The 72,089-nt window shown below is 42.5% G+C and overlaps 1 protein-coding gene and 1 pseudogene across 2 annotated transcripts; one reads left to right on the top strand and one right to left on the bottom strand.

Moving 5' to 3' along the window:
• The first annotated feature begins 39,190 nt into the window (after nucleotides 1-39,190).
• Nucleotides 39,191-42,871, top strand: FK (Ergosterol biosynthesis ERG4/ERG24 family). The gene is made up of 12 exons (XM_048694922.1): nucleotides 39,191-39,456; nucleotides 39,595-39,665; nucleotides 39,755-39,811; nucleotides 40,050-40,141; nucleotides 40,292-40,339; nucleotides 40,863-40,983; nucleotides 41,062-41,108; nucleotides 41,267-41,348; nucleotides 41,569-41,645; nucleotides 41,756-41,875; nucleotides 42,390-42,464; nucleotides 42,560-42,871. Exons 1-12 carry the CDS (start codon nucleotides 39,282-39,284, stop codon nucleotides 42,711-42,713), a joined length of 1,119 nt encoding a protein of 372 aa, XP_048550879.1. The 5' UTR covers nucleotides 39,191-39,281; the 3' UTR covers nucleotides 42,714-42,871.
• A 154-nt stretch (nucleotides 42,872-43,025) lies between these two features.
• On the bottom strand, nucleotides 43,026-48,409 carry LOC125530546 (uncharacterized; annotated as a pseudogene). The gene is made up of 3 exons (XR_015609797.1): nucleotides 47,486-48,409; nucleotides 43,719-44,934; nucleotides 43,026-43,681 (listed from the first exon to the last, which is right to left on the bottom strand). The product of XR_015609797.1 is annotated as an uncharacterized LOC125530546 (transcript).
• Nucleotides 48,410-72,089: the final 23,680 nt, after the last annotated feature.

The following is a 72,089-nucleotide window of genomic DNA, read 5'->3' as shown; positions in this document are numbered from 1 at the left end:
TTCCGGTGACCGTATGACAACTTCCCACATATAAATCTTCACCTCTGGACCATTCCGGAACTCCTCGTGATGTCCGGGATCTCATCCGAGACTCCGAAAAACATTCGGTAATCACATACAAGTCTTCCTAATAACCCTAGCGTCATCGAACCTTAAGTGTGTAGACCCTACGGGTTCGGGAACCATGCAGACATGACCGAGACAACTCTCCAGCCAATAACCAACAGCGGGATCTGGATACCCATGTTGGCTCCCACATGTTCCATGATGATCTCATCGGATGAACCATGATGTCAAGGATTCAATCAATCCCGTATACAATTCCCTTTGTCTATCGGTATGTTACTTGCCCGAGATTCGATCGTCGGTATCCCAATACCTCGTTCAATCTCGTTACTGGCAAGTCTCTTTACACGTTCCGTAATGCATGATCCCGTGGCTAACTCATTAGTCACATTGAGCTCATTATGATGATGCATTACCGAGTGGGCCCAGAGATACCTCTCCGTCACACAGAGTGACAAATCCCAGTCTCGATTCGTGCCAACCCAACAGACACTTTCGGAGATACCTATAGTGCACCTTTATAGCCACCCAATTACGTTGTGACGTTTGGTACACCCAAAGTATTCCTACAGTATCCGGGAGTTGCACAATCTCATGGTCTAAGGAAAAGATAATTGACATTAGAAAAGCTTTAGCAGACGAACTACACGATCTTGCGCTATGCTTAGGATTGGGTCTTGTCCATCACATCATTCTCCTAATGATGTGATCCCGTTATCAATGACATCCAATGTCCATGGTCAGGAAACCATGACCATCTATTGATCAACGAGCTAGTCAACTAGAGGCTTACTAGGGACATGTTGTGGTCTATATATTCACACATGTATTACGGTTTCCGGTTAATACAATTATAGCATGAACAATAGACAATTATCATGAACAAGGAAATATAATAATAACCATTTTATTATTGCCTCTAGGGCATATTTCCAATAGTCTCCCACTTGCACTAGAGTCAATAATCTAGTTCACATCACTATGTGATTGTAATGAATCCAACACCCATGGGGCTTGTGAGAGAGGTTATTAGTCAACGGGTCTGAACCTTTCAGATCCGTGTGTTCTTTACAAATCTCCATGTCATCTTGTAGATGCAGCTACCACGCGCTACTTGGAGCTATTCCAAATAACTAATCTACTATATGAATCATGTTTAGTACACAGAGTCATCCGGATTAGTGTCAAAGTTTGCATCAACGTAACCCTTTACGATGAACTCTTTTACCACCTCCATAATCGAGAAAATTCCTTAGTCCACTAGTTACTAAGGATAAGTTCGACCGCTATCATGTGATCCATTCCTGGATCACTCTTGTACCCCTTGACTGACTCATGGCAAGGCACACTTCAGGTGCGGTACACATGATAGCATACTGTAGAGCCTACGTCTAAAGCATAGGGGACGACCTTCGTCCTTTCTCTCTCTTCTGCCGTGGTCAGGTCTTGAGTCTTACTCAATACTCACACCTTGTAACACAGCCAAGAACTCCTTCTTTGTTGATCTATTTTGAACTCCTTCAAAATCTTGTCACGGTATGTATTCATTTGAAAGTAATATTAAGCGTTTTTTATCTATCCTTATAGATCTTGATGCTCAATGTTCAAGTAGCTTAATCCAGGTTTTCCATTGAAAAACACTTTTCAAATAACCCTGCATGCTTTCCAGAAATTCTACATCATTTCTGATTAACAATATGTTAACAACATATACTCATCAAAAATTCTATAGTGCTCCCACTCACTTCTTTCGAAATACAAGTTTCTCATAAACTTTGTATAAACCCAAAATCTTTGATCATCTCATCAAAGTGTACATTCCAACTCCGAGATGCTTACTCCAGTCCTTAGAAGGATTGCTGGAGCTTTGCATACTTGTTAGCATCTTTCAGGATTGACAAAACCTCCTGGTTGTATCACATACAACCTTTCCTCAAGAAAATCGTCGAGGAAACAATGTTTTGACATCCTATCTGCAAGATTTCATAAATAATGCAATATCTGCTAACATAATTCCAACAGACTCTTAGCATCGCTACGAGTGAGAAAGTCTCATCGTAGTCAACTCCTTGAACTTGTCGGGAAACATCTTAACGACAAGTCAAGCTTTCTTAATGGTGACACTTACCATCATTGTTCGTCTTCCTTTTAAAATCCATCTGCACCTAACAGCCTTACCATCATCAAGTAGTTCTTTCAAAGTCTATACTTTGTTTTATACATGGATCCTCTCTCGGATTTTATGGCCGCGAGCCATTCGTCGGAATCCGGGCCCACCATCGCTTCTCCATAGCTCATAGGTTCATTGTTGTCTAGCAACATGACTTCCAAGACAGGATTACGTACCACTCTGAAGTAGTACACATCCTTGTCGACCTATGAGGTTTGGTAGTGACTTGATCCAAAGTTTCATGATCACTATCATAAGCTTCCACTTCAATTGGTGTATGTGCCATAGGAACAACTTCCTGTGCCCTGCTACACACTAGTTGAAGTGACGGTTCAATAACCTCATCAAGTCTCCAACATCCTCCCACTCAATTCTTTCGAGAGAAACTTTTCCTCAAGAAAGGACCCGTTTCTAGAAACAATCACTTTTGCTTCCGGATCTGAAATAGGAGGTATACCCAACTATTTTTGGGTATTCTATGAAGATGCATTTATCCGCTTTGGGTTTGAGCTTATCAGCCTGAAACTTTTTCACATAAGCGTTGCAGCCCCAAACTTTTAAGAAACGACAGCTTAGGTTTCTGTAAACCATAGTTCATACGGTGTCATCTCAACGGAATTGTGTGGTGCCCTATTTAAAGTGAATGTGGTTGTCTCTAATGCCTAACCCATAAATGATAGTGGTAATTCGATAAGAGACATCATGGTATGCACCATATCCAATAGGGTGCAGTTACGATGTTCGGACAAACCATCACACTATGGTGTTCCAGGCGGTATTAGTCGTGAAACAATTTCCACAATGTCTTAATTATGTGCCAAACTCGTAACTCAGATATTCATCTCTATGATCATATCATAGACATTTTATCATCTTGTCACGACGATCTTCAACTTCACTCTGAAATTACTTGAACCTTTCAATAATTCAGACTTGTGTTTCATCAAGTAAATATACTCAGCATCTACTCAAATCATCTGTGAAGTAAGAACATAACGATATCCACTGCGCACCTCAACACTCATTGGACTGCACACATCAAAATGTATTACTTCCAACAAGTTGCTTTCTTGTTCCATCTTACTGAAAACGGGGTTTTTCAGTCATCTTGCCCATGTGGTATGATTTGCATGTCTCAAGTGATTCAAAATCAAGTGAGTCCAAACGATCCATCTGTATGGAGTTTCTTCATGCATGTCTCCCAATAGACATGGTTCGCATGTCTCAATCTTTTCAAAAACGAGTGAGTCCAAAGATCCATCAACATGGAGATTCTTCATGCATTTTATACCAACATGACTCAAATGACAGTGCCACAAGTATGTGGTACTATCATTACTATCTTATATCTTTTTGCATGAACATGTGTATCACTACGATCGAGATTCAATAAACCATTCATTTTAGGAGCAAGACCATTGAAGGTATTATTCAAATAAACAGAGTAACCATTATTCTCCTTAAATGAATAACCGTATGGCGATAAACATAATCCAATCATGTATATGCTCAACGCAAACACCAAATAACAATTATTTCAGTTTAACACCAATCCCGATGGTAGAGGGAGCGTGCGATGTTTGATCACATCAACCTTGTAAACACTTCCAACATATCGTCATCTCACCTTTAGCTAGTCTCCGTAGCCTTTTGTTTCGAGTTACTAACACTTAGCAACCAAATCGGTATTTATTACCCTGGTGCTACTAGGAGTACTAGTAAAGTACACAATAATATAACGTATATTCAAAATACTTCTGTCGACCTTACCAGCCTTCTCATCTACCAAGTATCTAGGGTAGTTCTGCTTCAGTGACCGTTCCCCTCATTACAGAAGCACTTAGTCTCGGGTTTGGGTTTAACCTTGGGTTTCTTCACTAGAGCAGCAACTGATTTGCCGTTTCATGAAGTATCCCTTCTTTCCCTTGCCCTTCTTGAAACTAGTGGTTTAACCATCAACAATTGATGCTCCTACTTGATTACTACTTTCGCCGTGTCAAACATCGTGAGTTGCTCAAGGATCATCATGTCTATCCCTGATATGTTATAGTTCATCACGAAGCTCCAATAGCTTGGTGGCAGTGACTATGGAGAACCATCACTATCTCATCTGGAACATTAACTCCCACTCGATTCAAGCGATTGCAGTACTCAGACAATCTGAGCACATGCCCAACGATTGAGTTTTTCTCCCTTAGTTTGCAGGCTTAAGAAACTTGTCAGAGGTCTCATACCTCTTGACGTGGGCACTAGTCTGAAATTCCAATTTCAGTCTTTGGAACATCTCATATGTTCTGCGACGTTTCAAAAATGTCTTTGGTGCCACAATTCTAAACCGTTAGTATTATGTACTGAACTATCACGTAGTCATCAAAACGTGTATGTCAGATGCTTCCCAACATCTACAGACGATGCTCGAGGTTCAACACACTGAGTGGTGCATTAAGGACATAACCCTTCTATGCAGCAATGAGGACAATCCTCAGTTCATGGACCCAGTCCGCATAATTGCTACTGTCAACTCTCAACTAAATTTTCTCTAGGAACATATCTAAAACAGTAGAACCAAAGCGTGAGCTACGACATAATTTGCAAAGACCTTTTGACTATGTTCATGATAATTAAGTTCATCTAATCAAATTATTCAATGAACTCCCACTTAGATAGACATCCCTCTAGTCATCTAAGTGATACATGGTCCGAGTCAACTAGGCCGTGTCCGATCATCGCGTGAGACGGACTAGTCATCATCCGTGAACATCTTCATGTTGATCGTATCCACTATATGACTCATGTTCGACCTTTCGGTCTTCCATGTTCCGAGGCCATGTCTGTACATGCTAGGCTCGTCAAGTTAACCTAAGTGTATTGCGTGTGTAAATCTGGCTTACACCCGTTGTATGTGAACGTTAGAACCTATCACACCCGATCATCACGTGGTGCTTCGGAACAACAGACCTTAGCAATGGTGCACACTTAGGGGGAACACTTTCTTGAAATTATTGCGAGGGATCATCTTATTTATGCTACCGTCGTTCTAAGCAAATAAGATGTAAACATGACAAACATCACATGCAAATCATAAAGTGACATGATATGGCCAATATCATCTTGCGCCTTTGATCTCCATCTTCGAGGCGCGGCATGAACACCATCGTCACCGGCATGACACCATGATCTCCATCATCATGATCTCCATCATCGTGTCTTCATGAAGTTGCCTCGCCAACTATTACTTCTACTACTATGGATAACGGTTAGCAATAAAGTAAAGTAACTACATGGTGTTTTCATTGACAAGCAGGTCATAAATAAATTAAGACAACTCCTATGGCTCCTGCCGGTTGTCATACTCATCGACATGCAAGTCATGATTCCTATTACAAGAACATGATCAATCTCATACATCACATATATCATTCATCACATCCTTTTGGCAATATCACATCACATAGCATACCCTGCAAAAACAAGTTAGACGTCCTCTAATTGTTGTTGCATGTTTTACATGGCTGCTATGGGTTTCTAGCAAGAACGTTTCTTACCTACGCAAAACCACAACGGTGATATGCCAATTGCTATTTACCCTTCATAAGGACCCTTTTCATCGAATCCGATCCGACTAAAGTGGGAGAGACAGACACCCACCAGCCACCTTATGCATCAAGTGCATGTCAGTCAGTGGAACCTGTCTCACATAAGTGTACGTGTAAGGTCGGTCCGGGCCGCTTCATCCCACAGTGCCGCCGAATCAAGATAAGACTAGTAACGACAAGCAAATTGAACAAATCATCGTCCACAACTACTTTGTGTTCTACTCATGCATAGAATCTACGCATAGACCTAGCTCATGATACCACTATTGGGGATCGTAGCAGAAATTTAAAATTTTCTACGAATCACCAAGATCAATATATGGAGTAATCTAGCAACGAGGGTAAGGGGAGTGCATCTACATACTCTTGTAGATCGCTAAGTGGAAGCGTTCAAGAGAACGGGGTTGATGGAGTCGTACTCGTCGTGATCCAAATCACCGATGATCCTAGCGCCAAACGAACGGCACCTCCGCGTTCAACACACGTATGGAACGGAGACGTCTCCCGCGCCTTGATCCAGCAAGGAGGAGGGAGAGGTTGAGGAAGAGAGCTCCAACAGCAGCACGACAGCGTGGTGGTGATGGAGTGGCAGTTCTCCGGCAGGGCTTCGCCAAGCTCACGCGGAGGAGGAGAGGTGTTGGGGAGGGGAGGGGCTGCGCCTTGGATGTGGTGGTGCATCCCTCCCATTGCCCCTCTATTTATAGGGTAAGGGGAAAGGGTGCCGGCCCCCTCTAGATGAGATCTAGAGGGGGGCGGCGGCCAAGGGGGAGGGGGCTTGCCCCCCAAGCCAAGGGGGGGCGCCCCCTTTAGGGTTCCCCCAACCCTAGGCGCATGGGCCCTTGGGGGGTTGGTGCCCCAGACCACTTGGGGCTGGTTCCCTTCCCCTTACAGCCCATAAGGCCCTCCGGGAGAGGTGGCCCCTCCCGATGGACCCCCGGAACCCCTTCGGTGGCCTCGGTACAATACCGATATGCCCCCGAACCTTTTCGGTGACCGTATGACAACTTCCCACATATAAATCTTCACCTCCGGACCATTCTGGAACTCCTCGTGATGTCCGGGATCTCATCCGGGACTCCGAAAAACATTCGGTAATCACATACAAGTCTTCCTAATAACCCTAGCGTCATCGAACCTTAAGTGTGTAGACCCTACGGGTTCGGGAACCATGCAGACATGACCGAGACAACTCTCCGGCCAATAACCAACAGCGGGATCTAGATACCCATGTTGGCTCCCACATGTTCCACGATGATCTCATCGGATGAACCATGATGTCAAGGATTCAGTCAATCCCGTATACAATTCCCTTTGTCTATCGGTATGTTACTTGCCCGAGATTCGATCGTCGGTATCCCAATACCTTGTTCAATATCGTTACCGGCAAGTCTCTTTACTCGTTCCGTAATGCATGATCCCGTGGCTAAATTGTTAGTCACATTGAGCTCATTATGATGATGCATTACCGAGTGGGCCCAGAGATACCTCTCCGTGACACGGAGTGACAAATCCCAGTCTCGATTCGCGCCAACCCAACAGACACTTCCGGAGATACCTGTAGTGCACCTTTATAGCCACCCAGTTACGTTGTGACATTTGGTACACCCAAAGTATTCCTACAGTATCCGGGAGTTCCACAATCTCATGGTCTAAGGAAAAGATACTTGACATTAGAAAAGCTTTAGCAGACGAACTACACGATCTTGCGCTATGCTTAGGATTGGGTCTTGTCCATAACATCATTCTCCTAATGATGTGATCCCGTTATCAATGACATCCAATGTCCATGGTCAGGAAACCATGACCATGTATTGATCAACGAGCTAGTCAACTAGAGGCTTGCTAGGGACATGTTGTGGTCTATGTATTCACACATGTATTACGGTTTCCGGTTAATACAATTATAGCATGAACAATAGACAATTATCATGAACAAGGAAATACAATAATAACCATTTTATTATTGCCTCTAGGGCATATTTCCAACAGCTATATCACTAGATCTGGACATGATTATTCATCTTATGACGTGGTTTTGTGGTTGCTATATTAGATTGTGCAGCCTCTTGAAAGCTATCAGTCATCTCTAATATTATTCCATCAAATAATCCTCGTGATTATGATACACTTGCCTACCTGATATCACAATTGATACTGTTGTGAGGTGATGACCGCCTTGGATTATGCCTAATATACTAGTCACAACATTTCTTTCTATTTGTTCACCAATGTCTTTGAAGTAGATCTCACTGCCAAGAAGATGCAATTTTTAGGTTGTCACGTGTCATATCTTGCTCAGTCAAGTTTGAAACATACATTGGCTATGCTTGGTCGTTGCTTTGGTTGACCCATCTCAACATCTAATAGACATATGTATCTACATACTTAAAGTACAATACGATAGAAAAAGAAGAGGAAAACTATAAATTATCACAAAAACAGTCTATAGTCTAAAACAGGGTCCATGCGTGTGGAATTCACGGCTGAGCTCCACACTAGATAAACAGGTTACCTTTACTTGTCTCACATCACTCTGGGATCACCATGTCCATGATGATCCATGTGGTATGTGCACTGATACGTCTCCAACGTATCTATAATTTTTTATTGTTTCATGCTATATTATATCCTGTTTTAGACATTATTGGGCTTTATTATACACTTCTATATTATTTTTGGGACTAACCTATTAACCGGAGGGCCAGCCCAAAATTGCTATTTTTTTTGCCTATTTTAGGGTTTCGTAGAAAAAAATATCAAACGGAGTCCAAACGGAATGTAACCTTCGGGAACGTGATTTTTGGAACGAACATGATCCAGAGGACTTGGACCCTACGTCAAGCAATCAACCAGGAAGGCACGAGGTAGGGGGCGCGCCTACCCCCCCCCCCCCCAGGCGCACCCTCCACCCTCGTGGGGCCCCTGTTGCTCCACCGACGTACTTCTTCCTCCTATATATATATCCACGTACCCCCAAACGATCATAACAGGAGCCAAAACCCTAATTCCACCGCCGTAAGTTTCTGTATCCATGAGATCCCATCTTGGGGCCTGTTCCGGAGCTCCGCCGGAGGGGGCATCGATCACGGAGGGCTTCTACATCAACACCATAGCCTCTCCGATGAAGTGTGAGTAGTTTACTTTAGACCTACGGGTCCATAGTTAGTAGCTAGATGGCTTATTATCTCTTTTTGGATCTCAATACGATGTTCTCCCCCTCTCTTGTGGAGATCTATTCGATGTAATCTTATTTTTGCGGTGTGTTTGTTGAGACCGATGAATTGTGGGTTTATGATCAAGTCTATCTATGAATAATATTTGAATCTTCTCTGAATTCTTTTATGTATGATTGGTTATCTTTGCAAGTCTCTTCGAATTATCAGTTTGGTTTGGCCTACAAGATTGATCTTTCTTGCAATGGGAGAAGTGCTTAGCTTTGGGTTCAATCTTGCAGTGTCCTTTCCCAGTGATAGTAGGGGCAGCAAGGCACGTATTGTATTGTTGCCATCGAGGATAACAAAATGGGGTTTATATCATATTGCATGAGTTTATCCCTCTACATCATGTCATCTTGCTTAAAGCGTTACTCTATTCTCTTGAACTTAATACTCTAGATGCATGTTGGATAGCGGTCGATGTGTGGAGTAATACAAGTAGATGCAGGCAGGAGTCGGTCTACTTGTCTTGGACGTGATGCCTATATACATGATCATACCTAGATATTCTCATAACTATGCTCAATTCTGTCAATTGCTCAACAGTAATTTGTTCACCCAGCGTAATATTTATGCTCTCGAGAGAAGCCTCTAGTGAAATCTATGCCCCCCGGGTCTATTTTTCCATCATATTAATCTTCCAATACTTAGTTATTTCCTTTTCCATTTCTTTTACTTGCATCTTTATTTCTCTTTATCATAAAAATAACAAAAATATTATCTTATCATATCTATCAAATCTCACTCTCGTAGGTGACCGTGAAGGGATTGACAACCCCTTTATCGCGTTGGTTGCGAGGAATTTATTTGTTTGTGTAGGTGTGAGTGACTCGTGCGTGGCCTCCTAGTGGATTGATACCTTGGTTCTCAAAAACTGAGGGAAATACTTACGCTGCTCTGCTGCATCACCCTTTCCTCTTCAAGGGAAAACCAACGCAATGCTCAAGAGGTAGCATGCACTGTTGCTAATATGTGGCATATGCATAGATCTATGTGTCGGTCTGATGTGTCAACCAATATATTTATTTCTCTGTTGTTTTTCCTTTTATTAACGTTGTCTACTGTCTTCTTTCTACCATCAACCTATTGCCGTGTTCTCCACCAAAAAAACGTCGGTCATCTATTTCTAGGTGTTGGTCGAGGTCATCTACAAAACAAGAACCTTCACATGTTTTTTTGAACAAGGGGAGGCACTCAAAGAACCAAATTTCAATCAAACAGAGCTCAGGTACATGTTACAGCACGGATTACAAACTGTGAATATCCCAAATTAGAGATATCATCTATTGAAGGACAACTGAGATTTTTCACACAAAAAAAGAGAAAAAGAGAAGGACAACTGCGATGCGTATGAGCTTGTTTGACACTCCTACTAAATGTGCATTCTGAATTAACTAAATATAACGAATACTATGCTATACTAAAGATACTAAAGCGCCTAAGCTTTGGATTTTCTCCTTTTCTGAATTTAATTACTGCCTTTTGTTGAGAAATTACGTGGGATGTGCAGTAGGCCAGTTAAACAAAAGTTCTCAATCTGAGTCCTGATACGTCTCCAACGTATCTATAATTTTTGATTGCTCCATGCTATATTATCTACTATTTTAGGCAATATTGGGCTTTATTTTCCACTTTTATATTATTTTTGGGACTAACCTATTAACTGGAGGCCCAGCCCAGATTTGCTGTTTTATGCCTATTTCAGTGTTTCGAAGAAAAGGAATATCAAACGGAGTCGAAACGGAACGAAATCAACTGGAGAAGTTATTTTTGGAACGAAAGCCACCGGATAGACTTGGACTCCACGTCAGGAGATACGAGAGGTGCTCACGAGGGTGGGGGGCGCCCCCCCCTAGGGCGCGCCCCCTGCCTCGTGGCCCCCCCTTCGGTCCACCGAGGTACCTCCTGCACCCATATATACCTACGTAACCTAAAACTTCCAAAAGGACAATAGACCGAGAGTTCCGCCGCCAGAAGCCTCCGTACCCACTGAAAACCAATCTAGACCCGTTCCGGCACCCCGCCGGAGGGGGCAATCCTTCTTCGGTGGCCATCTTCATCATCCCGGTGCTCTCCATGACGAGGAGGGAGTAGTTCTCCCTCGGGGCTGAGGGTATGTACCAGTAGCTATGTGCTTGATCTCTCTCTCTCTCTCGTGTTCTTGATTTGGCACGATCTTGATGTATCGCGAGCTTTGCTATTATAGTTGGATCTTATGTTTCTCCTCCCCCTCTTCTCTCTTGTAATGAATCGAGTTTCCCCTTTGAAGTAATCTTATCGGATTGAGTCTTTAAAGATTTGAGAACACTTGATGTATGTCTTGCCGTGGATATCTGTGGTGACAATGGGATATCACGTGATTCACTTGATGTATGCTTTGGTGATCAACTTGCGGGTTCCACCCATGAACCTATGCATAGGGGTTGGCACACGTTTTCGTCGTGATTCTCCGGTAGAACTTTGGGGCACTCTTTGAGGTCCTTTGTGTTGGTTGAATAGATGAATCTGAGATTGTGTGATGCATATCGTATAATCATGCCCACGGATACTTGAGGTGACATTGGAGTATCTAGGTGACATTAGGGTTTTGGTTGATTTGTATCTTATGGTGTTATTCTAGTATGAACTCTAGAGCTATTTGTGACACTTATAGGAATAGCCCAACGGATTGATTGGAAAGAATAACTTTGAGGTGGTTTCGTACCCTACCATAATCTCTTCGTTCGTTCTCCGCTATTAGTGATTTTGGAGTGACTCTTTGTTGCATGTTGAGGGATAGTTATGTGATCCAATTATGTTATTATTGTTGAGAGGACTTGCACTAGTGAAAGTATGAACCCTAGGCCTTATTTCCACGCATTGCAATACCATTTACGCTCACTTTTACCATTATTTACCTTGCTGTTTTTATAATTTCAGATTACAAATACCTTTATCTACTATCCATATACCACTTGTATCACCATCTCTTCGCCGAACTAGTGCACCTATAAAATTTACCATTGTATTGGGTGTGTTGGGGACACAAGAGACTCTTTGTTATTTGGTTGCAGGGTTGCTTGAGAGAGACCATCTTCATCCTACGCCTCCTACGGATTGATAAACCTTAGGTCATCCACTTGAGGTAAATTTGCTACTGTCCTACAAACCTCTGCACTTGGAGGCCCAACAATGTCTACAAGAAGAATGTTGTGTAGTAGACATCAAGCTCTTTTCTGGCGCCGTTGCCGGGGAGGTTAGCGCTTGAAGGTATATCTTTAGATCTTGCAATCGAGTCTTTTAGTTTCTTGTTTTATCACTAGTTTAGTTTATAAAAGAAAACTACAAAAAAATGGAATTGAGTTTGTCTCATACGCTTCATCTTTTTAATATCTTTCGTGAGTATGATGGAAAGGATAATTGTGCTCAAGTGCTAGAAGAAGAGATCTCTAAAATGTTTGGCACTAAATATTTGAATGATGAGCATGATTGCAATGTTGTTAGTACGAATTCTTTGAATATCCATGATGCTAATGATGATTGCACTAGTTATGATGAAAATGCCTCCTATAAACATGTCAATTTTTGTGGAGTAGACTGGGTTTGCAAGTACACACCAAATAGGGATGATAGATATTGCAAGAGGCATAAGTACTTAGAAACCAAATTGTTGCAAGAAGAGCTAGATGAATGTGCTGAAAATTTATCTTTTCTTAGCCCTACTTGTGAACTTTGCAATGAACGTGATCATTTTAGTACCCAATGCAAATTGTTTCATGAGCGTATCGTGTCCAAAAATTGTGATGACTTGATTTCCCTTGCACATCATAATGAACTTAGTTTGCTCTTGGGTTATGAAGAAATTAAACATAGAACTAAGGATATTCCAAATTTTGCCCTTGATAAAGTTCTTCATTTTGATCTAGAGGAAATTTATATGTATTGCACGGTGAATTGCATTGAAAATCCTTATATTGCCAATTACATAAAAAAAGAAAACAAATAGAAGATGAAGAGAATGCTAACGAAAGGGAAGAGACTTCCCAATATTCTCCTATTATTTCTTATGATGAATCAGGTAACGAAGAGGAGCCCTCTATTCAACCAATCTCATTAATAAGGAGCTCCAAAGAGAGGATTGAACCCACGCATGATGTGGTGAAGAAAAAGAAAAGAAAAAGGAAGAGAGGTAAAAAGATATCTCTCCCAAATAATTCTGCTCCTATTGCTATTGTGCCTCATGAAAATATAATTGTGGAAGATAATGATACTTCTTATGATCTTGAAAATCTTTTTGGCACTTGCTTGGAAGAATATGATAATTGCTATACTATTGGTGATATCCATACTATTAATGATGAGAGTGATTATGCTTATAATATGAAAAGGCCCAAGCTTGGGGATGCTATGTTTGATGAAGATGATGTTTTTGAGAATAAATTTGCTGCAATTAATGTTTATCCCAAGCTTGCGGATGCTACGCTTAATGAAGATGATATTTTTAGTCTCCCAAGTTTTGATATGCAAGTTTATAATGATGATAACATGCCTCCTACTTATGATGATTATTGTGATGATACTTATGCTATAAAAAGTAGTGATTATATTTATAAAACTTGTCATGATTATGATTACCCCTTCTCTGAACATTACTCTTTTAATGTGGAAGCAATTTATAGTATTCGAGTCTCTTATGATACTCCCACTATTATTCATGAGAAGAATCTTGCTTATGTGGAGAGCAGTAAATTTTCTATGCTTGTAGATCATGAAAAGAATGCTTTAGGTGCTGGTTATATTGTTGAATTCATTCATGATTCTACTGAAAACTATTATGAGGGAGGAATATATGCTTGTAGGAGTTGCAATAATATCAAGTTTCCTCTCTATGTGCTTAAAGTTTTGAAGTTATGCTTGTTTTACCTTCCTATGCAAGTTGATTCTTGTTCCCATAAGTTGTTTGCTCACAAAATCCCTATGCATAGGAAGTATGTTAGACTTAAATGTGCTAGTCATATTCTTTATGATGCTCTCTTTATGTTTCAATTCTTATCTTTTATGTGAGCATCATTGAAATCATCATGCCTAGCTAGGGGCGTTAAACGATAGCGCTTGTTGGGAGGCAACCCAATTTTATTTTAGCTCCTTGCTTTTTGTTCCTGTTTAATAATAAATAATCCATCTAGCCTCTGTTTAGATGTTGTTTTATGTGTTTAATTAGTGTTTGTGCCAAGTAGAACCGTTGGGAAGATTTGGGGAAAGTCTTTGCGATCATGCTGTAAAAAAACAGAAACTTTAGCGCTCACGAGAATTGCTACCATTTTTATTTGGAGAATTATATTTAGTTAATTATTTTTTCATATGATTAATAGATAAATTAATCAGGTCCATCAATTTATTTGAGAATTTTATGAGTTCCAGAAGTATACGTTTGATTCAGATTACTACAGACTGTTCTGTTTTTGACAGATTCTGTTTTCGATGTGTTGTTTGCTTATTTTGATTAATCTATGGCTAGTAAAATAGTTTATAAACCATAGAGAAGTTGGAATATAGTAGGTTTAACACCAATATAAATAAATAATGAGTTCATTGCAGTACCTTGAAGTGGTCTTTTGTTTTCTTATACTAACGGAACTTACGAGTTTTCTGTTAAGTTTTGTGTTGTGAAGTTTTCAAGTTTTGGGTAAGGATTCGATGGACTATGGAGTGGAGTGGCAAGATCCTAAGCTTGGGGATGCCCAAGGCACCCCAAGGTAATATTCAAGGACAACCAAGAGCCTAAGCTTGGGGATGCCCCGGAAGGCATCCCCTCATTCGTCTTCGTTCATCGGTAACTTTACTTGGAGCTATATTTTTATTGGGACAATTGCATTTTTGCCCCTAGTTGGTTCCTACCCACGGGTTTTGCCCTTACTTTTCGAGCTTGCTCGGTTTTGCCCTTACTTTTTCTGTCGAGGTCCCTTGAATGCCCTTTGACCGTTTGACCAAAACTTTGAAAATTCATAACTAATTCATATGAACTCAGAAAAATGCAAATAAGATATCAAAATGTTCATATAGACATTACCTGTATGTGCATATCATTTGTATTCAGGACAAAAGCACCCTTTAAACTACCTAAGGTAATTAATGTTATTAACATTATTAAAAATAAAAAGGTATAAACAATATTTTTTTTCATGAATAAAAATTACATGCAAATGTAGGTGATGTTTCCTGAACATCCTGATACCTTATTTCCATTTTTCTGAGTTCGTATCAATTTGTTATGAAGTTTCCAAATAATTGTCAAAGTCATTAGAACATTCATAACAAGATGATACGAACTCAGAAAAATGCAAACAAGATATCTGGATGTTCAGAAAACATCACCTACATTTGCATGTAATTTTTATTCATGAAAAATATTGTTTATACCTTTTTATTTTAATAATGTTAATAACATTAATTACCTCAGGTAGTTTAAAGGGTGCTTTTGTCCTGAATGCAAATGATATGCACATAAAGGTAATGTTTATCTGAACATTTTGATATCTTATTTGCATTTTTCTGAGTTAATATGAATTAGTTATGCATTTTCAATGTTTTGGTCTAACGGTCAAACGGCATTCGAGGGACCTCGACGGAAAAAGTAAGGGCAAAACTGAGCAAGCTCGAAAAGTAAGGGCAAAACCCGTGGGTAGGAACCAACTAGGGGTAAAAATGCAATTGTCCCATTTTTATTCGCCACATGATATGTGTTTTGCTTGGAGCGTCAATTTATTTTGTTAGTATTTGCTTGATGTTATTTAGAATAATGTTTTGCATCTTTTATTTCAATAAAAGTGGCATTGATAGCCTTTACTATGCCTATATTACAAGTATACATGTTGCTGTTTGAAAACAGAAAGTTTACCGCTGTTGCAATAATTCCCTAGAAAATTCAGAATGTGATAAAATGTTGAAACCTTTTGCATATTAAGATCTGATGAATTTACTACAGTGGGAATTTTCTTTCATAATTTTTGGAGCTAGGGAAGTATGGATGTTGCAGCATTCTTTACAGACTATCCTGTTTAGGCAGATTGCTGTTATGTTTGCATTGTTTGCATATGTTTGCTTCTTTAATGATTCTATTTGAGATAGGACTATTAAATATGCAGAGGCATTTAGTATGCAATTTTGAATAATAATTTTAGTGATTTGCTACAGTATAGTATGATAAGGTTTTGGCAATGGTTTATACTAACTTATCTCATGAGTCCTTGTTGAGTTTTGTGTGGATGAAGCTTTTGAGATTTAGAGAGACCGTGATATGAGAGGAATTAAGGAGACACAAAAGCTCAAGCTTGGGGATGCCCAAGGCACCCCAAGATAATATTTCAAGAAGTCTCAAGCGTCTAAGCTTGGGGATGCCCCAGTTGGCATCCCACCTTTCTTCTTCAACAACTGTCGGTTAGTATCGGTTGATATTAAGTTTTTGCTTCTTCACATGATGTTTGCTATTCTTAGATGTCATTTTATTTTGATTTGCTTGCTGTTTGAATAGAGTACCAAGATCTGAAATTATTAAATGTTAGAGAGTCTTCACACAGTTGCATAATTACTCGACTACTCATTGATCTTCACTTATATCTTTCGGAGTAGTTTGTCATTTGCTCTAGTGCTTCACTTATATCTTTTAGAGCATGGTGGTAGTTTTATTTTATAGAAATAGATGAACTCTCATGCTTAACTTAGATTATTTTGAGAGTCTAAAATATCATGGTAATTTGCTTAAAATCCTAATATGCTGGGTATTCAAGAATAATAAAAGTCTCTTGTGAGTGTGTTGAATACTAAGAGAAGTTTGATACTTGATAATTGTTTTGAGATATGGAGATGGTTATATTAGAGTCATGCTAGTTGAGTGGTTATGAATTTGAGAAATACTTGTGTTGAAGTTTGTGATTCCAGTAGCATGCACGTATGGTGAACCGTTATGTGATGAAGTCGGAGCATGATTTATTTATTGATTGTCTTCCTTATGAGTGGCGGTCGGGGACGAGCGATGGTCTTTTCCTACCAATCTATCCCCCCAGGAGCATGCGCGTAGTACTTTGTTTCGATAACTAATAGATTTTTGCAATAAGTATGTGAGTTCTTTATGATTAATGTTGAGTCCATGGATTATACGCACTCTCACCCTTCCACCATTGCTAGCCTCTCTAGTACCGCGCAACTTTCGCCGGTACCATACACCCACCATATACCTTCCTCAAAACAGCCACCATACCTACCTATTATGGCATTTCCATAGCCATTCCGAGATATATTGCCATGCAACTTTCCACCATTCCGTTCATCATGACACATTCATCATTATCATATTGCTTAGCATGATCATGTAGTTGACATTGTATTTGTGGCAAAGCCACCGTTCATAATTCTTTCATACTTGTCAATCTTGATTCATTGCATATCTCGGTACACTGCCGGAGGCATTCATATAGAGTCATCTTTGTTCTAGTATCGAGTTGTATCATCGAGTTGTAAATAAATAGAAGTGTGATGATCATCATTCAATAGAGCATTGCCCCCCCCCCAAAAAGGCCAAAAAAAGAAAGGACAAATAAAAAAAGGCAAAAAAATAAAAAGGCCAAATAAAAATAAAAAAATAAAAGGGACAATGCTACTATCCTTTTACCACACTTGTGCTTCAAAGTAGCACCATGATCTTCATGATAGAGAGTCTCCTATGTTGTCACTTTCATATACTAGTGGGAATCTTTCATTATAGAATTTGGCTTGTATATTCCAATAATGGGCTTCCTGAAAATTCCCTAGGTCTTCGTGAGCAAGCAAGTTGGATGCACACCCACTTAGTTTCTTTTGAGCTTTCATAAATTTATAGCTCTAGTGCATCTGTTGCATGGCAATCCCTACTCACTCACATTGATATCTATTGATGGGCATCTCCATAGCCCATTGATATGCCTAGTCGATGTGAGACTATCTTCTCCCTTTTTGTATTCTCCACAACCACCATTCTATTCCACCAATAGTGCTATGTCCATGGCTCACGCTCATGTATTGCGTGAAGATTGAAAAAGTTTGAGAACATCAAAAGTATGAAACAATTGCTTGGCTTGTCATCGGGGTTGTGCATGATTTAAATATTTTGTGTGGTGAAGATGGAGCATAGCCAGACTATATGATTTTGTAGGGATGAACTCTCTTTGGCCATGTTATTTTGAGAAGACATAATTGCTTAGTTAGTATGCTTGAAGTATTATTATTTTTATGTCAATATGAACTTTTGTCTTGAATCTTATGGATCTGAATATTCATACCACAAGTAAGAAGAATTACATTGAAATTATGCCAACTAGCATTCCACATCAAAAATTATCTTTTTATCATTTACCTACTCGAGGACAAGCAGGAATTAAGCTTGGGGATGCTTGATACGTCTCCAACGTATCTATAATTTTTGATTGCTCCATGCTATATTATCTACTATTTTAGGCAATATTGGGCTTTATTTTCCACTTTTATATTATTTTTGGGACTAACCTATTAACTAGAGGCCCAGCCTAGATTTGCTGTTTTATGCCTATTTCAGTGTTTCGAAGAAAAGGAATATCAAACGGAGTCGAAACGGAACGAAATCAACTGGAGAAGTTATTTTTGGAACGAAAGCCACCGGATAGACTTGGACTCCACGTCAGGAGATACGGGAGGTGCTCACGAGGGTGGGGGCGCCCTCCCCCCCCCTAGGGCGCGCCCCCCTGCCTCGTGCCCCCCCTTCGGTCCACCGACGTACCTCCTGCACCCATATATACCTACGTAACCTAAAACTTCCAAAAGGACAATAGATCGGGAGTTCCGCTGCCAGAAGCCTCCGTACCCACCGAAAACCAATCTAGACCCGTTCCAGCACCCTGTCGGAGGGGGAAATCCTTCTCCGGTGGCCATCTTCATCATCCCGGTGCTCTCCATGACGAGGAGGGAGTAGTTCTCCCTCGGGGCTGAGGGTATGTACCAGTAGCTATGTGCTTGATCTCTCTCTCTCTCGTGTTCTTGATTTGGCACGATCTTGATGTATCACGAGCTTTGCTATTATAGTTGGATCTTATGTTTCTCCTCCCCCTCTTCTCTCTTATAATGAATCGAGTTTCCCCTTTGAAGTAATCTTATCGGATTGAGTCTTTAAAGATTTGAGAACACTTGATGTATGTCTTGCCGTGGATATCTGTAGTGACAATGGGATATCACGTGATTCAATTGATGTATGTTTTGGTGATCAACTTGCGGGTTCCGCCCATGAACCTATGCATAGGGGTTGGCACACGTTTTCGTCGTGATTCTTCGGTAGAACTTTGGGGCACTCTTTGAGGTCCTTTGTGTTGGTTGAATAGATGAATCTGAGATTGTGTGATGCATATCGTATAATCATGCCCACGGATACTTGAGGTGACATTGGAGTATCTAGGTGACATTAGGGTTTTGGTTGATTTGTATCTTAAGGTGTTATTCTAGTACGAACTCTAGGGCTATTTGTGACACTTATAGGAATAGCCCAACGGATTGATTGGAAAGAATAACTTTAAGGTGTGGTTTCATACCCTACCATAATCTCTTCGTTCATTCTCCGCTATTAGTGATTTTGGAGTGACTCTTTGTTGCATGTTGAGGGATAGTTATGTGATCCAATTATGTTATTATTGTTGAGAGGACTTGCACTAGTGAAAGTATGAACCCTAGGCCTTATTTCCATGCATTGCAATACCGTTTACGCTCACATTTACCATTATTTACCTTGCTGTTTTTATAATTTCAGATTACAAATACCTTTATCTACTATCCATATACCACTTGTATCACCATCTCTTCGTCGAACTAGTGCACCTATACAATTTACCATTATATTTGGTGTGTTGGGGACACAAGAGACTCTTTGTTATTTGGTTGCAGGGTTGCTTGAGAGAGACCATCTTCATCCTACGCCTCCTACGGATTGATAAACCTTAGTTCATCCACTTGAGGGAAATTTGCTACTGTCCTACAAACCTCTGCACTTGGAGGCCCAACAACGTCTACAATAAGAAGGTTGTGTAGTAGACATCAAGTCCCACCACTCATCGCTTATCTCCTCACTTCCTCTTTTCCTTCTTTCCTTGTTTCCTCAATCCCCATCATAAATCCCTACCGCACCGCCTCCTCTCTTACTCTCCCCCATCAAAGGCCACCCTTCTCTCATCAATCAAGGCTCCAGCTGGGGAATTGAGCATCGCCCCTCTCTCAAATGGAGCTTCTCCCAGTGGAAGGGCTTGAGTTGGGCATCAGGGTTGAGCGCCAGGGTTGGGTTGTGCGCCACCAGGAATACGCCACATGCCGATTAGCACTGCTCGCCTCGGACCAAGGAGTGTGTCCCAGCTGGTCAACCCTCGCCAACCACGTCTTCCTCCCGTCCTTAGCAATCTCTCGTCGACCTCACTGGCACAACCACGCCGACGATTGTGTCCCTGATCTCAACTCCGGTAACCTCTCCTCCTGTGCGACACCATGTGGTTTTGCCATTAACATGATGATGTAATACCAATATGATCTGATACACCTATTTGGCATATAATTTGTTTTCACAAGTATTTTCATATACGTTTACATGTGTTATTTAGATAATATGCAAATTAAGTTGAAAAACTTTGGCCTTCTGATTCTTATCCTTCCAAACATGCATGCCAAATACATCAAACTGTCAAAGTACAGCTAACGACAAAATCGTCCATCATGAAAATGGAAGGGAGCAAAACTACCTGATATGCTTCTTTGCCTTGGATGATCAATACAAAAAGTCCTTCTAAACTAATCTCCACCCCCTGAATATTAGCCGGAATGGGCCCCATCCTCCCCCAATCTCCAATCCTATTGGTCGACAATTGATTAGTCTGTTAAACACGTAAACAATCCCTCGTAACTCTATCATTACTCCTAGCAGACCTATATTGCGACATTACAAGTTAAATGAAGTTAAACAAAAAAGAAAGAAACAACTATTGCTAAGATCTGAACTCAAGGCCCGTTGAAGAAATTGTAGCATACTAAGTATAACACCCCAAGTATCCTTCTGTATCTCTACTACTATTAATCTCTACTACTATTAAAAGAGCAAACATGAGTTTCCCTATAGACACACCGCAAAGTACACACAGGAAAACCACGACCGTCCGATCTAGCAAATTAAATCATATCCAACTGCCCACGTTACATCTGTGAGTTCAACGGTTGAGATGAAATGTTCTGCCGGCAGACCTGCACTCGCACAATCATGCCAGACAACCCAACAACCAACGATCGCTACATCTCAGGAGCAAATTACGAGTGGTTTCCTTTTTCCTTTGATGGTGATTAACTGCTGACCCTGCATGCAAGGAAATTAATTAAAACTTGAGACATGGAGCTAGCTATGCATGCAGCCCGTCCAAACATTGCGTAAATTTGTTTTAGATCTCCACACCGCCTTCCACCTGGGCTCCTGGGGTGAGGCCGCTTCCGGTCAAGCTCCTCGACATCGTAGGAAAGTGCCGCACCGATCCCTAGGGATCCTCGCCGAAAGGTACGGCCCACTGATGACGCACCGGTTGGGCATGGTCGTCGTGAATGTCGGCTCCTCCACGGCCACAACCCGCGATCAACGCCGGACACCTGTTGTCGTCCAAGCGGCTTCACGGGGACGCATTGCAGCCGCGGCTGCGGGACGCTGTCCTCAACATGCTCCGACGCGTATCGGAGTTGGCGTCGTCCGGCCTGCCCGTGGAGGCCGGCCATCGTCAGGTGGCCGACGTTCGCGTCCATGATGGACCTGCAGTGCCAGGTCATGTTGTCAGCCAGCCTCAGCTAGCCGGCCTCCCGCATGTTGCACGGCTTCGCGTGGGAGGCCGTGGCGCACTTCCTCGGACACAACATCTTAGACTCCTTCCCTGCGCTCGTGGCAGCCGTCGTCCGGCGCGGCTTTACCACACACTTGGCGGCCTATATGGCATATGCAGCACCTACAACAACAACAACGTCGGCGCCCTCAATGTCCCTCGGCGGTGTTCGCCTCAATTTGCTGGACGCCCTACGCTTCAGTTCCCTCCTTGCATGAGGTCGTCTCGGGAGTGTCCCACGACGGCGCCCTGGACGGCTATGTGTCCAATTCCCGATTCCTTCAGCTATTTTTGTTTCTTTCTTGGATGTCCCATGCCCGCACGACCATCTATTTCCTTCTCGCCCATAGTTGCCAGCACTAATGTATGGTTTGAGAGAAGCAAGGAGTACAAGATTAACCTTTTAAACTTTGCAATATACAGTTTTCATGTGGAGTCCAACTATTAATGCTTTACAAAATGAAAGAACTAGGTAGAAATTCCCTGTGATGCTTAATTGATTACTTATTTCTCTCATTTTTCATCGTGTGCAATATACAGTTTCATGTGTAGTCCAACTGTTAATGTTTTACAAAATGAAAGAACTATGCAGAAATTCCACGTGATGCTTAATTGGTTACTTATTTCTCTCCTTTTTCATTGTATTCTGATTGACAAGATACTCTTGAACCTATGAGAAGAACATCAACTCTTTAGGTGCTGCCATGAAAATAACGACAACTAGCTTTAGACGCAGCATGTGCGTCCTAGAGGGCTCTCTGATATTTCTAACAGTCAAGCATGGTTGCTTTCATGCAATTTGTAGGAACTTGAATTGTGCATGGTAATCAGATGGTGTGGATATTCACGTGCTGTCATATGGCGAGATGAATGCTATTGTCTGATGGAGAACAAGACACTTTATATTGTGGTTGTAGTTATATTTGACCAGTTGACCAAGGTATGTCCACAACCTCATGTGTAATATAAACACATTGATAAGAATCCACTTTGACCACCATTGATAAGATGGTTGCTGCCAACACCATTGTGTATCAAAAGATTTCAGAATAGAAAAATATGGGCCATTTTAGCTCAAGCCGCAGCAAGATGAAGCTCCACCACGGTGGTGTAGACGTGAGTAAAATCTAAAACTCTAGACTTTGTCACTTTGACTCTGTGTACTTGTATATTTGCATGTGGTGCTTATTATTTTGTTCCATCACAGAAAGAGTTTGTAGTATTTATGTTTTTTGTACTAAATAAAGTACTAATTAAGGAGATGACAAGTGAAAATATAATTAATTTTTCATGTTAGTCCCAAGGTGAGAAGAGAAGTAATGTCACTCCTGATTATTTTTTGATCATTTTGGTTAAGGTACAGTGTGGTAATATTTGTTCTAAGCCATTCCTATTAATACACAGTTGGTTTTGTCTAAAAGTCTTTAAAATTTAGTAAAATTTCACAGTGAAAAATATAATTTTGAATTTTGAGCAATCTTGAGCAAGATAATAAAGAACAGAAAAAGTATGTGATCATGTATTCTAATCTAGATTTGAAAAACTTATGGACACCATATTGCATTGACTTGTTTTTTAAGGGAGACGTGTGTTGCACGTGCACACTAACTAGTGAGTAACTATTTGTGTAACCTTAACTACAGAGTGTGAAAATTTTCCTACTACTACCTCCGTCTCGGTGAATAAGTCATTCGCGTAGTTCTAGGTTGACGATTTAACTATCTAAATATGTATTATATGTGACAAAAGATATGTATTAAGAAACTACATCATTGTAGAAATCTAGTGATATACTTTTCATGACATATAACACATATTTAATTCCTCAAATTGATGATCTAGAACCACGTGAGTGACTTATTCACCTAGACGGAGGTAGTACCTAGCTGTGCATGGGGTACTTAATCACGCCTCCAATTGTGGCTTAGCCCTCCCACATAGAAGCTAGTTTAATATTATTTTAGCCTGTTGTTGTAGACTCCGGTAATTAAGCTGAGAGCTGACCCCTGCAACATCAATCATACATGCCCACTTGATATGCATATCAAACTTTTCTACGAGTGACCGATTCATGTACATGTTCACCGACCGTAAACATGTAAAGCACTTATTTTTAGTCCACTTTAGCCAATCACTAGTCAAGTTAATTGATTTTCTTAGAGAAAATGGACCAATACTATTGTGATTTTCTCCCTACCGGTTTATAGGGCTCAATTTCAAAACTCACCAACCAAGGTAGATAGTGAGTGGTGTAATATTTTTTGTAGTTTGCAAAAATACTCAATTGATGCACTCGTTTCCTCAAAAAATTGTCATTACCAATGCATTAATTGTAATGCATGCATGCTTGGCCAATAAATGACAAGGGCCTTTATATGCATTAGTGATTTTTCTTTGAGGAGAGAGGGTTTGTGGTAACTTAGGTAGTTACTGTAACATCACATATTTCAAGGCATAATGAGTCTATAGCCTAATAAATGAACTCTTTCATGATACCACTCATATGTTACTATTCACTATGGAGGTAGTAACATAGACTAGTAACATCGCTACTCTATGTTACTCCCCACTGTGAGCAGTCTTAATCCTCCCATTCAGTGATTTAATGCACCTTTAAATACTTGATGGGAAGCAAAGAGACTTATAAAACGGCAAAAACATAAATCTTGAAATAAGCCCTGAAGGGAGGTAGTATGAGAAAGTGGTGATGACTTTTATTACTGTCAAATGATGGCTTTTATTACTGTCAAATGAAAAGGTGGAACGCAGGATGCCTTCCCCACTATATGATTGTACAACTATTCCTTCTCCTCCCAAAGTCCCAACTCCCATGCATCATTATTTTCCTCCCTCGTTCATATGTAGCATCCCTAGGCATGGTATGCATCGGCAAATCTATAAGATGTGTGTGTTCTACAGCATGTCTCACTAGGATAGTTATATCATGAGGTCTAGACATGACTGTTTCTCTTAGGACGTGATTCTTTAGTTGCTATAGTATACTGTGTAGTTTCTTGAAGGTACAAAGTTAACTCGAGTTAACTTTTTTTTTCTTTCTATCTATTCATCGAGTTAACCTTTTCAACTAGCTCCACTGCCAAAAAATACAGAATTAGGCCGCGACACGACATATCTTGGAAGAACTCGGTCTTTTAAGTTTGAAACATACAATGCCTCTTTGGGCATTGTTTTGGTTGGCAATTTTGAACATGTATTAAAGACCTATCTATCTATGTTTGCATACTCAAAGCACAATCCAATAAAAAATAGAGATACTAAAATATCCCCTATGTCCCAAAAACTTGTCCTTGAAATAGGCTCAAATGAATGTATCTAGATACATGCATCCATTCGAGATTTGAGCGCTTTTTAGGATGGAGTAGAAATTATCGCATCGCATCGCGTGATCCATCCATTAATATAGCTGGTGGAATCTTTACGAATGGGATCGCATCGCATGATCCACCCATAAAATAAAAATCTGAACGACTGAAGCATGCATGTGAGACTAGGAGCAGCAACACATACGGACAGGACGTGGTCGGGTGGCAGAGCTGCACATATTATCTAACCTAATCGTACTTATCTGTCATGCATCTTGTTTGCAAGTTATATAAATAAATAAATAAATAGACATAAATCCTCCCGAGATGCCCCCCGTTTCGCATGGACCACGGCCTTCCTCGAAAATTCACGCAAAAATGTCTACAAATTTTGTTCGAATTCGAGGGACAAAAAAAGGGGAGATTTCAAACTGGCGGAGATGGGCCTCCTATTGACGTCAAAAGGCCAACCTTCACTGCAAATTTGACTCCCAGTTTACTGTGATCCACGGGCTCCCCCAATTTCTTCCGGATTCGTTGCGCTGCTGTCGGCTTCAGAGTGACTAGTCGAGATTAGTGGAGGCCAACCTAGGCCGTCGCCCCCAGCCCATGGGATTTCTTCATACTATTCCTCAGTAGATTATTCAGATAGGGGCCTCTTATATGCTGCTCGCTGCGGCAAGCAGTCGGCATTTCGCACAGAAGCAGCTCGCCTGGGCCGGCCCATGTTGCGGGTGCGCCACGCTCGTGAGGTTAAAATCGCGAAAAGGAAAAATGAGTACCATTGGAATCGAACCCGCGTCTTCCTATTTTATGCTTGCGATGAGCTACTCGCAACAACTAGCTAGTTCTTATGCTGAATTGGCCGCACGAACCTAAAGAAACTAACAGTAGCGACAAAACTTAACATATAAATTCGCAAAATTACGATGAATCAGTCAACGCAAACAGCTAGCCACTATAGTTTCTAAGATTTCTTGTCAAAAAAGGTAGCCCGGCTCATATGAACTATAAGCAATGACAAAGACCTTATTTAATAAATAAATCAAACATGACTTCCTTTTTGGAAAAAGTAAATATTTTATGAAACGCAACCATTTTATAATTTGTGAACAAAAATTTACAAACTAGAACATTGTATGAAAACACGAACTTTTTTGGGGAATAAAAAAGGAACAAAATTGAAACTAGTGTATTAATCCTAAGTGGCAAGAGATTATTCGCAAGAGAATCGCATGCATGGATAACTTTCCTCGGTCAGTTCAGATTCACATATTACACATGGATACCCATCGATAACTAACTATGCACAAATGCATTCCACTGATCTAAGCAAACTACTAAGGATCGCGATGCTGCCGCCGACTGGATTTGTACAACGATGAGTCATTCATCATTCATGCTACAAGAAGGCAAAGTTGTTATCACGTTAGTGACTGTATATACCTCCGCCAGGCTGGACCCTCGAACAGGAAAACACGTCAAAATACTGCCCTTGGTTGCAAACTTGTAATGGTACGTAAGAGAAGGCTATAGACCATGAAGGATGATCGATCAGATAAAAACAAATTCAAATTCTTCTTCGATTAGTGCTTCGGTACCCCCCCCCCCCCCCTCCCCAACAAAACGTAGAAGGGCAGAAGGGTCATACGGAAAAAACGTATACCCACCTGCAGGAGGACTCGATCGATCACACCTGCCGCCCGAGTAGAGGGACTCGATCGATCTGGCCTGCCACCCGAGTAGAGGAAAAAAATACTTGCACGAGGACTCGATCGATCTGGCCTGCCGCACGGCGATCACGCGGCGGCTGATCTGGATCGTCGCGGGTGGGCTGAGGAGTGGAAGACCGCCGTCGCCAGTGGCCGGCCCGGTGTTGGACGTCGCCGTTCTCCGCATTGACGGCCGCCTCTAACCATCCCGATCTCCCATGCCAGCGATTCCAACCCCGTCGTCTCCCACGTCGCGGTCGGCGGTTAGGGAAGTGGCCGGCCACGTCTTGGACAGTTGGACGTCGCCGTCTTCCGCAACGACGCCGCGTCCGTCGCCTGTAACCGTCCGGACGTCTCACGGCGCGTACAACACTCGTCCAAGACGCCGACGTTGACCTAACTCGTCTGCCGCCGCGGATCCGTCAGGTACTCACTGTCCACTTCCGGTTCAGTCCCCACTAGGAATTCATGTGGTCTTCACCTGTGTTCAGATGTACAACGGTGGTGCTGTACTTGCCATTCATCACTAGATGGATGTTGTGTTCAGTTACACTGCACGCTCGCCATTCAGGTGGTGGTTCTAGAGTGGTCTTAATTGTGTTTGGTACCAAGAAAACAAATAAATTCTAGTTCTACATAAATCCTAGTGCTCTCTCTGCTTCAGTTTTGTTTCTTGCACTGGCCAAAGATTGGATCTCTACTAAGTGTTGTGTCCTCCATCGATTGTTGAAAGATGCGAGAGATGGGTTGCCAGCGCAGCGCAAGAGTGATCTTTTTGGTTGGGGTTGGTCTGGGCCTGAGGAGAGAGAACAGTACAGTCAAGTGAGCATAAAATCAGCAGAAGCTGCTCATGTTGCAGCAAATGATCCCTTCTTGTTTGATGAATTGATGAAGTGCCTAGACGGTATAATAGCAAGGAAGAAGATCGCGGAAGAGGAACTCATAGGACGCAGAAGGTGTGCTCTACTTGCAAAGCAGGCAATTCAAGCGGAAGAAGGTGCAGCAGGTATACGTGATGCTGAGAAAGTTTCAACGAAGGGTGCACCTAAGAAAGGCCGGTCAAAGGGTGGCCGTGACGTTACGAAAAATGGTAGACCTAAAGATTTTAGAGAGAAGAAAAGTTGGTTTGGTGTCTGATTTCGTTCCAACCTTGCATGGTGGCCTACGCTGGCCGTGCCCACATGTGTGCACAGTTTGGTGCACTTGCATGTATGCTATGCCGTGCACCATGTGATACCAGCACGGTTTCGGTTTACCGGAGGGGGTTCCAAGTACGTTTCTCTTTCGACTCCGCCAACAAGCCCCAAACTTTTTCCACACGCTGGCATCATCATCGGCATCACGCACGCCAATTTGCATATTTTTCCAACGGTCGATGCATTTTCCACAATTTTCCCGGTGAAAAAGACCTGAAACAGTGGTAGGAGGTGACACAACGTTCATTTGGTGTCTGATTTCGTTCCAACCTTGCATGGTGGCCTACGTTGCCCGTGCCCACATGTGTGCATAGTTTGGTGCACTTGCATGCATGCGATCACGTACACCATGTGCAACCGGCATGGTTTCGGTCTACCGGAGGGGGTTCCGAAGTACTTTTCTTTTTCAACTCTGCCAACTGGCCCCTAACTTTTTCCACACGCTGGCATCACCGTCGGCATCACGCACGACTATTTCCATATTTTTCTGATGGTCGATGCATTTTCTGCGAATTTCCCGGTGAAAAAGACCTAAAACAGTGGCCGGACGTGGCACAACGTTAGTTTGGTGTCCGATTTCGTTAAAACCTTGTGTGGTGGCCTACGTTGCCCATGCCCACATGTGTGCATAGTTTGGTGCACTTGCATGCATGCGATCACGTACACCATGTGCAACCAACACGGTTTCGATCTACTGGATGGGGTTTCGAAGTACTTTCCTTTTTCAACTCCTCCAACTGGCCCCTAACTTTTTCCATACGCTGGCATCACCGTCGGCATCACGCACAACAATTTGCATATTTTTCCAACGGTCGATGCATTTTCTACGAATTTCCCGGTGAAAAAGACCTCAAATAGTGGCCGGACGTGACGCAACGTTAGTTTGGTGTCCGATTTGGTTCAAACATTGCGTGGTCACGTACGTTGCCCGTGCCCACATGTCTGCATAGTTTAGTGCAGTTGCATGCATGCGATCACGTAGACCATGTGCAACCAGCACCATTTTGGTCTACCGGAGGGGGTTTCGAAGTATTTTTCTTTTTCAACTCCGTCAACTGGCCCCAAAAATTTCCACACGCTGCCAACACCGTCGGCATCACGCACGCCAATTTGCATATTATTTCGATGGTCCATGCATTTTCTACGAATTTCCTGATGAAAAAGCCCCGAAACAATGGCCGGACGTGACGCGGCGTTGGTTTGGTGTCCGATTTCGTTCCAACCTTGCGTGGTGGCCTACGTTGGTCGTGCTCACATGTGTGCACAATTTGGTGCGCTTGCATGTATGCCATCACATGCACCATGTGATACAAGCACGGTTTCGGTCTACCGGAGGGGGTTCCAAGTACGTTTTTCTTTCGACTCCGCCAACCGGCCCTAAACTTTTTCGACACGCTGGCATCACCATCGGCATCACGCACGCCAATTTGCATATTTTTCCGACGGTCGATACATTTTCCATAATTTTCCCGATGAAAAAGACCTAAAACAGTGGCCGGACGTGACGCAACGTTCGTTTGGTGTCTGATTTCGTTCCAACCTTGCGTGGTGGCCTACGTTTCCCGTGCCCACATGTCTGCACAGTCTGGTGCAATTGCATGCATGCGATCACGTAGACCATGTGCAACTAGCACCGTTTCGGTCTTCCGAAGGGGGGTTCCGAAGGAGTATTTTTTTTCACCACTGCCAAATGGCCAGAAACTTTTTCCACACGTTCTCATCAACATCGACAGCACGCACGCCAATTTGCATCCTTTTCCGGCACTCGATGGATTTCCTGGGATTTTCCCGGAGAAAAAAACACTAAAACATTGGCTGCACGTGACGCAACGTTTTTTTCATCGATCAAATGCATATAAAACTTTCCATTTCGGCAATGAAGATCTATTTGTACAAAACAAATATTTCAAAAAAAACGTGAAGAAAGAAAATTTCTCGGATTTGGAAAAAATTGAAAAAAAAGGGGAAAAGGAAAGATGCAAGAAGAAAGGGGAGAAAATATGCTAATTTACATAGTTGTCTAGGTGGCGCGGTGGTTGTTGCAATGTCTCATTAAGCAGGGGGTCGCAGGTTCGATCCTCGCTGTAGCGCCCTTTTTTTGCATTATATAGAAACAGATGGGCCGGCCCGTTAGTAGCGAAGGAAAGGGAGGGGGCTGTGCCCCCGTTCGTGAAAACGCCTGTATCGGGCGCAGAAGGCGCCAAATAGGATTTGGCCTTTGTTTCTGTATGAATGTATTCGTCTACGTATAAGACGCAGGTGGGGCGGGCGGCGGGTGGCCTCTTTTTTCAATAAATAGATGATACCCCGTGCGTTGCTGCGGGAATTGGTTGCAAAATATTTCAGTTATATTTGGTTGTATGAAACATGTATATTTAGATTTATAATATGAACCGAAAGTTAAATAAAAACAGATATTCCTAATCATTTGATTATTGTACAGTTGTAGAATCATTATTGAATATAATTTTTATAAAACGACGATTTTTCCCAATGAATGCTAGTTGAAATGGATGTTTTCCCATACATGGTTGCATATGGAGTTGGTATATTCTCATGTTAAAAGAAATATAGGTAACGGTGATCAACTATTTGAATGAGACACGTGCGTTGTTAAGGAGAATTTTTAGTGCATACCATGATAGTTTCGATAAAATAGATGTGATGTGGTAGATCATACACACTCAAAAAGGTGTGTAAGGCGAGAATAGATATGTATATAGGACTGGATAAAATGACCTATCATCAATGAGATATTTACAATAGGACTATATATATTGTAGAAATCACGTAATGCAGTGACAATTGAAAACTTACAAAACATATATAATTTATTGAGTGCTGTGTCGCAATCATGCTTAATTCAATGGGATTTCTCATACTTAAAAATTAGATTTTCCTCATGTGCTAAACTATTAACGTAATGGTCTAGTAACCCCCGCAGCCGAGGACTGTATATGATTGAAACCATAACATCCGAGGCACAATATGGCGATATCGCTAGCTATTCGCTTTACCAGCAAAGAACCATTATTGGTAGTAAAAATGATTTACATACTCACTCATATTAAATTAGTTGGCATACATTCTAGTCGAGATGACCATTTCACCTGCACATCTGATTCCTACCATGCTAGCTTTACAGCTTGAACATCACAGCAGAATTGGATGCAGGTATACCTAATGGACTTACCTGGAACGTGAGGCTCAGACCAATGAGCTCCTCCCGCAGCAGAATACCACAATAATAGTATTACCTTAATTTACATTATTCTCAATAATTTGGCTGAAAAATGGATCATGCTCATAGAGATTATTTTAGGTGAGACTGTGAGAGATCATTTACCTACCTCGTGATTTGTAACGAATTCAACATGCCTTTGATTTATGTACTGTGATAGGTTGGGAGACTTACAATGACACAGCCGTACCATTACCATAGAGATCCTTTGTAGGCGCCAATGCTCGATAGGGCAGCTACCAGCGGTGGCTGATTTGACAGAACGGTAGGCGGTGACAGCCCCCCAATTCTGGCTGTCGTTCTCGTTGTAGATCGCCCAAGTCTGCAACAAAAACTTGTCCCCGGAGGTGCGATGTCTTTGGCCCGTCCTTGCAGCTGCGCTCGACGGCGGCCTCCCTCGTGGTGGTCGAGGACGCCACGGTCACCGTCTTGCGCCTGGATAGCCGCGCGAGCACGGCAGGCTCAATCTTCACATCTACCAGATCGACCAGGCCTACTGGCCACGACCAAGCGCACCTGCTGGAGCTTAGGCAGTAAGTCAATGGTGCCCTGCTTGCGAGGATGTCCTTCAACCGCGCATGTGCCTCAACCTGGTATTGCACACCGCCGGATCATGCTCAACAACCTTCAATGTCAGGCATCGGTGTTGGTCACGCAAATACAATCAGAAAAGTAAGATCGCTCTGCAGGACGAAGAGAAACTATAATCCTACCTATTATATACTATTATGCCAGAAGACGAAGAGAAAGGTGTAGTGGCGAAGTTGAAGATGAAAGGAATTTGCAATCGACCGAAAGAAAACTCTAGATCTGCCTGGTAGATAAAAAAAGCTTTTGTGGAGTTATATGAAGAAAAGAAAACGGCAGGTCGCTTCGATGCCTACTCCACGATTTGTTAGTTTCTTATTTGGATGACATGGCAGATTTGTTAATTAAAAAATGCCCTTTTTATGAGGGCGCACATGCATGGGTGTTACTATTGGAGGGGACCATGCATGGCTGTTACGGTTGGAAAAGTGCAAGAGAATCGCTGATGTGGCATGTGTGATGATGTGGATGGGTTGCATGTTGAGATAAATCAAGTAGTGGGGATGAATCTCTTAGGTATATAGGATATGGCCATCATGCCCCTGATTACGAATGGGTATCGAGCAATCTCGGTCCTTCTTGTGTTTAGGGGGGGGGGGGGGGGGGGGTGTACCGAAGCAAAAGTGTTCTTCTTCACATACCTGGTGCTTGTGCCTCCCCGACCAAGTCCCTCTCCCACCCTCATTGCTCGCCGGTTGTATCCCTGACAGGTCTTTGAGTGAACCTTGTGTGGCAAATAACAACTGTCTAGGAGTTCCCAGTGCCTTCCATGCCTAGCTAGATAGGCCAAAGGAGCAATACTTAGAGGAGAATATGTGGTCTTTTCATCATAGATGATAAATCAAACGTCCTTCTAAAGATATTCGTCAATAGATGCAGACAAGTAAATTAGAATATATTGATTATTCTTCCTCTAGGCCTTTGTGTTTTATAGACTTCAGAGAAGTTGAGATGCATACCTTTCGTAGGTACATTTTTTTAGGGGTAGGAGTGAGGAACGTAGTGAAGCCGAGGAACATTTCGTAGGTACATTTTTTTAGGGGTACATTTCGTAGGTACATAGGAGGTGGAAATAGTAATGATGTGGTAGTTGTGTCTATGATCACAAAATCATATAATTTATGAGAACATGGTGATATAGGTTGAGTTCCTCGTCGGAAGTGGTGGCTTTCACTACGATAAAAATGAGAAGGTCGAATGCAAAATTCCCTTCCCCATTATATGCGCATACAACTACTGTTCTCCTCCCAAAGTCCCAGTCCTTGTAAGGAGGTGTTCGGCATTGTGGTGTATTGTGATAATATAGCTTATCCAAAAAATAATCATAGTTTGGTGTTTCCTTAAACTACTTGTCTCTAATTTCATAGACATTTCTTGCACATCGGATTATCAAATAAGCGCAACATTGAACAGTTTTGAGAAATACATTACTGATGAACCATGCATCCATCCATGTGTGTCGCCACTGAAGCTAATGAAGAGCAATACACCGCAGTCGGTCGATGTGTCATCATTTGCGTACTTTTCCACGTAGTCATGCTGAACATGGCGGTTGATTGATCTGCCATCATGTATGTGTGAGTGAACCTTCTGAGGCAAGTAACAGTTGTCTACAGGTTCCCTATGCCTTCCATGCCTAACTAGATAAGCTAAATGAGGAATACCTAGACGAGAATACATGGTCTTTTTTCTAGATGATAAATTGAATGGTATGTTTCCAGGATCTTTGTCAAATGATGCACCCAGCTAAACTAATATGTTGATTTTTGTTCTACTAGACCATTGCGCTTTATAGAATTCAGAAAAGGGAGATGCGTAACCAACATAGTGGGCCAACAAAAATGAATGATAGTAGGAAATATATGTGGAGCAGTGACAGTGCTACTAAATCCAAGGAACGTTGAGTAGGTACACGGAAGCTGAAAATATTAATGGTGTGGTAGCTCCACAAAAATTATATTTTTTAATGGGAAAATAGTGATAGCAGCCATGGTGGTTGCTATTCTCTCATCTGAAATGATGGTTTTCATTACGGTCAAATGAAAAGGTGGAATGCACAATGCCTTCCCCACTATATGTGTGTACAACTATTCCTTCTCCCAAAGTCCCAACTCCCATGCATCATTATCCCCCCCCCCCCCCTCTCACTATGATAACTATATCATTAGGTCTAGATACGCCTATCTCTCTTACGATGTGATTCTATGGTTGCTATAGTACACTATGTAGTCTCTTGAAGGTTAACTCTAAACTTATTCCATCAAAATTGATACGGCTTTGATACACTTGTCTAACTAGCACTAGTAGAAAACGGAGTTTTAAAACCGGTTCGTAAGGGCCTTTAGTGCCGGTTCCATAACCGGCACTAAAGGGTGGGCACTAAAGCCCCCCCTCCCTTTTAGTACCGGTTCGGCATGAACCGGCGCTAAAGTGCCATCACGTGGCGTGAGCTCGCGCCCTGGTATGGGGGACCTTTAGTACCGGTTGGTGTTACCAACCGGTACTAAAGGTTTTTTTTTGAATTTTTTTTTTGATTTTGATTTTTTCTAAATTATTTAATGATTTAGTCTCTAATCACCTCTCTTAACTGCTCAAGTGTGGATCACTCATTCCAAATCGCCTAACTTCCCGGCCGGTCACCCATCCTCTCACTCCCCCAGCCTGAGCACGCTTAACTTCGGAGTTCTATTCCCCCTACATTCCAAGTCTGCACTTGTTGTTTTCCTGACAAATGTAAGTTGTCAATCCTATTAACCCTCAGCAGTTTAGCTTGAGCATTAGATCACACGTTTCACCGTTTGAGTTTGAAACTATTATTCTGAAAAACAGTAATTATTTAGTAACACTAATATTTCTTAAATAAGTTTGACCATAGTTTGACCACACTTTGACCATAGTTTGACCAGATTTGACCAAAATTCAAAAAATTGAAATAATTATTTAGTAACACTAATATTCTTGAATAATTATGTAGTAACATTAATACTTCTTGAATAAGTAGTTTGACCAGATTTAACCAATTTTTTTTAAAAAAACTGAAATTTGACCATATCTTTTTTTTCCTTTTGGAATTTGAGGATTCTAAAAAATTGCAAACAGGCTGTAGGCGGTCTCCATCGGATGCGGATTTTCGTGCTGAATTTTTTGATATATTATACGTTTTTTTCCGACATCGTATTATAGCCGTTTTACATTTTCCCTACACTTTTTGCAAAACATGTCCAAATTTAAGTTTTCAAATTTTCATAACTAGTAGGTGTAGTAATATAACTACCTCTCGGAGGATTTTATTTTCTGAAGTTTTTATCATTTTCTTTTGATTGTTTCAAAACTGAAATGGTGATACACGGACCGGGGGGGGGGGGGGGGGTAGAGTTTGAAAATAGCCCTATAGTCCCGGTTTGTGTCTCCAACCGGGACTATAGGTTAGACCCCTTTAGTTCCGGTTCATGGCATGAACCGGTTCTAAAGGTTAGCCCTTTAGTACCGGTTTGTGCCACGAACCGGTACTAAAGGTGATCATGGGGCCCCGGCCTGACGCCAGCCTGCCACCACCCCTTTAGCACCGGTTCGTGGCACGAACCGGTACTAAAGGTTCAACACGAATCGGCATTAATGCATAGTCGTTCGAACCGGCACTAATGTGTCTCACATTAGGTCCTTTTTCTACTAGTGTAGCTACTATCAGAATTGATAGTGTTGTGAGGTGATGACTGCCTCGGATTATGCCTCATATACTAGTCATTGCATTTCTTTCTATCTGTTCATCGGGAGGTAAGTCTTTCAACTAGCTCCATTGCCGAAAATACACAATTAGGTTGCCGCGCGACATATCTTGCAAGAACTCAGTTCTTTAAGTTTGGAACATACAATGGTGCTTGGCCACTGTTTTGGTTGACAATTTTGTACATCTATTAAAGACGTATCTACCTATTATTGCATTCTAGATATGGTCTAAAACAGGCTACTCGTGTGAGGTATTCATGACTTAGCTCCACACTGGATAAACTTTATTTTGTTCCCACCAAGGTGAATATGGCTAAACTTTGTTTTGTTCCCACTCCCACCAAGGCGGATATGTCTGTACGTGTGTCCCAACACTAGAATCACCATGTTCATGATGATCTACGTGATATGTGGATGCCATATGTTCAGACATTTTTCGCAGAGAAAGAATATTATATATTTTTGATTGGATTTTTATATGCATGGTCCATACATGCATACCACTAGATACATATAGGACTATGATATTTGGCACACGTGTGCCACATAGCTAAAACTACCACACACCTTCTTTTTCCTCTTTAATTACATGCATAATTGCATTAGAATGAATCATCTTTCTTTCATGGGCATTCATTACTTTAATTACATGCATGCACCAGAAGACAAAAAAGTTGATCTCATCCTAGATTATCCTTATTTCGAAAATTCAAAATGTTTTGTAGCTCAAACCGTCAGTCCGATGCAAAAACCGTTTTGACATAAAAGACTCGTCACGGCGAGATCTTCAAAACTAGATCCCATGTTGGTATGTTCCAACGGATTTTTTTCCAGATCAAAAGTTACCACGCCTCGGCTACATAAGTTATCACACATGTAGTATGCAACTTACCATGGTATTTTCACATAAATTACCGGAGGCATAAACATTGTTCTCACACCTTCTCTACATGCATATGTATGTATGCACTAGAGCATAAAAAAGTCGATGTCCTCTTAGATTCTTCTTATTCTCAAAATTCAAAATGTTTTGTACCTCAAACCATCGATCTGATGCAAAACCGTTTTCACATAAAAGATTCGTCGCCACGAGATCTTCGGAACTATATCCCATGTTGGTACGTATATTCCAACGACTTCTTTTTCTGGGTCAAAAGTTAATATGCCTCGGCTACATAAGTTACCACCCCTGTAGTATGCTATTCACCGTGGTATTTATACATAAGTTAACGGGGTTATATTTTTCAGCAATTTTCCCCCCTTGGTCAAAAGTTACAATGGTGTTTGTACTTAAGTTATCAGGTATGTAATTCGTGCATTACCGTGCTATTATTACATAAGTTATCAGGGGGAGGGGGGTATGTTTTCAACAACTTTTTCTCTCCTTGGTCAAAGTTACCGCGGTATTTGTACGTAAGTTATCAGGTACACGGTTCTTTAATTACCGTGCTATTTTCACATAAGTTATCGGGGGATGTTTTTAACAATCCCACCGCCCTTTGGTCAAAGTTACCGTGATGTTTGTAAGTAACTTATCGGGCATGTGGTTCATATATTACCGTGCTATTTTTACTTAAGTTATCAATGACGTTTTTCAATAATTTCCCCTCCTTGGTTAAAGTTACCGTGGTGTTTGTAAGTAGGTTATCGGATAGGTGGTTCGTATATTACCATGGTATTTTCATATAAGTTACCGGGTATGTTTTTCAACAACGTTTTTCTTTCTTTGGTAAAAGTTACTGCGTTGTTTGTATGTAATTTATCGGGTATGTTTTTCATATATTACCATATTATTTTCACGTAATTTATCAGGGTATGTTTTCAAGAACATTTTCCTAGGGTCCAAAATTACCGTGATATTTGTATGTGAGTTATCAGCTCTTTTGTGTGTATATTATCATGATATTTACACATCAATTACCGGGGTATATTTTCCAACATTTTTTCCCTGGGTCAAAGTTATCGCGATGTTTGTATCTAAGTGTGTGTTTGGTTTGGGAAAGAACAGATAAAATATACAATGGATTTGGTTCTTCACCTCTTGCGAGACTATTTTCAACAACCATGATTTATCATCAACATATAACCCCCTATTTATGAGAAAAATTTCAACCAAAGAGAAGCTGAGTACTCTATTCACCTTAAGAGAGAACAAAATTGATGCTAGATCTGCTGCTGCTGCTTCAAAATTGATGCTAGCATCATTCTATTTTCATCAACATGAGGCTCTTTCCTTCAAGCTACTACTGGCACTTGTAAAAAGCATCATCATCATTCGAAGTAGACGCATGAGCCGGAGCTGAATGGACCAAACAACTGCTGATCTTGGTCCATGTCCGCGACACAGAGACGTGCACTCTTGTAGTTGAATGGATCAATCAAACAACAAGTATGAGAAACTGCTGCTTGCTGAATGGATCTTGGTCCATAGCCGCAACAACTCATCACGTGTGGACGCGGCAGCACCAGCAGCAACAACGTCGGCCGCCGTCGTTGGCCTCTCCGGCTACTGGGTGAGCACCGGACGCCGCTGCCCATCGTCTTCCCGGTTGTGAGCCCCGCACCCGCTACAGCAGCTCGTTAGGCTATCTACCACCGCTTGTCGCGAGTGGCCACAGCAGCAGCACCCGTGCCGGCAGTCGTCGCCCGCCCGCCTTTCCAACCGTGAAACGCGCACTCGCCGCCTCGCTTCTAGCCCTGCTTCAAGGGAGAGCACCGCTGCTCGCCCCACCATGGCCCTCCTCTGCCTTCCCATCACGACCGCCTGAGAAGGAAGTACGCTGAGATGGGGAAGCACGTGAGCGCGGTGGCCGGGACTCGCGTTGACGGCGGTGGCAGCGCTCGGCGGAGTGGATCAACACGGACGACCTCGACCCAGGAAGGGCTGGCAAGCATGTCGAGCTTGGGGGCACGGACTGGCGGCGTGGGCGGGGACCACGAGATTCTGCGCAGGGTAGCAACGCGATAGGTAGGTGGGGATCATGGGTGCCTGGGTGGGTGGGTTTGACGAAGGGATCGCTTTATGAGATCGTGTGGCAGTTTTGCAATCTGCCACACGGTTGCCACATACATATGTCCATACATACAAATCAATATTCACATATTTTACCGATATCAGTGTGCACTTGAGTTGTCTCTCAAACAATAGTTTGGTTACTTGCACAATACACGCGAGGTCTTGGCATCCTTTAAAAACACACATACACATAAGGGCAGACACGGTCGGGGTGGCAGCCAGCGCTGAGTTCCTTGCCATGCATCTTGTTGGCAAGTTATGTAAATAAATCCTCCCGAGGCACCCTACATGAATCACAGTATTTCTATGAAATTATCCAAAATTTTCTGCAAATTTTTGTTCGAATTTGAGGGACGCATTATATATACAAAAAAAAGACCTGCGTTTCAAACAGAGCTGACGGAAATGGGCCTCCTTTGAATTCAAAGGCCCACCTTCACTGGAAATTTGACTCCCAGTTTACTGTGGTCCACGGGCTCCCCCGATTTCCTCCGGATTCGTCGCGCTGCAGTTGGCTTCAGAGTGACTAGCTGAGATCCCCTTTCGCCGCGACGACGGGGATGGACGCGGCGGCCGCCGCCGGCGTGCTCGCGGCGCTGGCGCCCTCCTGGAGCGCGGCGGTGGTGCTGGCCTCCTACCTCGCGTACCTCGCCGCTGCGGGCGCCCTCCTCCCCGGCAAGCTCGTCGCCGGCGCCGTCCTCCCCGACTCCTCCCGCCTCCACTACCGTTGCAATGGTGCCCCTCATCTCTCCCTCTCTCTCTCTCTCTCTCTCTCTCTCTCTCTCTCTCTCTGACGCGCAAAGCGCTTCTCTTTCTTCCGCCGTCTGTCTGTCTGCTCAGCCGACTCTAACCGGCGCGCGCGCGCGTGTGCAGGTCTGCTCTCGCTCCTGCTGCTCCTGGGGCTCTCCGCGCTCGGCGTCTACACGGGCTGGATGACTCCCACGGTGAGATCCACAAAAGTCAACCGCATCCGGGAGAGTCACAAAAAGTTATGCTGAATTGATCGGGGTCGCGATTGTTATTTGCTTTGCAGGTCGTGGCTGACCGTGGGCTCGAGCTGCTGTCGACCACCTTCACTTTCAGTGTCATTGTAGGTGCCACTTCCTACCTCGACATCTTATTTATACAACTATGATGTAAATTTAGACTTGTTGGACACTCATGTCTGAACCCAACTGTCACAAGTTCAGTCATGGTAAAGCCAGATTTGGGTAATAACACTAGTATTGAACTTGAACACCTAATACTATTTGGTAACATCTGGTCACAGGTGGAACAAATCAAATAACATCCTCTCGATTAACTCATGTCATCATGTTCCATTTCAGGTCAGTTTCCTGCTCTATTATACTGGGTTAAGGTCCCGCCATCAAAGTTCTTCATTGAAACCACATGCTACTGGGAGCTTCATAGAAGATTGGTACTTTTGCGCAACTTTATTCACACAAACAGGACCTTTTATTTTCAGAACTCCACTCCTGTTTTCTTGTTTAATGATGTTAGATATCACCTTGTCTATTCCACTCCTGTTTTCCTGTTTAATGATGTTAGGTGCCACTTTGTCTAACAGGTGGTTCGGAGTGCAGCTTAATCCCCATTTCATGAGAGTTGACCTCAAGTACGTTGGCAGTGTCTTCCTTGTTTACTTACGTAATTGTGACACTTGCTGGGAAATTTGGGATGGCATATGATTGCTGTGAAAATTGAGTTATTGGTTTGCTAGTGTAGCTACTCCCATTTATTTGATACTGGTCTTGTTAACCCATTGATAAATTAACAGCAAGTTTTTATTTTCTTGAGATCTCCTGCCTTTAAAACTGACATGCTAGCTTCTATTTTTATATAGATACATAAATACAAATGAATATTTCTTATAGACTGAAGTACAATTGGAAATGAAGTTCGGCATGCTGCATAGCTATTTATTTATTTCTGCATAATTGTTTCCACAGGTCATATCATCCTATTTTGTGGTGGCAATTAGTGTGAATACAAGTTAATGTTGAATATTAACTATATATATTCAGTTTCAAAAACTTTCCCCGCATAACTTTATCACTAAAACAGTAAAAAAAGTATGAATCACAGTAAACTATGGACCTGATCATAAATGTTTTTTCTTCTGTTCATCATGGTTGCAGGTTCTTTTTCATAAGGGCTGGAATGATGGCATGGTTGTTTATCAACCTCTCTTTGCTTGCAAAGAGCTACCTAGCTGGTTCAGTTAACCGTGCAGTCATTCTTTACCAATTCTTTTGTGGGGTATTGAACACTGACAACTACTTATTCGATCATCAACTACTATATCATAAGCGAAAGTAATTATGTTTCTTCATGCAGTGGTATATTATAGATTACTTCATTCATGAAGAATTCATGACCTCCACGTAAGTACATGTTGTTTCTAGTAAATAGATGAAGTAATTGCAATATGCCAGTGTTGTTGCTTATAGACTGCATATGGGGCTTATGGTGGCAAGGATGAAGCTTCATACTTCATTGTTTTTTTTTTCCTTCCTGTGATTCGCTTGACCATTATTTCCAGATGGGACATTATTGCGGAAAGGTTGGGATTCATGCTGGTGTTTGGTGATCTAGTTTTCATTCCTTTTACCTTCACTATTCAGGTATTCCATTTATGGAAAAAGGGTATTATTTGAATTGCTAATATCTACTCATGCCGCTACTGAATATACTTTACTCAGTGCATTATTCCTAAATTTGTTCTCTCAGTTATATGACTATCAAATGTGCAGCTTCCTGTAATAGTATCCCTGTCTCTTGTGTTAAATTATGAAGGTTGTCAAATGAGCTGCTCACCAAGTTTTATGATGTGTTGTTGACCAGGGTTGGTGGCTTCTGAGAAACAAAGTGGAGCTGCCACTTTTGGCTTCCGTTGCTAACTGCATCATTTTCCTTATTGGGTACTCTTTTCCGTGTCCCTCACAAACTCTCCATTGGATTACCTATGCTGTACAATCTGCTTCTTGCATTGTAATATCTTTGACCAAGCCTTGCTTCATTTTGCACACAGCTATCTAGTGTTCAGAGGTGCCAACAAACAGAAACATTTGTTCAAGAAGGACCCTAAAGCTCCTATATGGGGTAAACCTCCCAAAGTTGTTGGGGGAAAACTACTTGTATCTGGCTACTGGTAAGTTCTACATTCATCTCGTGGAACCTGTGCTTGTTTTTCTTCTTTGTCGACTAGTTATCTGTGCACATCTTGTTCTGAACTGTGTAATGCTGGCTATTTTAGCAGCATCTTGTACTGCAATTGATCTCTTTCTGTTTAATAGAGTGTAAACAAAATAGAGCCCGCATACACTTTTTTCTTCTTCTGAATATTTAGCCGGTCCTGTTTAGTCGGCTGAAGAAAAATGTGAGGGAAGCACATGTAGGTAGGTAGTAAGTAGGTAAACAGTCAACACAAATGTGATTCATACTAGTTAGAACACTGCGCGCCTGCCTACCTAAATGATGTTCGCGACAGATTTATGCAACCATTGCACTTGACTGAACAGCAGTAGTTTTCTAGACATGTGAAGTTTTTCAAACCTTGGATGTCCCCTTGTCTCTTGGGAGTAATCATGCATGCTAACTGCTGCTGTCCTGAATGTAAAAAAACTAAAAGAACAAGTCCTTTGTCTCTTTGTCGTTGCGTGTAGGGGCATTGCAAGGCACTGCAATTACCTTGGAGATCTGCTTCTGGCACTCTCATTCAGCTTGCCTTGTGGAGCCAGGTGAGAGATACCCTTCCTGTGGCTTAAGATCAGTCATCTCAATCCTGTCAAGCATGTATGTAACCTTGTATGTAACCCATAATTTTTTTCTGCAGCTCTGTGATCCCGTACTTCTACCCGACCTACCTGCTGATCCTGCTGATATGGAGGGAGAGAAGAGACGAGGCGAGGTGCTCGGAGAAGTACAAGGACATCTGGGCAGAGTACTGCAAGCTTGTGCCCTGGAGGATTCTACCTTACGTGTACTGATTAGCTAAAGAACCAGAAGGCTATGTTGTATTGTTATTGTAGACCATGATGATCATGCAGAACTAAATGGTATGTTCTTCCGTACATTGTTCTTTGATACCCAGTTTTGAACAGAATACTCTAGGAAAATTGCAGAAAGTTTGCGGTTTCTTTTTCCAGCACACTTGGTCGAATTACTAGGGCACCTGAGCTAGATAGGTGTTTGTAGAACCATGTCCGAACTTTAAAACCATCAGGCTGCTTGCTGCCTGCCTGATATTATGTTTATACTCCCTACAACAATCCATATTACTTGTCGTCCAAACAGACGTATCTAGACGTATTTCAGTGGTAAATACATCAGTTTGAGCAACAAGTAATGTGGATCGGAGGGCCCTTGTAATATGGATAGGTTTGAGCAACAAGTAATATGAGCCAGAGAAATTAACACAAAGCGTGATACAAAAATGCTTGCTAGTAGCAGCCTAGCTAGTGGGCATTGTGTATACATGAGAAGAGCGTAAATGACATAGCTCAACTAGTGGCCAATAAACAGTTACTGCAAAAATATTAAACACACAAGAACAAGAAGATTATTAGCAACTACTAGTCATCAACACACAAACAGAAATGCATCAGAAAAACAAGCAAACAGGTAGATAAATCAATGAACCACGCACAGTCTGCGCTCTTCGATCGGCCTCGTCTTCCGACCCTTGATGATCTCATGCTTGTGATCCGGCATTGTCGGAAGCTTGAGTCTCCGGCGGCATCTGAAGCTTGTCGACCAAGCTCTTGGCCCCCTTGAGCATGAGCACGAGCCAGACGTAAGTGAGGAACTCTCCGCCTTCACCCAAGCTCTTGGCGTGCAGGTAGCCCCTGCACATGCTGGCGGAGTAGCAGAGCATGCCCAGCCACGCCCGGTACATGAGCTTCCAGCGCGTCTTACGGTCCGGCACCCGCAACAGCTCTTTCGCAAGCTTGGATGCCTCGGTACCGTCAAAAAGAAAAAAAAAGCTTGGATGCCTCGGTGATGTGGACGAAGACTTGGCTTGTGTCATCATGTCCATTGACTGACTTGTGCTCACCCTCCGCCATGTTGTATATGAGCTCCTTTAGTTGATCCTTTTGGCTCAACTGATCCTTCTTGGACAAAAAGGAGGATTTGATTTCCTCCATGGCTTCGGAGATGAGATGGTGCCTGCTGCCGGTCAGAAGCATCTCAGGGTTGAAATTTAGCAGGTGTGCCATGTAGTTGGATATTGCAAATGCGCAATCCATATCAAGCTGTAATAATGGGTCCCCCCTCATTTGTTGTTGTGGTACTTCTTCTAGCCCTACTACTCTTCCTTCTTCATCTACTTGTTCTACTACTCTTCCTCCTTCTTGTAGTCCTCCACCATATCCTGCTTCTTGTTCACCAACATCATCGACCAAGTCATCGCAGCGGAAGCAAAGATCAGTGGCGATGTGCCACAGAAGGACGCTCCGGTCAAATGAGACGCCTAAGCATTGTTTTATCTCTCGCAGCTCCTTGCTTAGAACCCAGTTGCTGGAATTGAAGATCCTGTAACTCGCAAGGTCTTGGTCTTGTGTTTCCACCAGATCTATAATCACAGTTTGTGTGACCTTTTCGTACAGTTGACCAAGTTGAGGCCTGCAAAAGCTGTTGAAATTGCAATTGAAGCCCATGCTCCTGGCAGACATGTATATCCACCCAATGCTCTTGTCACCTTCCCGGAGAGCGGTGTCTATGAGGTTATAGCTGGGTATCGTCCCGCACAGGGCTGTAAATTTTGTCTTGGACATTAGGTGGTGTGGTATAGGAGTCGGTGGATGGATGGCGCGAGGACATCCATGGCGGCAGTGAGGCACATAACGATGTATGTTATCTTCACGTCGGTGTGCTTGTACGGGTGCTTGCCGCTCATTGCAAACAGCGTCAGGGCGGTGATGTGCAGGATCGGGACCATCAACCGATGATAGAGCAGGTAGAGAGGATTGGGACCTCCAACCACATGCTCTCTGGTGTAGTGGAATGCGAATATGATCCGCAGCCAGCCCGGCAAGGCCATCTCAGCGACGACCAGAGGTTGCAGAACATCCTCCACCTTGCCGATTTTCTTTTGTGCTACCAGGTCCTTGGCAGCTGCTAGCAGAGACATGTCTGCAAGCACCATCAACACTCTGTCTGCCTCCGTCCAGACCACCTGCTGCTTCCTGCCGCCCTCCTCCAGTCCGCCTGTTGAAAAAGGGATCGGCTAGAGGTCAGTTGACTGAAAACATTCCACACTAGTACATCTGACGCAGTGTGGACCGTAGCTTGGTGAAAAGTTATGTATGTACGCTTCTCAACAGGGTGAAAATGGCATGAATGAATGCAAAGGGATAAAGAAAACTTACAATAACCGCAAATCACAAATAATCATTTTTTGGTACGTCAACTACCAAACCGAGATATCCAAAAATTATCTAAGAACTTTCCTACACATTCTAAATATTCAATAACGTCTTCACCTCTTCATACCCAACTACCAAACCGAGATTTATATACGAGCTAGGTCCAATAGATGATGTGATTTTTATTGGAGTATAACCAAATGTCAAGATAGTTAAGCAGAACATCTCAGAATAGCTTGACCCATTGGCCAAGATAAAACAAATAATGAAAGAATATTTTAGGAAAAAATGAAAAAAATTAACATATAAATTGTGGTTTAATATAGCATGCAAGAATAAGCATATAATAGTGAAGTTTTTGCAAAAAGGAAGTCTCGCAAGGACTTAATTAGTGGCTTTTGTATTACCCTAAAAGAAGAAAGAAAACAATACAAAATCAAAATAATGAATGTGTGCACTTAACAAAATAATTTAAAAAGTCAAGAAGAAAGAAAATATAAACATTTTTTAAAAATGCCAAAATATACACATAAATTATGTTTTTTATAATATGTAATAACAAACATATAAGTGTGGATATTTTTTTGCGAAAAAGAAGTTTCCCTAAGAAAGAATGAATTAGTAACATAAATTGCATGTTTTGTACTATGCAAAGAATAAACATATAATATTGCAATTTTCACGCTCTAGTATAATTTGCATACATAATGTGCAATAGTTGCTTATATACTTACACACATAAAAATAAAAAATGAAGTTTCCACACATAAAAACTAAAACTAAATAAAAAATAATGAAGTTTTTTAAGAAAGAATGAATTAGTCACATTAGTATTACCCTTTAAGAAAAAAGAAACTAAAACAAAATCTAAAACAAACAGTTACAAAATTTGCACACAGTTTACACAGAAATTACATTTTTTCTAATATGCAAGAGTAAGAATATAGATAAATTTTTGGAAAAAGAAGTTTCAAAAAGGATGAATTAGTGGCATTGGTATTATCATTAAAGAATCAAAACATGAAATAAAATTAAAAAATTAAAATAATAAAACTTATGCGTAAGAATGAATCAGCGGCATTGGTATTATCCTTCAAAAATAAAGAAAAAATAATAAAAACTAAAACAAATTAAAATAATGAATTTTCTTAGAAAGTAGGAATTAGTGTCATTGGTATTACTCTCTAACAAGACAGAATAAAAAAATTATTACAAACAATTATAAAATTTGCACAATATATACAAGAAAACTGCACACTTTTTAAAAATATGCAACAACAAAAATATAGTACTGTAATTTGTGGCATTGGTATTACCATTGAAGAGGAAAAGAGAAATAAAACAAAAACTAAAATAATTTTTTTTATAAGGACGAATGTATTAGTGACATTGATATTACCCTTTAAGAAGAAAGAAAATGAAACAGAAACTGGAATAAAATGAAAATAATAAAGTTTTCCAAGATAGAACGGGTTAGTGCCATTGATATTATCCTTTCAAAAGAAAGAAAGTGAAAAAACTAAACTAAAATCAAAATAATTAAGTTTTCTAAGAAAGAACGAATTAGGGCATTGCTATTACCATTTAATAAGGAGAAAAAAACGAAAAGTTTTAAGCAAATAATCTCAAAATTTGCACATAGTTTACATAAAATTAGCTTTTTTATAATATGCAAGAACACGGTTATAATAGTGGGATTTCGAAAAGATGAAGTTTCCTCCGAACTTATGAATTAGTGACATTTATATTACCCTTAGAAAAAAAGAAAAAGAAAGAAAAACTAAAAAAGTGAAGAGGTAGAATGAATTAGTGGCATTGCTATTATACCCTTTAAGAAGAAGAAAAATAATAATACTTAGAAAAAGTTGTATGCAACTTTACACTTTTTTAATATGTAAGAAATAAACATACGGTAGTGCAATTTTTGCACTCTAGTACTACCTCAGTACCAAAATATCAGACATTTTTTAGGCTAAACTAGCCTACAAAAACGTCTTATATTTTGACACGGAGATAGTATAATTTATACACATGTTATACGTACGATACATGCATGTATACATTTTACACCCATCCAACGTCCCAAAAGTACCGACAAAAACCGACTAGAAAAGAAAAAGAAAAAAATGCATACAAACAGAAAAAAAGAGGAAGCAACGTCGGCCTATCAACAGATAAGCAAAATGGGCCTAAGCGCAATAATGAATCGACTGACCCAAAACCGTGGTCAGTGGAATATTTGAGCCCAAAACACAACAGTAGTCACAACAGAAACAAAAAAACAAGGAGCATGAATCTTGAAGCAGAAATCAATGGCGCAAAAAATCGACTGACCCAAATTGTATTTTCAGCCAACCTACATATAGCTAAACAAAAATTGGTTGAAAAATTACTTTGTGCCTTCCGGGTGCCGGTGAAGCAGTGGCTCGCCCCGAAGAAAAACTGGTTCATTCGCTCCCTCCAGTTGGAAGGCTTCTTTGGTCCTTGCATCCCGGACGATACAGCCGCCAGTCTCCTGGCTTTAGCTTTGAGATCCCATGGCTTCTGGCTGAAGCTGATGACCCCGACGACGAAGAGAAGAACCGCGACCACCAATAGCTTTGGGTCGTTGGATCTGGGCCACGACTTGTAGAAGGCGTACAGGGCGACGGCCACCTGGGACACCAAGGTCACGGTGTGCCTCCCCCACAGCTTGTTGTCCTCTATCTCGTAGCCACTCATTCCCTCCTGCCCACCGAGGTAGATGAGAAGGATCGGAGCCCATAGGACCTCCAGGATGCTCGACTGCTGCTCGCGGCCAGTGTCACCACCGAAGTTGCTGGTCTTTGCGTGGCGATTATATTGAAGAGGGTGGCCAGCGCGTAGATTGCCAGAGGATCGCTGGAAATATACGCCAGCCAGATGAACGTCCTCAAGACGCGCGGGAGGGCGTACTTGCGCATGGGGGCAGCCAGCAGGAGGAACCACTGAAGGCCCAGGCTGCCCAGGACGAGCACGCGCAGCTGCCAATCGTCCCACCATTGCAGAGCTCCTCTCCAAATGTAAGACGTCTCCATCTCTCTCTCTCTCTCTCTCCTTGTGCTTGTGTGTGTACGTGTCTATGAGTGTATCCTTATCTATGTTTATCACAAGTAACAATCACTCGAGGGAGCTGGAGACCCTGCGAGCAGAGAGCAGTGATGAATGAAGTCTCACGGTAGCCAAATATAAGTTTGGCTGGCGGGCTCTCGTCATGTTGTCAAAGCCAAAGATAAATTGGACATGCACGGCTACAACTTTACAGCCCCAGCCAGCCTCTCACTTTGGAATGCTCTAGCTTTGCGTGCCCACAATGATATTCTACTAGGTCCTCACAAGTTTGGAATGATATACTTCTAGTACTATGCCGTCCCTGCTGCCTGCATGCCTTAGCTTTGCGTGCTGTGAATGTGATAATATATTCCAAGTCCACACGCACGTTCTCTACGTCGTCTCTGCTTTATTAAGGACTTGACTTGATTTTTGCATCAAACATATTTGTGCTACCACTTGAAAGTGCACTCGATAATAACCTCAGAAATAAACTATTTTCACTCCTTGTCAGATGTCTTCTTGCTCCACTACTCTTGATCACTAACATCAAAAACTGTCGCAAACACAGAGTCACCATAATGCACCCTCCATAATCGCAAGACCCATGTGTTAATCGGACATCGTTTTCCCACACGTGAAGTTTACTTCCCGTCATATGGAATTATACGCAACTGCCATATGGAGCACGCTTCAAAAGGCAGTCTTGATTCCCACACGTGAAGTTTACTTCCCGTCATATGGAATTATACGCAACTGCCATATGGAGCACGCTTCAAAAGGCAGTCTTGAAATGCCATATATGGCAACTGGGAGGCCAGATATGAAGGATGCTCCATAATTTAGCTATTCCTGACAACATGGCAACGTTAACACGTCAGATTTGGCACGCCGCGTCCACAATTCTTTGTCATGAAATCCCCAGATGGATTCAACGCAAACTTCAACCTCTCATATGGAGGTGATTTTGGGCTCCTTCTCATCCATGCCGAGGGGTTTCAGCTCAGTGTCTAGCACCACAAGAAATGGATAACAATGGTGAAAACAGTTGGGAGCTGGTGGACAGAATTTCTGTGCGTGCGGCATGAGGATACTGTGCTGGTTGGGGTCGGGGATCATGCTGAATTTGTTTTCATGTGTCTGCAGACAAATGGGGCTACCATTTTCGTTAACCCAAGGAGCGGGAACGAGATGGTATATGAAATGACAGCATGTGGCATGTATTGCAATCGTGTCGCACTTCGTGTGTAGGACGAGACAACAATAATGGATGCGAAATATGAAACTTTGACTAGGTAGTATGATATGATTGGTTGCCCCATTCCTACACTTGTAATTCTGAAATTTGTACGACCATTTTCCACCATGAATATTTCATCCTTGTGGGGTGCAGAAATCTTCTCATTATCCAATTTTTTTGGGCAATCTTGCAAAACTTCCACTAGTCCATATCAATGATTACAGGAACTAAAATAGGATCATAAGGTAGACCAAGACCTTGTGGCATTGTTTGTACTGTTCTTTCTGATATAATAGTACAGGGGGCGTGTTTGTTCAAAATAATAATAATCTTGCTATTGATATATAAGCATTCAGCTGAAGGGAGGAAGTAGAGGTGGAAGCGTCACTGCTGCAGTACCAAACAGCCTTCTAAATGTCAGCAGTTTACTAGTACTCGTAGATCTGTGGAGCTCTTCCGGACGAAGCAGCAGTACGAAATAGCATCCTGCTAGGTGCACGATCTTGCTGAGTCCTCCTTCCCAGCAAACCAAGTCTACGATTTTGTATGACAATTGTTGGACAAGATTCTTCGTCATACTTCCTCCATCCCGAATTACTTGTCACATAAATAGATGGAAATGGAGATTTTTTTTTTCAAAACTATGACGTATTTTATAACAAATTCGGAAACTATAGCATGCAGTGGAGAAAAATCAAAACTAGCACCCCGTCGGTCACGCGTGGGCCGAAAATGGTGTTTTCGGCCTCCCCTTGGCCGAAATGGACTTTTCGGCCGTGCCTTGGCCGAAGAGGTGCGTACCTGGGCCGAAAAGACCTTTTTGTCAGTAGTAGGCCGAAAAGTCCTTTTTGATCAGGAGTATGCCGAAAAGTCTCTTGGGCCCACCTTTTCCCGTTAACGGTTGGCTGAAGTTGCATGGCTCCACTCTTTGGCTTACGTTAGGCCGAAATGTATTTTTTTTATTTTGGCATATAAATACTGTGCAACCATTGCCCATCTTAGACATTGATTTTCTAGACTGAAGTGGGCAAGAGTTTTGATTTTCTTGCGTGAGGACGCATAGATTCCAAATTTGCTATAAAAATCATCACAGTTTTGAAAAAAAATCACAGAACACTTGCCCTTCGAGGATGCAGAACCCAGAAGCGGCGGCATGAAGATATCATCATCGTCTTCGCTTTCTTCAGTCCGTAAAAATGGATGCTTTTCTGCAGTTCTTTTGAAAGTTTCACTCTTCAGCTCCACTACCTTCTTCCATCTTTCATGCAACCTAAGAAGTTCTTTACGTACCTCCTCATAGGTCCTTTCAAGCCACCCAGACCTACGTAATTCGTGAGCCAACTCATTCATTATGATGTCACTGCCGGTGAGTTCGTCCCATGGAACTATGCTATTGTCCATCCTGAAATCGGTAGCTAGCCTCAGAAGAGTCCTGCTCATCCCAGGGTGAAAACTACGATCGAAAGGATAATGGGACATCTCGACTACACTACACTGGAATGCTTATCCACCCCCGTCTGAAGGGGGTTTTATAGGTAGAGAGAAGAAAATGGCAGGAAAAAAACGACTGCAGTATGGCGGGAAAGGGTTGGCGGGAACTGCAAAATAGTAAACAAGATGCGGTGCAAATAAAAGAGATGCAATATCTTCAAGATATTGCAAGATATTGCAAGAAAGATATTTACTTTAGGCCAAACTAAACCGATAATTCGAAGAGACTTGCAAAGATATCAAATCATGCATATAAGAATTCAGAAAAGAACCAAATAATATTCATAGATAATCAAGTTCATAAATCCACAATTCATCGAATCTCGGCAAACACACCGCAAAAGAGTATTACATCGAATAGATCTCCAAGAACATCGAGGAGAACTTTGTATTGAAGATCAAAGAGAGAGAAGAAGCCATCTAGCTAATAACTATGGACACGAAGGTCTGTGGTAAACTACTCACGCTTCATCCCAGAGGCTATGGTGTTGATGTAGAAGCCCTCCGTGATCGATTCCCCCTCTGGCAGATCGCCGGAAAAGGCCCCAAGATGGGATCTCACGGGTACAGAAGGTTGCGGCGGTGGAAAGTGGTTCCGTGGCTCCCCCTGATGTTTCTAGGGTATGAGAGTATATATAGGCGAAAGAAATACGTCGGTGGAACTATATGGGGTCCACGAGGGTGGGGGGCGCGTGGTTCTCCGGCAGGGCTTCGCCAAGCGCTACGGAGGAGGATGAGGTGTAGGAGAGGGGGAGGGGCTGCGCCAGGGGAAGGGTGTGCGGCTGCCCTCTCTCTCCCTCACTATATATAGGGGGAAGGGGTGGAAGAGGCGCCCTAGGGTTCCCTAGGGGAGGGGCGGCGGCCAGAGGGGAAACCCTAGATGGGTTTGGGCGCCCCACCCCTAGGAAACTTGCCCCCCTAAGACGGGAGGGGTGGCTGCCCTAGGGGAGGCGCCCCCACCTCTCCAAGTTACGTGAGATGGGGTGGGAGAGCGCTCAGCCCCTTAGTGGGCTGATGTGCCCCCTCCCCTTGGCCCATAAGGCACCCCAACGCTTGTCGGGGCCTCCGAAACCCCTTTCGGACATGCTGGTCGTCACCCGGTACCTCCGGAACAATTCCGGACTCCAATACCCTTCGTCCAATATATCGATCTTCACCTCCGGACCATTCCGGAACTCCTCGTCACATCCGGGACTCCGAACAACCTTCGGTAACCACATACTATTTCCCATTACAACTCTAGCGTCACCAAACCTTAAGTGTGAAGACCCTACGGGTTTGGGAACCATGCAGACATGACCGAGACATCTCTCCGGCCAATAACCAATAGAGGGATCTGGATACCCATATTGGCTCCCACATGTTTCACGATGATCTCATCGGATGAACCACGATGTCGGGGATTCAATCAATCCCGTATACAATTCCCTTTGTCTATCGGTATGTTACTTGCCCGAGATTCGATCGTCGGTATCCCAATACCTCGTTCAATCTCATTACTGGCAAGTCACTTTACTCGTTCCATAACACATGATCCCGTGGCTAACTCCTTAGTTACATTGAGCTCATTGTGATGATGCATTACCGAGTGGGCCCAGAGATACCTCTCCGTCATACGGAGTGACAAATACCAGTCTCGATTCGTGCCAACCCAACAGACACTTTCGGAGATACCTGTAATGCACCTTTATAGCCACCAAGTTACATTGTGATGTTTGGTACACCCAAAGCATTCCTACGGTATCCGGGAGTTGCACAATCTCATGGTCTAAGGAAATGATACTTGACATTAGAAAAGCTTTAGCAAACGAACTTCACGATCTTGTGCTGCGCTTAAGATTGGGTCTTGTCCATCACATCATTCTCCTAATGATGTGATCCTGTTATCAATGACATCCAATGTCCATGGTCAGGAAACCATGACCATCTATCGATCAACGAGCTAGTCAACTAGAGGCTTACTAGGGACATATTATGATATATGTATTCACACATGTATTACGGTTTCCGGTTAATACAATTATAGCATGAACAATAGACAATTATCATGAACAAGGAAATATAATAATAACCATTTTATTATTGCCTCTAGGGCATATTTCCAACAGTCTCCCACCTACACTAGAGTCAATAATCTAGTTCACATCTCCATGTGATCAACACTTATATTTCACATTGCCATGTGACTAACATCCGAAGAGTTTACTAGAGTCAATAATCTAGTTCACATCGCCATGTGATTAACACCCAAGAGTTTACTAGAGTCAATAATCTAGTTCACATCACCATGTGATTAACACTCAATGAGTTCTAGGGTTTGATCATGTTATGCTTATGAGAGAAGCGTTAGTCAACGGGTCTGCAACATTCAGATCCGTGTGTTCTTCACAAATCTTGATTTCATATTGTAGATGTTGCTACTATGCTCCACTTGGAGCTATTCCAAATGGTTGCTCCACTATACGTATCCGGTTTGCTACTTAGAGTCATCCGGATAGGTGTTAAAGCTTGCATCGACGTAACCCTTTACGCCGAACTCTTTATCACCTCCATAACCGAGAACATTTCCTTATTCCTAAGGACAATTTTGACCACTGTCCAATGATCCACACCTGGATCACTCTTGTACGCCCTTGCCAGACACGTGGCAAGGCACATCGCAGTACACATCATGGCATATCGTATAGAGCCTATGGCTAAGGCATAGGGGACGACTTTCGTCCTTTCTCTTTCTTCTGTCGTGGTCGAGCTTCAAGTCTTAACTTCACACCTCACAACTCAGGAAAGAACTCCTTCTTTGACTGATCCATCTTGAACTCCTTCAAGATCATGTATGTGCTTTGTGGAAGTCTTATCAGGCGTCTTGATCTATCTCTATAGATATTGATACCCAACATGTAAGCAGTTTTACACAAGTCTTCCTTTGAAAAACTCCATTCAAACAACCCTTTATGCTTTCTAGAAATTCTACATCATTTCCGATCAACAATATGTCATCCATATATACCTATCAGAAATGTTGTAGTGCTCCCACTCACTTTCTTGCAAATACAAGTTTCTTGCAAACTTTGTATAAACTCAAATGCTTTGATCGCCTCATCAAAGCGTATGTTCCAACTCCGAGATGCTTGCTCCAATCCATGGAAGGATCGCTGGAGTTTGCATACCTTTTATCATCCTTAGGATTGACAAAAACCTTTTGGTTGTATCACATACAACCTTTCCTCACGGAAACCGTCAAGGAAACTTTGTTTTGACATCCATCTGCCAGATTTCATAAATGAAAATGCAACAACTGCTAACATAGTTCTAACAGACTTGAGCATCGCTATGATTGAGAGAGTCTCATCATAGTCAACTCCTTGAACTTGTTGGAAACTTCTTTGAGACAAGTCGAGCTTCACAAATGGTGACATTACCATCAGCGTCTGTCTTCTTCTTAAAGATCCATTTATTCTCAATGGCTTACCGTTCATCGGGCAAGTCCACCAAAGTCCATACTTTGTTCTCATACATGGATCCTATCTCGGATTTCATGGCTTCTAGCCATTTGTTGGAATCCGGGCCCACCATCACTTCTTCATAGCTCATAGGTTCATCGTTGTCCAACAACATGACCTTTAAGACATGGTTGCCACTGAGAAGTTGTACACACCCTTGTCGACCTACGAGGTTCGATAGTAATTTGATCTGAAGCTTCATGATCATCATCATTAGCTTTCTCTTCAACTGACGTAGTTGCCAGAGAAACATCTTTCGGTGCCGCGCTACTCTCTGGTTGAAGTGAAGGTTCAGCAACCTCATTAAGTTCTATCTTCCCCCCACTCAATTCTTTTGAGAGAAACTCTTTCTCGAGAAAGGACCTATTCTTAGCGACAAACACTTTTCCCTCAGATATGAGATAGAAGGTATACCCAATTGTCTTGTTTGGGTATTCTATGAAGATACAATTTTCCGCTTTGGTTTCGAGCTTTTGAAGCCTATCGACATAAGCATCGTAGCCCCAAACCTTAAGAAACAACAATTTTGGTTTCTTGCCAAACCATAGTTCATACGGTGTCGTCTCCACGGACTTAGATGGTGCCCTATAGGGATGGCAATGGGTACCCATTACCCGCGTACCCTGTGGGTAAAAACCCTATTAGGGTAGGGGTATGGGACAAAAAATTACCCATGGGTACTTAAATGTGAAAATATCATACCCATCGGGTAGAGAGGGTACGGGTATGAGATCGTATAACCCATGCCCGCATACCCATGTACCCATCTAAAATGTTGACAGGTGGGTTTCTGTTAATATCCCAATGTATTCATTCCCCTCCTAATCACGCTAGGTAAAAACTCTAATGTATATTCAAATTATCTCTGTAATTTATCATGATTTCATGAACTTAAAGTGTATGCATATGTGTTGTTATTTATGATTATGTGTTCTTGTTTAATATTTTTATGTCACTTTATAGGCAAGTATTTTTGTTTATGAGAATATGTTGTTGTTACAGTATGTTGTTGTACATTGTTGTTTAAAATGTATTGCTATTAATAATTTATGATTATATCCTATTTTTTACAACTATTTTCTACTCAATTGATGTGTTGTAAACGCGGCTATTTTTACCGGCGGGTATCCATATACCCTGTCGGGTGACGGGTATGGGGAAAAATTGTACCCTTGACAGGTATGGGTATGGGTGATGGGTAAACTCAAGACGGACGGGTAAGGGTATGGGGTAGCTCCACCCATACCCATACCCCGCGGGTGCCATCCCTAGTGCCATATTTAAAGTGAATGTAATTGTCTTTAATGCATATCCCCAAAAATAGTGGTAGATTGGTAATAGACATCATACACCATATCCAATAAGGTTTGATTACGACGTCCGGACACACCATCATGCTATGGTGTTCCAGGCAGCGTCAACTGTGAAACGATTCCACCTTGTCTTTAGTGATTGCCAAACTCATAACTCAGATACTTTCCCTTTGATCAGATCGAAGGAACTTGATCTTCTTGTTACGATGATTCTCAACTTCACTCTGAAATTGCTGGAACTTTTCAAACATTTCAGACTTATGCTTCATTAAGTAAATATACCCATATCTATTCAATTCACCGGTGAAGGTGAGAAAACAACGATATCCACCGCGCGCGTCAACACTCATCAGATCGCACACACCAGCATGTATGATTTCCAACAAGTCACTTGCCCGTTCCATTGTTCCAAAGAACGGGGTTGTAGTCATCTTGCCAAAGAGGCATTGTTCGCATGTGTCAAGTGATTCAAAATCAAGTGACTTCAAAAGTCCATTAGCATGGAGGTTCTTTCATGCGCTTTACACCAATATGACCTAAGCGGCAGTGCCACATGAAAGTGGTACTATAATTATCAACTCTACATCTTTTGGCATCAATGTTATGAACATGTGTATAACTACGATCGGGATTCAATAAACCATTCACATTGGGTGCATGACCATAGAAGGTATTATTCATGTAATTAGAATAACCATTATTCTCTGACTTAAATGAATAACCGCATTGCAATAAACATGATCTAATCATGTTCATGCTCAACGCAAACACCAATGCAAACAACATTTATCTAGGTTCAACACTAATCTCGAAGGTAGAGGGAGCGTGCGATGGTGATCACATCAACCTTGGAAACACTTCCAACACACATCGTCACCTCGCCCTTAGCTAGTCTCCGTTAATTCCGTAGCTTTTGTTTCGAGTTACCAATATTAGCAACTGAACTGGTATCTAATACCCAGGTGCTACTAGGAGTACTAGTAAGGTACACATCAATAACACACATATATCAAATATACTTTTGTTGAAGTTGACAACCTTCTTATCTACCAAGTATTTGAGGCAGTTCCGCTACCAGTGACCGTTCCCCTAATAGAAGCACTTTGTCTCGGGTTTGGGTTCTTGGGTTTCTTCACTGGAGCGGCAAATGGCTTTCCATTCAAGAAGTTTCCCTTCTTGCCCTTGCCCTTCTTTGAAACCAGTGCTCTTGTTAACCATCAACACTTGATGCTCCTTCTTGATTTCTACCTTTACGGCCTTAAGCACGACGAACAACTCCGGGATTAACTTCCCTTGCATGTTATAGTTCATCACGAAACTCTAGTAGCTTGGTGATAGCGACTGGAGAACTTTTGTCAATCACTCTCTTATCTGGAAGATTAACTCCCACTTGATTCAAGTGATTGAAGTACACAGACATTCTGAGCACATGCTCACTGGCTGAGCTATTCTCCTCCATCTTGTAGGCAAAGGTCTTGTCAGAGGTCTCAACTTCTCAACATGGACATGAGCCTGAAATACCAATTTCAGCTCTTCGAACATCTCATATGTTCTATGGCGTTCAAAACGCTTTTGGAGCCCTGACTCTAAGCCATAAAGCATGGCGCACTAAACTATTAGGTAGTCATCAGAGCGTGTCTACCAGATGTTCACAACATCCACAGACGACGCCAGAGGGGTTGGCACACCGAGCGGTGCATCAAGAACAGAAGCCTTCTGTGTAGCAGTGAGGACAATCCTCAGACTACGGCCCTAGTCTGCACAATTGCTTACAAAATATCTTTCAACTTAGTCTTTCTCTAGGAACGTATTAAAATAAAGAGCTAATGCGCGAGCTATTAATCCACAACATAATTTGCAAAGACAATTTCGACTATGTTCATGATAATTAAGTTCATCTAATCAAATTATTCAATGAACTCCCACTCAGATAGACATCCCTCTAGTCATCTAAGTGATACATGATCCGAATCGACTAGGCCGTGTCCGATCATCACGTGAGACGGACTAGTCATCAACGGTGAACATCTCCATGTTGATCGTATCTACTATACAACTCATATTCGACCTTTCGGTCTCTCGTGTTCTGAGGCCATGTCTGTACATGCTAGGCTCGTCAAGTCAACCTAAGTGTTTTGCATGTGTAACTCTGGCTTACACCCGTTGTATTCGAACGTTAGAATCTATCACACCCGATCATCACGTGGTGCTTCGAAACAACGAGCCTTCTCAACGGTGCACAGTTAGGGGGAACACTTTCTTGAAATTTTAGTGAGGGATCATCTTATTTATGGTACCGTCGTTCTAAGCTAATAAGATGTAAACATGACAAACATCACATGCAAATCATAAAGTGACATGATATGGCCAATATCATATTGCACCTTTGATCTCCATCTTCGAGGCGCGGCATGAACACCATAGTCACCGGCATGACACCATCATCTCCATCATCATGATCTCCATCATTGTGCCTTCATGAAGTTGTCTCGCCAACTATTACTTCTACTACTATGGCTAACGGTTAGCAATAAAGTAAAGTAATTACATGGCATTTTCATTGACATGCGGGTCATAAATAAATTAAGACAACTCCTATGGCTCCTGCCGGTTGTCATACTCATCGACATGCAAGTCATGATTCCTATTACAAGAACATGATCAATCTCATACATCACATATATCATTCATCACATCCTTTTGGCCATATCACATCACATAGCATACCCTGCAAAAACAAGTTAGACGTCCTCTAATTGTTGTTGCATATTTTACGTGGCTGCTATGGGTCTCTAGCAAGAACGTTTCTTACCTACGCAAAACCACAACGGTGATATGCCAATTGCTATTTACCCTTCATAAGGACCCTTTTCATCGAATCCGATCCGACTAAAGTGGGAGAGACAGCCACCCGCCAGCCACCTTATGCATCAAGTGCATGTTAGTCAATGGAACCAGTCTCACGTAAGCGTACGTGTAAGGTCGGTCCGGGCTGCTTCATCCCACAATGCCGCCGGATCAAGATAAGACTAGTAACGGTAAGTAAATTGAACAAATCATCGCCCACAACTGCTTTGTGTTCTACTCATGCATAGAATCTACGCATAGACCTAGCTCATGATGCCACTGTTGGGGAACGTAGCAATAATTCAAAAATTTCCTACGTGTCACCAAGATCAATCTAGGAGATACTAGCAACGAGAGAGAGAGAGAGAGAGAGAGAGGGAGTGCATCTTCATACCCTTGAGGATCGCTAAGTGGAAGCATTACAAGAACACGGTTGGTGGAGTCGTACACGCAGCGATTCAGATCGCGGTCGATTCCGATCTAAGCGCCGAACAACGGCGCCTCCGCGTTCAACACACGTACAGCCCGGGGACGTCTCCTCCTTCTTGATCCAGCAAGGGGAGAGGAGAAGTTGAGACAGAACTCCGACAGCATGACGGCGTGGTGGTGATGGAGCTCGTGGTTCTCCGGCAGGGCTTCGCCAAGCGCTATGGAGGAGGATGAGGTGTAGGAGAGGGGGAGGGGCTGCGCCAGGGGAAGGGTGTGCGGCTGCCCTCTCTCTCCCTCACTATATATAGGGGGAGGGGGGTGCAGGAGGCGCCCTAGGGTTCCCTAGGGGAGGGGCGGCGGCCAGAGGGGAAACCCTAGATGGGTTTGGGCGCCCCCACCCCTAGGAAACTTGCCCCCCAAGCCGGGAGGGGTGGCTGTCCTAGGGGAGGCGCCCCCACCTCTCCAAGTTACGTGAGATGGGGTGGGAGGGGTGCTCAGCCCCTTAGTGGGCTGATGTGCCCCCTCCCCTTGGCCCATAAGGCCCCCAACGCTTGTCGGGGCCTCCGAAACCCCTTTCGGACACGCTGGTCGTCACCCGGTACCCCTGGAACAATTCCGGACTCCAATACCCTTCGTCCAATATATCGATCTTCACCTCCGGACCATTCCGAAACTTCTCATCACATCCGAGATCTCATCCGGGACTCCGAACAACCTTCGGTAACCACATACTATTTCCCATTACAACTCTAGCGTCACCAAACCTTAAGTGTGTAGACCCTACGGGTTCGGGAACCATGCAGACATGACCGAGACATCTCTCCGAGCAATAACCAATAGCGGGATCTGGATGCCCACATTGGTCCCACATGTTCCACGATGATCTCATCGGATGAACCACGATGTCGGGGATTCAATCAATTCCGTATACAATTCCCTTTGTCTATCGGTATGTTACTTGCCCGAGATTCCATCGTCGGTATCCCAATACCTCGTTCAATCTCATTACCGGCAAGTCACTTTACTCGTTCCGTAACGCATGATCCCGTGGCTAACTCCTTAGTCACATTGAGCTCATTATGATGATGCATTACCGAGTGGGCCCAGAGATACCTCTCCGTCATACGGAGTGACAAATCCCAGTCTCGATTCGTGCCAACCCAACAGACACTTTCGGAGATACCTGTAATGCACCTTTATAGCCACCCAGTTAAGTTGTGATGTTTGGTACACCCAAAGCATTCCTACGGTATCCAGGAGTTGCACAATCTCATGGTCTAAGGAAATGATACTTGACATTAGAAAAGCTTTAGCAAACGAACTTCACGATCTTGTGCTACGCTTAAGATTGGGTCTTGTCCATCACATCATTCTCCTAATTATGTGATCCCGTTATCAATGACATCCAATGTCCATGGTTAGGAAACCATGACCATCTATCGATCAACGAGCTAGTCAACTAGAGGCTTACTAGGGACATATTACAATATATGTATTCACACATGTATTACGGTTTCCGGTTAATACAATTATAGCATGAACAATAGAAAATTATCATGAACAAGGAAATATAATAATAACCATTTTATTATTGCCTCTAGGGCATATTTGCAACATAAGACGGGCAATGGTTGCACAGTATTTATATGCCAAAATTAAAAAGAAAATACATTTTGGCCTAACGTAAGCCGAAGAGTGGAGCCATGCAATTTCGGCCAACTGTTAACGGGAAAAGGTGGGCCCAAGGGACTTTTCGGCCTACTCCTGACCAAAAAGGACTTTCTGGCCTACTGCTGATCAAAAAGGTCTTTTCGGCCCAGGTACGTACCTCTTCATCCAAGGCACAGCCGAAAAGTCCATTTCGGCCAAGGGGAGGCCTAAAACACCCTTTTCGGCCCACGCGTGGCCGACGGGGTGCTAGTTTTGATTTTTCTCCACTGCATGCTATAGTTTCCGAATTTGCTATAAAATACGTCATAGTTTTGAAAAAAAATCGGAAATGGATGTATCTAGAACTAAAAATACTTCATGTACATCCATTTCTTCTACGAGTAATTCAGGACGGAGGGAGTATAATTTTATTTCCTGTTTACCACTCAGATGGTTAATCCTACACTTTGGATCAGCTGCTGCATAAGCTGGGAAAATCACCACATCAACATTGGATAATAAAACTTATCTCCAATATGGGAAGAAAGTGTTCCTTATGAATTCCGGATTGGGTCCTCTTGCCAGTCTATTTTCTCACAGCATGTCACGTATATAGGTTGACAAAAATAATTTTTTAGAAGAAGAGGGCTGCGCCCCTGTTCCATTCCATTCAGAAACGAAACAACAATCCAGTGCAAGTATTACAGGGGAAGTTCACGGCGAACAGCAGGTGTACTGCCGCAGTAGCACAAAATAAAACTAGAAACTTGCAAACATAAGGAAGGACTATGTGACATACACCCTAGTCTAGACCTCAAAAGGAGGAAGCATTTTTTGTAGAGCTGCTAAGATGAACAACTGCTACTAAATCTGCAGGCTCTACAGAGGAAGGACTTTCAGAAGGTGTCTCCACGCCTCAGCCAGGATCTGGCCCCAGCACAGGGGTGGGATTCTCGCTTTCATCTCTAGTTCTTTCGCAGCCCATGCCAACTTGTCCCTGGCACACCCTGAGGAAAGGCACTCCCACATAGATAGGTTTGACACAGTTTTTCGCTAGATAGCCTGCAAGCCAGGCAAGCAAGCGTTATTAAAAACCATGTCATTGCGAGTTTTCCAGATTGCCCATAGCCCGGCTTCATGAACAATATTAGTCGCAGCAAATCTATCTCCTCTGATCCAGCAGGAGGAGATGGACGTCATATTAATGTATTCATTGACTCCAGTAAGGACACAGATGGCTTTCCAGAATTCAATGGCAACAACACAAGTACTGAATAAATGGGAACAAGATTCTTGTTCATTGCAAAATACACAAGTAGGGTCACCTACATCCTGTCTTTTGCACAGGTTGTCTCTGGTTAGCAGCTTGTTATTAGTTAAAAGCCAGAGAAAAATCTAAATTCTAGGGGAATCTTAATCTTCCAAATGGCAGGAGAGCTGATAGGTAGCACCCCCCTAAAATTAACAAATTTATAAAAGGATTTAACAGAGTAAACCCCTTTGGAATTCATATTCCAAACCAGGGAGTCATATTCTTCTATAAGTTGGATAGATCTAGCAATTTCCAAAAGTTCAAACCATACAGACATCTGTTCCTGAATAAAACATCTCCGGAATTTAAGCTTAAGGGTATGGCCATCCCAGATTTTATCAATGGTGGCATTTTGCTCATTAGCTAGTACATATAGGTCCCAGTACTGGGTAGCCAGAGTGGAATTGCCAAACCAATGATCCTCCCAGAATCTAACCCTCTTTCCATTGCCAATCTTCCAAGAGAAACCAACTTTGGCAGCTTGGGCTGCCCAGAGAACCCCTTTCCAAAAAGGGGATGCCCCAGTATTAGGACAAGCAAAAATATTACTCTGAGGTTTGTACTTGGAATCAATGATATTTTCCCAAATCTTACCCTCAGAGTTATAGTATCTACTAATCCAAGAAGCTAATAGGGCCAGATTCATGTCCCCAATGTCAGTAATCCCAAAGCCCCCAAACTCGTTTCTCATGGTAATGGAATTCCAGGAAGTCAGGTGGTATTTGTGGTGGCCCTCATAATCATCCCAAAAGCAATGAGCTAGTTGGGAATTAATAAGTTTGATGGCCCACTTGGGAAATTGATGAAACCCATTAGATAAGAAGGAATGCTAGCTAAACAAGTTTGGACTAAGATAAGTCTTTTGCCAAAGGAAAGAAGTCTACCTCTCCACTCAGCAACTTTTTTAATGATCTTATGAACAGTAGGTTGGAGATCCACCTTTCTAACCTTGCTAAAGTGAAGAGGGGCCCCCAAGTACTTAATAGGGAAAGCACTCAGTTTGCAACCTAAGGTTTGGGCAAATACTAGTGCCTCATCTCTATCTATATTGATGGGGACAAGGTCACACTTGTGGAAATTAATTCTCATGCCAGAAATCTGCTCAAAACAGGACAAAAGCCATTTGAGGTTTTTGGCATGGTCCAGGTTGTTATCTAAAAAAAGTAGAGTGTCGTCAGCATATTGCATACTAATGACCCCAGCAGGGTTAGAGGGGGGGGGACACTAGCAATTAAGTTAGCTTTAGCAGCTTTAATCAAAATTCTTGTGAATACATCCGCAACTAGGTTAAACAATAAAGGAGAGACAGGGTCTCCTTGTCTAGCCCCTTTGCCAGCTATAAAATATTCACTTTGGTGTCATTAATTCTGACCCCCATAGATCCATTGCAGAGTAAAGATTCAAGCTTATACATCCAGATAGGACCAAAGCCTCTCTTTCTCAGCATTTTCAATAGGAACTCTCTACTAATCATATCATAGGCCTTTTCATAATCTAATTTGAAGCAAAAACCAGACATTTTGTTGGAGGCCACTGCATGAACTACCTCATGGGCAACCACAATGCTTTCAAGAATAAATCTCCCTTTCCAGAAAGCAGTTTGGTTTGGAGAGATGAGTATATTGCAATCAGGGCCAAACCTATTGGTGGCACACTTGGCAAAAAATTTAAAACTGCAGTTAATCATGGCTAGAGGTCTAAACCTATCTAGTTTAACTTCATTAGGTTCTTTAGGAACCAGGGTCAGGAGTGAGAAATTGAGTTTGTAAAGATCAAGTTCTCCAGCCTCCCAATCTCTAAAAAGAGAAAAAAGATCCTATTTAATTAGATCCCAGTATTTCTGGTAAAAAAGAAAAGGAAAGCCATCAGGGCCAGGAGCTCCCTCAGCATATGAGCCAAAGGCAACAGCCTTTATTTCCTCCTCAAAGAAAGGCTTTTCCAGTAAATTAAAATGTTCTGTGGAGAGTAAACTATCCTGCTCCCAAAAGTCATCTTTGAGATCAATATCAATAGTAGGAACAAAACCAAATAGCTTCTTATAATAATCTACAGCTATCTGCAAAATACCTTTGGTGTCTTCGACGGGTCCTGAGGGGGTTTCCAGTACAACAATCTGTTTCTTTCTCCTCTTTTGGTTGGCCATTGCTTTAAAGTAGCCAGTGTTGAGTTCTCCCTCCAGAATCTCTTTCTCCCTGGATCCCTGTCTAGCCTTGATCTCCTCCCTCCTCCAAATCTCATTTAAATCACCTGCAATGTTTTTCATCCTGTTCTTAGAATTAGGACATAAAGGTTGGGATTCATCTAGAATATCCAAACACTTGTATTCAGCTACCATAGCTTGCTTAATCATGTTCTGGTCTGCTTCATAGTTAGCACACCAGCCCTTAGCTGCTTTTCTAGTGGTTCTAATATTAAACTGTCAAATATCAATGGCTTTGGTGGCATTACACTTAGTGTTCCAGGCTTTGTGAATGACATCATCAAAGCCAGGGATTTCTAGCCACCATTTCTCAAATCTAAAAAATTTACACGAGGTGGGAGGCCCAGTGGAAGTGTTCAACACTAAAGGGGTGTGATCACTACCCAATCTGGGCAGGGCTTTAATAGAGGCCCCAGGGAAAAGACCCTCCCAATCAACAAAAATAAAAACCCTATCTAGGGTGGCCGTGATTACGTTGTCTTGGTTATTAGCCCAAGTAAACCTTCTACCAGCATTTTTAATCTCAATGAGCCCAAACTTGTTGACCCAATCATTAAATAGGTCAGCCCAATGTTGATTAATATTGCCAGTATTCCTCTCATCGGTGTTTCTGACTAAGTTGAAGTCACCCCCTACTAAGGTGGGGCCAGACCACTCAAATAGAACACTATTAAGTTCATTTAAAAAATCAAGTTTAAACTCATCATAGGCAGAGCCATATACAGAAATCAATCTCCATTTAGTGTCATTATGTTTGAACTCAAAATACAGGAGATGCAGAAAGTGTGAATATCACAATGTAAGATGTCAAAACTATCTTCTTTGACTCTTACTAGGATACCACCTGCAGTGCCAACAGCAGGCAGCCAATTCCACATAAATCCATTTCTAGTATCAATAGCCTCTAGTTGTGGAATAGTGAAATTGGCTTTTTGGTCTCAGATAAACAAATAAAATCAGGGCAACAAGCTTTTATGAGCTCTTGCACTCTGGTGTTCTTAGATGAGGCATTTAGGCCTCTAATATTTCAGAAGGCACCAATCATAAGGAATTTTTTTAGAGCATCTATATCTAGCATGGCACTTTTTAGACCTTTGATGGGATACTTCTGTTGGGGAACGTTGCAGAAAAACAAAAAATTTCCTACGGTTTCACCAAGATCCATCTATGAGTTCATCTAGCAACGAGTGATCGGATTGCATCTACATACCTTTGTAGATCACGCGCGGAAGCGTTCAAAGAACAGGGATGAGGAAGTCGTACTCGACGTGATCCAAATCACCGGAGATCCTAGCGCCGAACGGACGGCACCTCCGTGTTCAACACACGTATGGTCAGCGTGACGTCTCCTCCTTCTTGATCCAGCAAGGGGGGAGGAGAGGTTGATGAAGATCCAGCAGCACGACGGCATGGTGGTGGATGCAGGGGTCACCGCAGCAGGGCTTCGCCGTTCTACTGCGAGAGGAGAGGTGTAGCAGGGGAGAGGGAGGCGCCAAGACTCAAGGGTGCAGCTGCCCCTCCCTCCCCCCTTTATATAGGCCCCCTAGGGGTGCGCCATACCTAGGAGATGGGATCTCCTAGGGGGGCGGCGGCCAAGGGGTGGAGTGCCCCCCAAGCCAGGTGGGGCGCCCCCCACCCTAGGGTTCCCAACCCTAGGCGCATGGGGTGGGCCAAGGGGGGCGCACCAGCCCACTATGGGCTGGTTCCCCTCCCCACTTTGGCCCATGGGGACCTCCGGGATGGGTGGCCCCACCCGGTGGACCCCCGGGACCCTTCCGGTGGTCCCGGTACAATACCGGTGACCCCTGAAACTCTCCCGATGGCCGAAACTGCACTTCCTATATATAATTCTTCACCTCCGGACCATTCCGGAACTCCTCGTGACGTCCGGGATCTCATCCGGGACTCTGTACAACTTTCGGGTTACTGCATATTATATCTCTAATCCCCTAACGTCACCGAACCTTAAGTGTGTAGACCCTACGGGTTCGGGAGACATGTAGACATGACCGAGATGGCTCTCCGGTCAATAACCAACAGCGGGATCTGGATACCCATGTTGGCTCCCACATGCTCCTCGATGATCTCATCGGATGAACCATGATGTCGAGGATTCAAGCAACCCCGTATACAATTCCCTTTGTCAATCGGTATGTTACTTGCCGGAGATTCGATCGTCGGTATCCCAATACCTCGTTCAATCTCGTTACCGGCAAGTCACTTTACTCGTACCGTAATGCATGATCCCGTGACCAGACACTTGGTCACTTTGAGCTCATTGTGATGATGCATTACCGAGTGGGCCCAGAGATACCTCTCCGTCATACGGAGTGACAAATCCCAGTCTTGATCCGTGTCAACCCAACAAACACTTTCGGAGATACCAGTAGTATACCTTTATAGTCACCCAGTTACGTTGTGATGTTTGGTACACCCAAAGCACTCCTACGGCATCCGGGAGTTACACGATCTCATGGTCTAAGGAAAAGATACTTGACATTGGAAAAACTCTAGCAAATGAACTATACGATCTTGTGCTATGTTTAGGATTGGGTCTTATCCATCACATCATTCTCCTAATGATGTGATCTCATTATCAATGACATCCAATGTCCATAGTCAGGAAACCATGACTATCTGTTGATCAACGAGCTAGTCAACTAGAGGCTTACTAGGGACATGTTGGTGTCTATGTATTCACACATGTATTACGATTTCCGGATAACACAATTATAGCATGAATAAAAGACAATTATCATGAACAAGGAAATATAATAATAATCCTTTTATTATTGCCTCTAGGGCATATTTCCAACAGTCTCCCACTTGCACTAGAGTCAATAATCTAGTTACATTGTGATGAATCGAACACCCATGGAATTCTGGTGTTGATCATGTTTTCCTCTAGGGAGAGGTTTATTCAACGGATCTGCTACATTCAGGTCCGTATGTACTTTACAAATATATGTGTCTCCATCTTGAACATTTTCACGAATGGAGTTGAAGCGACGCTTGATGTGCCTGGTCTTCTTGTGAAACCTGGGCTCCTTGGCAAGTGCAATAGCTCCAGTGTTGTCACAGAAGAGTTTGATCGGCCCCGACGCATTGGGTTTGACTCCTAGGTCGGTGATGAACTCCTTCACCCAAATCGCTTCATGCGCTGCCTCCGAGGCTGCCATGTACTCCGCTTCACATGTAGATCCCGCCACGACGCTCTACTTGCAACTGCACCAGCTTACTGCCCCACCATTCAAAATATACACGTATCCGGTTTGTGACTTAGAGTCATCCAGATCTGTGTCGAAGCTAGCGTCGACGTAACCCTTTACGACGAGCTCTTCGTCACCTCCATAAACGAGAAACATTTCTTTAGTCCTTTTCAGGTACTTCAGGATATTCTTGACCGCTGTCCAGTGTTCCTTGCCGGGATTACTTTGGTACCTACCTACCAAACTTACGGCAAGGTTTACATCAGGTCTGGTACACAACATGGCATACATAATAGAATCTATGGCTGAGGCATAGGGGATGACACTCATCTCTTCTATATCTTCTGCCGTGGTCGGACATTGAGCTGAGCTCAATTTCACACCTTGCAACACAGGCAAAAACCCCTTCATAGACTGATCCATATTGAACTTCTTCAATATCTTATCAAGGTATGTGCTTTGTGAAAGACCTATGAGGCGTCTTGATCTATCTCTATAGATCTTGATGCCTAATATATAAGCAGCTTCTCCAAGGTCCTTCATTGAAAAACTCTTATTCAAGTAGGCCTTAATGCTGTCCAAAAGCTCTATATCATTTCCCATCAAAAGTATGTCATCTACACATAATATGAGAAATGCTACAGAGCTCCCACTCACTTTCTTGTAAACGCAGGCTTCTCCATAAGTCTGCATAAACCCAAACGCTTTGATCATCTCATCAAAGCGAATGTTCCAACTCCGAGATGCTTGCACTAGCCCATAAATCGAGCGTTGGAGCTTGCACACCTTGTCAGCATTCTTAGGATCGACAAAACCTTCCGGCTGCATCATATACAATTCTTCCTTAAGGAAACCATTAAGGAATGCCGTTTTGACGTCCATTTGCCATATCTCATAATCATAGAATGCGGCAATTGCTAACATGATTCGGACGGACTTCAGCTTCGCTACCGGTGAGAAAGTCTCATCGTAGTCAACCCCTTGAACTTGTCGATAACCCTTAGCGACAAGCCGAGCTTTATAGATGGTCACATTACCATCCGCGTCTGTCTTCTTCTTAAATATCCATTTATTTTCTATGGCTCGCCGCTCAACGGGAAAGTCAGTCAAAGTCCATACTTCGTTTTCATACATGGATCCTATCTCGGATTTCATGGCTTCCAGCCATTTGTCGGAATCCGGGCCCGCCATCGCTTCTTCATAGTTCGAAGGTTCACCGTTGTCTAACAACATGATTTCCAAGACAGGGTTGCCGTACCACTCTGGTGCGGAACGTGTCCTTGTGGACCTACGAAGTTCAGTAGCAACTTGATCTGAAGTTTCATGATCATCATCATTAACCTCCTCTCTAGTCGGTGCAGGCACCTCAGGAACATTTTCTTGAGTTGCGCCATTTTCCGGTTCAAGAGGTAATACTTCATCAAGTTCTACTTTCCTCCCACTTACTTCTTTCGAGAGAAACTCTTTCTCTAGAAAGGATCCATTCTTGGCAACAAAGATCTTGCCTTCGGATCTGAGGTAGAAGGTATACCCAATAGTTTCTTTAGGGTATCCTATGAAGACGCATTTTTCCGACTTGGGTTCGAGCTTTTCAGGTTGAAGTTTCTTGACATAAGCATCGCATCCCCAAACTTTTAGAAACGACAGCTTAGGTTTCTTCCCAAACCATAACTCATACGGTGTCGTCTCAACGGATTTTGACGGAGCCCTATTTAAAGTGAATGCGGCAGTCTCTAAAGCATAGCCCCAAAAAGATAGTGGTAAATCGGTAAGAGACATCATAGATTGCACCATATCTAATAGAGTGCGATTACGACGTTCGGACACACCATTACGCTGAGGTGTTCCAGGCGGCGTGAGTTGTGAAACTATTCCACATTTTCTTAAGTGTGTGCCAAATTCGTGACTCAAGTATTCTCCTCCACGATTTGATCGCAAAAACTTGATTTTTCTGTCACGTTGATTCTCAACCTCACTCTGAAATTGCTTGAACTTTTCAAAGGTTTCAGACTTATGTTTCATTAAGTAGACATACCCATATCTACTCAAGTCATCTGTGAGGGTGAGAACATAACGATAACAACCACGAGCCTCAACACTCATTGGACCGCACACATCAGTATGTATGATTTCCAATAAGTTGGTTGCTCGGTCCATTGTTCCTGAGAACGGAGTCTTGGTCATTTTACCCATGAGGCATGGTTCGCATGTGTCAAATGATTCGTAATTAAGAGACTCTAAAAGTCCATCTGCATGGAGCTTCTTCATGCGTTTGACACCTATGTGACCAAGGCGGCAGTGCCACAAGTATGTGGGACTATCATTATCAACCTTACATCTTTTGGTACTCACACTATGAATATGTGTAGCATTACGCTCGAGATTCATTAAGAATAAACCATTCACCATCGGAGCATGACCATAAAACATATCTCTCATATAAATAGAACAACCATTATTCTCGGATTTAAATGAGTAGCCATCTCGTATTAAACGAGATCCTGATACAATGTTCATGCTCAAACTTGGCACTAAATAACAATTATTGAGGTTCAAAACTAATCCCGTAGGTAAATGTAGAGGTAGCGTGCCGACAGCGATCACATCGACCTTGGAACCATTCCCGACGCGCATCGTCACCTCGTCCTTCGCCAGTCTCCGCTTATTCCGCAGCTCCTGCTTTGAGTTACAAATGTGAGCAACTGCACCGGTATCAAATACCCAGGAGCTACTACGAGTACTGGTAAGGTACACATCAATTACATGTATATCACATATACCTTTCGTTTTGCCGGCCTTCTTGTCCGCTAAGTATTTGGGGCAGTTCCGCTTCGAGTGACCACTCTCCTTGCAATAAAAGCACTCAGTCTCGGGCTTGGGTCCATTCTTTGGCTTCTTCCCGGCAGCTTGCTTGCCGGTCGCGGCAACTCCCTTGTCGTCCTTCTTGAAGTTTTTTCTTACCCTTGCCTTTCTTGAACTTAGTGGTTTTATTCACCATCAACACTTGATGTTCGTTTTTGACTTCTACCTCTGCTGATTTCAGCATTGCAAATACTTCAGGAATGGTCTTTTCCATCCCCTGCATATTGAAGTTCATCACAAAGCTCTTGTAGCTCGGTGGAAGCGACTGAAGGATTCTGTCAATGACCGCGTCATCTGGGAGATTAACTCCCAGCTGAGTCAAGCGGTTATGTAACCCTGACATAGTGAGTATGTGCTCACTGACAGAACTATTTTCCTCCATCTTACAGCTGAAGAACTTGTCGGAGACTTCATATCTCTGGACCCGGGCATGAGCTTGAAAAACCATTTTCAGCTCTTCGAACATCTCATATGCTCCGTGTCTCTCAAAAACGCTTTTGGAGCCCCAGTTCTAAGCTATAAAGCATGCCGCACTAAACGAGGGAGTAATCATCGGTACGTGTCTGCCAAGCGTTCATAACGTCTTGTTCTGCAGGGAGAACAGGTGCTTCACCTAGTTGTGCTTGTAGGACATAATCTTTCTTGGTAGCTATGAGGATGATCCTCAGGTTCCGGACCCAGTCTGTATAGTTGCTGCCATCGTCTTTCAGCTTGGTTTTCTCTAGGAACGCGTTGAAGTTGAGGACAACGTTGGCCATTTGATCTACAATACATGTTGTAAAAAATTTAGACTAAGTTCATGATAATTAAGTTCATCTAAATCAAATTATTCAATGAACTCCCACTTAGATAGACATCCCTCCAGTCATCTAAGTATAACATGATCCGTGTTAACTAGGCCGTGTCCGATCATCACGTGAGACGGACTAGTCAACATCGGTGAACATCTTCATGTTGATCGTATCTTCTATACGACTCATGCTCGACCTTTCGGTCTTCTATGTTCCGAGGCCATGTCTGTACATGCTAGGCTCGTCAAGTCAACCTAAGTGTTTGCATGTGTAAATCTGTCTTACACCCGTTGTATGTGAACGTTGGAATCTATCACACCCGATCATCACGTGGTGCTTCGAAACAACGAACTGTCGCAACGGTGCACAGTTAGGGGGAACACTTTCTTGAAATTATTATGAGGGATCATCTTATTTACTACCGTCGTTCTAAGTAAACAATATGCAAAAACATGATAAACATCACATGCAATCAAATAATAATAGTGACATGATATGGCCAATATCACATAGCTCCTTTGATCTCCATCTTGGGGCTCCATGATCATCTTGTCACCGGCATGACACCATGATCTCCATCATCATGATCTCCACCATCGTGTCTCCATGAAGTTGCTCACCAACTATTACTTCTACTACTATGGCTAACACGTTTAGCAATAAAGTAAAGTAATTTACATGGCATTTCTCAATGACACGCATGTCATACAAAAAAATAAAGACAACTCCTATGGCTCCTGCCGGTTGTCATACTCATCGACATGCAAGTCGTGATTCCTATTACAATAGCATGAACATCTCATACATCACATATATATCATTCATCATTCATCACAACTTTGGCCATATCACATCACAAAACACTTGCTACAAAAACAAGTTAGACGTCCTCTAATTGTTGTTGCAAGTTTTACGTGGCTGCAATAGGGTTCTAGCAAGAACGTTTTCTTACCTACGTGAAAGCCACAACGTGATTTGTCAACTTCTATTTACCATTCATAAGGACCCTTTTCATCGAATCCGCTCCAACTAAAGTGGGAGAGACTGACACCCGCCAGCCACCTTATGCAACTAGTGCATGTTA

Source organism: Triticum urartu, chromosome 1A (assembly GCF_056163025.1).
Source record: "Triticum urartu cultivar PI428250 chromosome 1A, HENAU_Tu73, whole genome shotgun sequence".
Classification (NCBI taxonomy): Eukaryota; Viridiplantae; Streptophyta; class Magnoliopsida; order Poales; family Poaceae; genus Triticum; species Triticum urartu.
The sequence above is the reverse complement of the archived record's forward strand: the minus strand, read 5'-3'. Positions and strand labels throughout refer to the sequence as shown.

Excerpts from the sequence above, each read along its gene's own strand:
- FK (XM_048694922.1), top strand. The coding sequence starts at position 39,282 with ATGGACGCGGCGGCCGCCGCCGGCGTGCTCGCGGCGCTGGCGCCCTCC. Across the intron at positions 39,812-40,049 it reads CCTTCACTTTCAGTGTCATT|GTCAGTTTCCTGCTCTATTA; the intron begins GTAGGTGCCACT and ends GTTCCATTTCAG. Across the intron at positions 41,646-41,755 it reads TGCATCATTTTCCTTATTGG|CTATCTAGTGTTCAGAGGTG; the intron begins GTACTCTTTTCC and ends TTTTGCACACAG.